The sequence below is a fragment of the Punica granatum genome, chromosome 6, assembly GCF_007655135.1.
Source record: "Punica granatum isolate Tunisia-2019 chromosome 6, ASM765513v2, whole genome shotgun sequence".
Classification (NCBI taxonomy): domain Eukaryota; kingdom Viridiplantae; phylum Streptophyta; class Magnoliopsida; order Myrtales; family Lythraceae; genus Punica; species Punica granatum.
Window position 1 is genome coordinate 4,098,645 of NC_045132.1, and position 62,414 is coordinate 4,161,058.

A 62,414-nucleotide genomic window follows, 5' to 3' on the forward strand; every position below is an offset into this window, starting at 1 on the left:
GCATATGGTCTGCGAAACCCGAGGTTCCGAATTCGGGGGTTCTGTTACATGCGAGCCTATATCTCACATGCCCTATCGGTACTCTAACTTGTCTAGGCTTGCCATTTTAATTTAATTACCGCTTAATTAAGTTCCGCTCATCTTACGCGTTTTGACACCGTAAATTCGAAGGAACACTCCAACCGTCCACTCTTCGATCGGGATTCTTACATGAATAAATATACAACATAAATCCTTACATTGTCCTCTCAAATAAAAAAAACGCAAATTACAACAACTGAATCCCGGTCGGTTCGCGTTCGGTTATTATTCCACTCGTGCTCACCGTATGGTTTGACAAGACCGAAATTGAAATTAAGATGCGCGCTCAGTGTTAGGGGAATTGGATCTCGTGATCTACGATTGGGGCGTTGGACCCCCTATGAATCGTGCCCTAAAGGATCGGGCTCAATCCGCATAACAAACAAGTGCAAGAATGTTAACGAGCGGACATAAATAAACAAACAATGGGGTTTTGTTATTGCCGAATTTACGTGAATTAACCAATTATTAACCGGGGTATCTTGGCATACAAATCCTACCCTAAAGCAAACAAAGTGGGTACAAGGTGTGAATCGATCAAGGATCGCCTCGGGAAGGTATTTTGCATTTGGCATTATTTTCCGAGGACTTGACATACGTGACGTCTGTTGTCAAGTCTTGTGTTTGTGGATTGCTTTTAGAATTATTCTATGTTGTGACACTACGGTTGTTACAAGTTATTACCGAATATGGATTCCGCTCGTAAGTCCTAGAACTTAATGCCTATCCCGCTATTGCCCGTTTTTGTCTTAACCAAGTATATAATTAATCCAGTGTTTGTATTTTGAGCCAATCCACCCGAACTAACTACCCGAGACTATGCTAGAATAATAAAAACTCATCGATCGGATAGAGCGGGCTATGCAGATGAAGCTGCGCCTAGACAGGTAGCCTACCCTGATACCGTAGTGTTTCTATTATTCTAACCCTAGGGGTGTCGCTAAGTTGCAAATAGACGATTTTGCCCTTGAAGCGGAAATTATTTTCGGAAAAGAGAGATTACGCGGTGCGGGCCGCCTCGGCCTGTGACCAGCGCTAACCGATCCCCTGGACCTTCCAGGGTTGTCAAGAACCCCAGAAAGCCAAAAGATCGGTTAATCTATCCGGAAGTGATCTAAGAAGAACTTCCACGTCCCGACCTGAGTTTCCTGAAATCAGGTGAGGCCTCGAATCAAGACGCGCAAGTCCTCCCTAGACATCCATGTCACATCGAACTACGTGTCTCGGGTTTTATAAAATTTGCAAGTTTTGAGAAGGGCACCAACGCATGTTTGCAACCTATCGACGCGTGTTACCGGTTTATTACCAATTCGTACAAAATTATTAGGGCCAAGTGAATTAATTAATCGCATGAACGTCTAATTATCCCGTTAGTGAAATTATTGATTAAATTAATTAATGTTTTGCCAAATGCTCTAAATATTCGGGATTCAGACCGTCGAGCCGATCATTGATGGACCGTCCGATGCGAATCCTAATTCCCGACCATCTTAGAATTTAAAAAAAATAATTTTAGGTCGAGTTTGCATGATTAACCCGATTCATGTGAGGTTTCGATTTAAACGATAATACAACATTTTAAGCACGGATTAAGAGCATATTACCACATCAAGCACGGCGAACATACAAATTTACATAACCGGTGCCGCCATGATCATGATAAACACATACAAACATACACACAAACATAATATCAGCGAAATCGATAAAATGGCACCGATTCATAGAAAGCGGAAAATCATGCAAAGCACACACGTTGTCATGCCGTATACATATAATTACATGAATAAAATATTTAAACATGGCACAAACGTTGTCGGTCGGTGATCCAAGTAGGAAAGGGCTAACTATCTTAAAAATGTCCAGGGACTGATTTGAATGATTTTAAAAGAACAGGGACTGGTTTGAAAATTCGAATAAGGTTTTGGGGACTGATTTGAAAATTCTGAAAAATTGGGGACTGTGTAAGAATTACTGAAAATATCCCCAGGACTCCATTGGAATGAATCTGAAAGTCCAGGCTGATCTGAAAAGTGAAAAAAATACCCCAAGGACTGAACTGAAACGACACGAAAAGTTCCGGAACTGATTTAGAAAATTCTGAAAATTTTAAGGACTGATCAGGAAATATTAAAATGGCCGGGGCTTTAATGGAAATAATTTTAAATTCGGGGCGGATCTGAAAAAGGCGAAAATGGCCCCGGGACTAAACTGAAACAACTTGAAAAGTTCCTTGGGATGCTTGAAAAATTCTGGAGATTTGAAGGACTGGTCTGGGAATATTAAAATGGCCAGGACTTGGCTGAAAATAATTTTTTAATTCGGGGCAGATCTGAAAAAATAAAAATACGTCCTCTGGACTGAAATGAGACAAAATGAAAAGTTCGTAAAATCGAGTTCGGGACGAATCCGATCACCCACACGACCCAATAACGCTCATTTCACATCATATTCATCCAAGCAAGCATAAACATTCGGAAATGGAGCCCTAATCATGCCATTAAGTCAAGGATTTACCTAGTTCGAGAAGTTACGGGGTGATTCTGTAAATAAGGAAAAATTAAAAAAAATAAAAACCGTCGGAAGTTGGGCTGCTGAGGGAGATTGGGCCAAACATGCCCGCTGGGCCGCTCGCTGGGCTGAGGTCCGGATTGGATTGGGCCGAGCTGGGCTGAACGGCTTGCTGGACCGCTCGCTGGGCTGGGCTAGCGCGAACTGGGCTGGGCCACTGGACGCGGGCTGGGCCGCTGGACTGGGCTGAGCTGAACCGTTGAGCCAGCACCTGTTCAATCCGGAGAGCACGGGGCCCCTATTAGAAAAAAAAACGAAAATGGGGTGCAAGAGAAGGCTGGTCCGGACGGCTGCGCCGACGAGTGATTGGGCCGTGGCACCGGGGAGCTGAGAGCCGGGAGTTTCGAGAGGGAGTGTCGGAGCAGAGGGCGTCGTGAGTTGCGGTTTTTTTTTTTGGGAGGATCGAACGAGCTAAGGGGCAGCGGAGTTTTGGGTCCTTCGAGCTGGGGGCTCCCCCGGTGAGCTGGGGGACTGTGCGCACCCGAATTTCATCTCGTCGGGGCACGCGTGCGCGCGCCTATGCAACGCGGCTTGGGAGTGTCCACCTTCCCGGGGACGCGCGACGGACGCACGTGATAAGGAGTCGCCACTTGCCATTTACGACCCGAAAGTCGAGGGCCGGCAAGTTACCCGGATCTAGGGGTACAGGGTACACCTAATTGCTAAGGCATATGGTCTACGAAACCCAAGGTTCCGAATTCGGGGGTTCTGTTACATGCGAGCCTATATCTCGCATGCCCTATCAGTACTCTAGCTTGTCTAGGCTTGCCATTTTAATTTAATTACCGCTTAATTAAGTTCCGCTCATCTTACGCGTTTTGACACCGTAAATTCGAAGGAACACTCCGACCGTCCACTCTTCGACCGGGATTCTTACATGAATGAATGTACAATATAAATCCTTACATTGTCCTCTCAAATAAATAAAATACAAGTTACAACAACTGAATCCCGGTCGAATTGCATTCGGTTATTATTCCACTCGTGCTCACCGTGTGGTTTGAAAATTTGAAATTAAGATGCGCGCTCAGTGTTAGGGGAATTAAACCCCGTGATCTACGATTGGGGGCGTTGGACCCCCTATGAATCGTGCCCTAAAGGATCGGGCTCGATCCGCATAACAAACAAGTGCAAGAATGTTAACAAGCGGACATAAATAAACAAGCAATGGGATCTTGTTATTGCCGAATTTACGTGAATTAACCAATTATTAACCGGGGTATCTTGGCATACAAATCCTACCCTAAAGCAAACAAAGTAGGTACAAGGTGTGAATCGATCAAGAATCGCCTGGGGAAGGTATTTCGCATTTGGCATTATTTTATGAGGACCTGACGTACGTGACGTCTGTTGTCAAGCCTAGTGTTTGTGGGTTATTTTTAGGGTTGTTCTATGTTGTGACACTACGGTTGTTACAGGTTATTACCGAACATTGATTCCGCCTGTACATCCTAAAACCTAGTGCCTATCCCACTATTGCCCATTTTGTCTTAGCCAAGTATACAATTAATCCGGTATTTGTATTTTGAGCCAATCCACCCGAACTAACTACCCGAGACTATGCTAGAATAACAAAAACTCATCGGTCGGATAGGGCGGGCTATGCAGATGAACCTGCGCCTAGATAGGTAGCCCATCCCTACCCTGATACCGCATGTTTCTCTTATTCTAACCCTAGGGGGTGTCGCTAGGTTGCAAATAGACGATTTTGCCCTTGAGATAAAAATTGTTTTCGGGAAAGAGAGATTACGCGGTGCGGGCCACCTTGGCCTGTGACCGGCGCTAACCGATCCCCTGGACCTTCCAGGGTTGTCAAGAACCCTAAAAGAGCCAAAAGATCGGTTAATCTATCCGGAAGTGATCTAAGAAGAACTTCCACGTCCCGACCTGAGTTTCCTAAAATCAGGTGAGGCCTCGAGTCAAGACGCGCAAGTCCTTCCTAGACATCCATGTCACATCGAACTACGTGTCTCGAGTTTTATAAAATTTGCAAGTTTGAGAAGGGCACCAACGCATGTTTGCAACCTATCGACGCCTGTTACCGGTTTATTACCAATTCGTACAAAATTATTAGGGCCAAGTGAATTAATTAATCGTGTGAACGTCCAATTACCCCGTTAGTGAAATTATTGATTAAATTAATTAATGTTTTGCCAAATGCTCTAAATATTCGGGTTTCGGACCGTCGAGCCAATCATTGATGGACCGTCCGATGCGAATCCCAATTCCCGATCGCCTTAGGATTTAAAAATTAATTTTAGGTCGAGTTTGCATGATTAACCCGATTCATGTGAGGTTTCTTTAAACGATAAAGCGTTTTAAGCACAGATCAAGAGCATATCACCACATCAAGCACGGCGAACATACAAATTTACATAACCGGTGCCGCCATGATCATGATAAACACATAAAAACATGCACGCAAATACGATATCAACGAAATCGATAAAACGGCACCGATTCATTGGAGGCGGAAAAATCATGCAAAAGCACACACGTTGTCATGCCGTATACATATAATTACAAGAATAAAATATTTAAACGTGGCACACACGCTGTCGGTCAGTGATCCAAGTAGGAAAGGGCTGGATGTCTTTGGAAAATGTTCAGGACTGATTTGAAAATTCCGAAAAGTTAAGGGACTGATTTGCAAATTCCGAAAGCTCAGGGACTGATGTGAAAATTCGAAAAGTTCAGGGACAAATGTGAAAATTCCGAAAAATTCAGGGACTGATTTGAAAATTGCGAAAAGTTTAGGGATTGTTTTAAAAATTTCGAAAAGTTCAGGACTGATCTGGAGATTCCGAAAAGTTCAGGGACTGATTTAAAAATTTCGAAAAGTTCAGGACTGATCTGAATATATTAAAATAACCGGGACTTGACTGGGAACAATTTTAAAATTCAGGGCAGATCTGAAAAATAAAAATTGCGTCCTCTGTACTGAAATGAGACAAAACGAAAAGTTCGTAAAATCGAGTTTGAGACAAATCCGATCACCCGCACAGCCCAATAACATTCATTTCGCATCATATTCATCCAAGTAAGCATTAATATTCAGAAGCGGAGTCCTAAACATGCCACTAAGTTGGGGATTTACCTAGTTCGGAAGATTGGGGGTGAATCTGTAAAATAAAAAATAAAAAAAAGAGGAAATTGCCGGACGAGTTGGGTCGGGCCGAGATCCGGTGGGGTGGACTGGACCAAATTGGGCCGAGTGGGCCGGACCGACTATTGGGCCGATGGGATTCGGACTGATGGGGGGCGGACCGGGCCGGACTGGGCTCTGCTGAAGCGGGCTGGGCCGCTGGAGGACCGGGCTGGGCCGCCTGGTGCTGTCCGGGTTGCTGGTCTCGGCCGTCTGTTCAACCCAAAAAAAAACGAGACGACCCGGTTAGCCAAAACAAGAACACAGAGGGAGGCGAGGGAGCCGGGAGATATTCGGGTGTGCGGTCGAGCTGAGAGAGTCTCGGGGAGTCGAGCTCCGGGAGTAGGCGGACCGGTCTGGAGCTGAGGGAAAGCCGGGATGAGAATGAGTGAGCTGGGGTTTTCGGGAGGATCGGGCGAGCTGAGGGGCAGCGGGGTTTCGGGTACTTCGAGCTGGGGGTTCCCGGGTGAGCTGGGGGAGTTGCGGGTTCGGCTAGGAGCTGGACGTTTCGGCCGTGGGTGAGCTGTCGGGGAAAAAATCTGAGTGAGCTGAGGGAGAGCGTGAGCTGTGGGAAAATTTTCTCGTGTCTGAGTCCCCCCGATTTTTTTCGTGAGCTGCCGGTTTTGTTCCGGAATCGAGAGAGAGAGGGAGAGCGAGCGAGAGAAAGAGAGCCGCGGGTTTTCAAGGAGGGGCCTAGCCGGTTCCGGTCGTTGCCGTGCGAGTCGGAGTTAACGTGTGCAGAGGAAGAACGTAGCTGAGAGGATAGTGACAAGACGAGTCGGTCTCGGGCAGAGGAGCGGCGCCGCAGGGAGCTGCCATTATTGGAAAAATAAAAAGAAAAGAAACGGAAGAAGTCAGAAAAAGAAGAAGAAGAAGAAGAAGGACGAAGGCTGGGAAAATGAAAAGTAAGAAAAAGGGAAAGCCACGGTCAGAAGTCAGCAGTCTGACTTCTGACCAGCTTTTGAAACTTTTTTTTTTTTCGAATTTCAAAATCGACGCGCGTACAAATTTAAAATCTCGTCTTCTGGATCGGACGTCGGAAAAATAATTCGAGACCGCCATCACGCTCCGGAAAATTCGCCGGTCGATATTATGCGATAAAATTATTTTCAATCTCGAATTTGTCCCGGATTTTGAAAATTGACGTCGATGTACGCGAAATTCGAAAACGTCTCAAATGGTATTATTTTGAAAAATCATAAAATTGGTGCTAGATTAGGAAAACGTGCTATCTCCGAAAAGTCGTGAATACTCGAGTAATTAATCGAAAATACTTCCCTCACGGGCGGCAAAAACGACAATTTTGCCCCTCTGAAGCCGGTGGACCAAAATTGGGTACTGACAGGGACGAGAAGAATCGTGCTGGAGAGAAAGCCGAGAGCTGAGAGGTTCGGGCGTTGTGAGCTGTGGGTGAAATCCTCCGAACGAGCCCCGGTTTTTTTCGAACGAACTCCCCTCCTTTTGTCCGTGAGTTTCGATTTTCTTGAAAAACCGAGAGAGAGAGAGAGAGAGAGAGAGAGAGAGAGAGAGAGAGAGAGAGATCGCGTGCACGAAATCCGTTCGCGTGTGCAGAGGAAGACGTTGGCGTGCGCAGAGGAGTTGGCGTGTGGCAGGCTCGGGTGCAGCGGCGCAGGAGGCTCGGGTCCGTCCCTGCCACTAGGAAGAAGAAGAAGAAAAGAAAAGAAAAAGAAAAGAAGAAAAGAGGAAGAAGAACAACAGGAAAGGAAATGATGAAGGAGGAGCAGCGGTCAGAAGTCATTGACCGTTGCTGACTTTTTTTTTTTTTCGAATTTCAAAATCGACACGCGTATAAATTTAAAATCTCGTCTTCTTGATCGGGCGTTGGAAAAATAATTTGAGTCCGCCATCACGCTCCGAAAAATTTGATGATCGATATTACGCGATAAAATTATTTTCAATCTCGAATTTTGTCCCGAATTTTGAAAATTGACGTCGATGTACGCGAAATTCGAAAATGTTCCCAAATAGTATTATTTTTGAAAAAAATTATAAAATTGGTGTTAAATCAAGAAAATATCATTTTCAAAAAGTCGTGAATACTCAAGTAATTAATTGGAAATACTTCCCTCACGAGTGGCAAAATGACGATTTTGCCTCTCTGGAGCCGGTGGGCCAAAACTGGGTGCTGACACACCTGATTACATGTTCATACAAAAGACAAAGAACATTGTGGGACCAAACAGCTATACGAGGGGACAACCCACTCGTGCACTCATTAATTAAATCCTCTGGAATCATCTTTTTATCCATCCCCGAATCTCAGGATTTGTCCTTTTCTTAAGCTCTCGGTGTGTGCAAGCCCCCATTGTTTATCAGATCTAAATCTCAATCATATTGTTTGATGATTTTCTTGTTCGATAGTCCAATCACGAGATGCGGTGAAATTAATAAACTACACTTTATGCTAGCGAATTTTACTTAAGAGTTCGAATTTTACTACAAAGATTTCGCCGTCAATACTAAATTAACATCCGAATAAAAATTAATTTCAGGATATAAGCTGATATCGTATTGTGTCATCGTGTGATCAAAATGTCTTATGGCCTCAAAACGGATCAAAATCCCTGGATTTTGAAACCAACCCAGAGGGAACAAGGTGGCTGAAAGACAACTCATTCCCGATTTCTTTAATATCGAATCATTGGAACCATGTTGGCCCTGGATGTGACAATTTAACGATTTTATTGGTCAATACACTCTGTCTTCACATGCCCATTTAATCAATAAATTACATGTGCGGGTGTTTGTGTTTGTGTTTGTGTATGTGTATATATACAAATAGAGATAGTTGCAGAAATTGGAGTAACCCATCTCAAATTTTTAAGCCAAAAAATAGAGGAAGAAAAACAATAGCACTAAGCAATGGCTTGTTCTTCCCCCAAGAACCACACAAAGTACCACCTTCGGTCCATCAGCTTGCCTTCAAAATTACACCCGACCAACCTCAAGATCGAAGACGAGCTCAACAAGCTTGTTTCGTGGTCCACGACTTCATGTATTTCATCATCCACCTCGGTCCTAGAGGGTCTCTCCTGTCTCGAGGAGCTTTACATTTCCTTGGAAGAGGTTCTCCAGACGAGAACTACCCAACAAATCCTTAGCAAGAACCAACAAGAAAAGTGCATCGAAGAGGTGCTGGAGGGATCAGTCAAGATCCTAGACGTATGTGCGGTTTCAAGAGAACTCATGTCCCAGACTAAGGAACAAGTTCGAGACCTTCAATCCACGCTCAGAAGGCGAAAGGCTGGCTCGAGCCTTGAGGTGGAGATTGCCCGTTTTACCCAATCGAGGAAGACAGTCAAGAAGGACGCCAAAAGTCTAATTGCTTCAATGAAGCAAATGGGCAATGAAATTATGGCGACACCATCATCAATCTTAGCTCAAGAAGATGACCATCTGTCGGTGATTATTCGGGTGCTAAGAGAAGTCAACTAGTCGAGCATTCCCGTGTTCCAGTTCCTACTCTCATTCTTGACGGAAGCGAGACCAGCCAGGTGGTCAGTCATCTCAAGGATGATTCCCAGGCAAGAAGCCGACCTGAGTGAGTTGGAGCGCATCGATGCTTCGATGAGGTGCCTATTCAAACCGTCCAAAGGTGACGACACTGAGCAATTGCATCACACGGTGCAAAAGCAATTGGGTGATTTGGAGTTGAATATTAGGAGCTTTGAAGACAGTTTGGAGTGCATCTTTAGGCGATTGATAGAAACAAGGGCCTCTCTCTTGAACATAATCTCTCAATAGGGCAATCTCGAGTTTCAAAATTTTGTGGTTCAACATATTTAGAGTTGAAGAATCCACGTCCTTGTCGATCGGATTTGGTTAGGGATTTCAATACATGTTTGTATAGTCCACATTTGTAAATTACATCCAAAGAGAGATCAATCAAACCAGGAGCTTTGATATCAATTCTTTTTCGCTCGTTTTCCTTGTCGCATTTCTGTTTGCTTACATAATTGGCATTCAACCGAGTATCATCAATACGTATAAGGCCTATAATCTCAATGAAAGCAGATATAAACTCCATATCGAATCACCAAAGCAGATATAAGCTCGTAGTATTGCTCTATCATCTTAAAATGTTTTGATATTAATTTCAGTTAGGTAGGCATAAACCCCTACATAAGTTCCATAAAATCTATTAATCATCGTCGACCCTCAAGATCCGAGTTGGTCTGAAAGGTCTATCTGACCCATCGACATGATTGACCTAGCCAGGCAAATGTTCAAGCTGCGCACGGGTGACTGGGCAAACATGCCTACCTAATGACCAGCGTCGGTTAAGATTGTCTTGGGCGACTTTCACTCACCAATTTAGCCTTCTTATCTTAATAATCTAACAAGCCACATACTTTTCATGTGGACCGTCTCCAATTTAATTTTCCGGATATTTAAGCAAGAAAATGACCAATACCATCAATTCCTCTTAATGATTGTCCAATCAATATTTTACTCCATGACACGCCCGTCTGGGGATATATTCAAATAATTTCATATTTGCCCTTAGGATTTTCCTCAACGAACGTATCTGCATCTTAAATTTGACCAATACATAATCTAGGGGGATGGTTTATTTTGTCCGCGGCGGTGATACGCAAGAATCCCCAAATATCGTCCAAATTAATTGATTGCACCATTCCCATATACATGAACTAATCCTCTAAACAATAAAGAGAGACTTTAATATCTAGTTGCTTGCAGGTAGAGAACATGACAACGAAGCTATTGAAAGAAAAATATTGTATAGCATGCGTTTACATATTCCCAATATATTATTTTATTTGCACAAATGTAAATTCCACCATCGATATCGGCGATCAAGTAACTTTGAGCTTCTTCGCATTCCACAAATATAGATCGGCGCAACTCCAAAATATGCGTAATGTGTGGGATTCCCTATCGCAATGCCAATGCGCTTAGCAAAGTGGCGATTCTTGATGCCTATGGTTTCGGAAATTTCATAATAATATCAGACCACATGTTCGAAACACACAGCAAATGCAATTTGACCCGTTTAATAAATCCTCGAGATCAATCAAGTTTGAATTTATTTGGGAAGCCATAGAATGTAAAACATCCTAGGTCTAATATCAATAGTATGAAGATTGGAATTTGGATTGACCCGGGAAAGGATTAGGTCAGTAACATTTTAACCGCCAGAAGGGAACCAAGACTCTCTACGACTCCATTTTACGAAAAAATCTTCAACTGCCAACATGGGTTAAGTTCGCGTTATTAAGCGCAAGTTCAAGTTTAATGAATAAAGAAAATTTGCAATTGTAATAGCTTTACTTCTTAAAGGTAAAAATCGACTCAAACCTATATTGGTTGGGATTTATTGGATTTTTGGATACTAAGTAATGCACACCGAGAAAAAAAGAATTTCAACTAAATAATGAATCAGCATCAGTTGGTTGTTTTCTCATGTTTGAGAGATCTCACGCATCCATTGCAATGGAGTGTTGAGGGAGATGATACGTAGGAATCAAGACATCTCTAGAATCGATACACTGTTAGTCTGTTAACACAATTTTACCATTTCTGTATTATTCTCGATTAAACTTATAGACCTCGCTTGTAATTAAGCTCAAGGAAAAATTTTAAAATAAAAAAAAAAGCTCACATGTTGCAATTGATAAAGAGCAAAGAAAACGTGTGCGATTGTCGTATGCATCTCCTCAATCATTGGGCAAAACTAGGTCAACAATGGGGCTATACATGGCAATCTTTTTAATTTGCAAGAACTTACTTATTAATGAATAAAAGGGAATATTAGGGAAGCAAGCCACCCGTGTGCACAAATATATATATTTCTAAAGATTAGCTAATTTTGAATCATGGACTAATTATATATGAATATTTTGTCTTGGAATATGGATTAAAGATTTTCATTAATTGGACAGATCTGGATCTGAATCCATTTTTAAATTGTGCAAAAAGCTATTATATTGCTTAATCTAAACCAAGGTTGCTGTTCCTCGAGGTTTCTGACAACCTGAAATTAAATTGAATAAAAACAATATGTGAAAGATTTTCGATTAATTTCTGAAAAAACTTAGATATGTTATGAGACAATCGCGTCAGAAGGCGAAGGTGACTCATCTCTTTCATGCGTTAAATTATTATAACATCTATTGTCTTGACTAGTTTATTGAACCAAATCGATCACATTTTTCTTTATTTAACAGTGATACGTCAAAATTCACTAAAAATATATATATATAAAAGTGTCACAGACTAACCATCTAGCAATGGATTCAGGAGTTCAAGTGAAAAAGAGTGAGATCTTTGAAGGGCATGACTAGCCAAGTCCAGATATATATCTACACACACACATATATGTATATATTGTATATGATGTCTTAATATTAAACTCATATAAGAAACTAATTCTACTAAATTAGAATCACATAAAAGTTAAAAATTTAATTATAAATTCGAACCAAAAAATAATTATAAATGAAAGAAAAGAACGAAATATCATTTCAAAAAAAACTTACAAAATCAAGTTTGTATACTTGCACTTGATGTCTATAATGAAATTTGCTTACTATTAACGATTAGATAGATTAAAATTCACTTCAAATAGGTGAATTAGTAGTAAAATTGTCATTAAATTATCGTAATATATCAAGACTATCATTAAAAAATTTTGTTATCATGGGAACTTCTTATTATTTTAAAAAATATATTTAAAATTCATGAATAACTACGATGGAAAAGAATCTGGTGTAATTCACGAATTAGAACTCTGGTATATCGCAAAATGAACTACCTTTTACATTTGATGTGGTCATATTCTTCAAATGTATCCTCTTCCTTATCTTTTTGCCTTATCTTTGAAATGGTTATGATATCTTTTCATCAATATCATTCTAAAATTTTTAGTGTAATCTAATAACAATGTTACCATGCATTTAAGTATAACATCTTTAGCACCGAGAAAGAACAAATAAGACATATATGAGTTTTTTTTTTAAATAATAAATAATTGATTAAAAAGTTATTTAATTTTACAGTTTATATTATTATCTACACTTTCATAATTTAAAGTTATTGTCGATATTCTTCTAGAATCAATCTGTTCTCTCAATTTTTTGACATCTTTAAAAGAAAAGAAAAACATAAATAGTACGAGTATAATAATGAATTCATATTATCTACGTATTATATTCTTATAATAAAATTTTTTACTTAATACATAATGTCATGTAACAGATTGAGAAAATTGGAAAGAAAAAGTGAGTCCAAACGCTCTCATTCTACTTTATATTTAACTAAGAGAATTTTTTTGCGAAGATAAAATAAATTTATACTTATAAAATGAGTTGCTTTTCATTGTTATTTTTTTATTATTAATTTTATACTTAGGATTCAAATGGGTAAAGGAAGAATATGTGTTGGGAAGAAAGAAATATCAGCCAGATAAGAGGCAAAAATAGCCCCACCCAAACGATTCGGGTAAAAAAAATGAACAATGAGGAAATTATGTTACAACAACAAAGTACAGAACAGATGTGAAAAGAGACCTTTATCCTATATGAAGAATTTAAATGCACCAAATGGGCCAAGGAAGTCCCATGGTGTCATCGAAAGACAATCTAACGGTAAAATACTATAGCCGTAATTAAAGAACGTTAAAACTCTATGTAATGCGCTAACGTGGCTTTTCTCTATTCATCCTTTCTCCTTGGTTTCGATCTCAGGTCTCCGGCAGAAGCAGGGATCCAAGATGACCAAAGAAGAGGCAAAAGAGTCGAAATCGCTTGGATTGAAATCCCCAGTGGAAGCCCTGAGAAGTCAACCCCGGTGACCCCAACAAGTGATGCGAGCGCAACACCTAAATAACCGCTCAATATGAATGCCAGTGCGATTGCCGACATCACAAACGCCATTAGAGACCCCTCACATCCCCTGGGGCAAAGCTCTGCTACCAACACACTGAACGGCAAGATCTTAAAGAAGAAAAGCACCTCCAGAAGCCCTGAGAAGACCACCACATAGATGGAATCTGGTACACCAATCTCTCGGTAGAATCCCTTCACAAACATCACATCTGAGACCATCAAAGCCGCCATAAGAATCTGAATGGCTGAGATCAGCTTCCTTGGAGGAATCGCCTTTAATCGACGGTTATAGACAACACTCCACAGGAGCATAGCTGCCTGCCCAAAAACCTTGGAGAGACCCAGAACTGAACTGTCTATCTTCAGGTGCTGGGTTTGGTAGAAGAACATGGTCCCTGTGAGAGAGGGAATGACCGCATAGGACGCTGCGAACCATGTGATGGAATATGCAATCTCGGGTCGTTTTAGCGCCAATGACAGATCGTAAAGCTGTTTCTTGATACCCTTGGTAGCGGTGCTTTTGGGGAGATTCAAAGAGCTCTCATGAATGCCAACAGTTAAAAGAAATTGGATAGTTAGGATGAGACCGAAAAACAGAAACATTGCCTGTGGGGAGAACCGATCCATTGCTATGCCGCCTAGGAGGTTCCCAAGGACTCCACCAGCAGAGGAAGCCATCCAAACAAAGGACTGGAGCTCACCGGACGAAGAAGACGACCGAGACTTCCTTGCGGATGAGGCGGCCTGCTGTTTCCCTAGCTCAGCTACCATGGCATCGTTCGCAACCTCCGCAATTGAAGCCCCGAGATTACTCAGGATAAGATACATAGTGATGACTGTGATATCCGTCGAATAAATTGCTATAGCAAGCCAGGACACTGCTTGCAATAAAGCTGCAAAACGAGATGGACAGATTCAAACAATACAGTACATCAGAGCAAGCTACATTATTCATCCTTTAAATGTCAATAACAAGAAATAGTCCAATGATCACTTTGACCAGGTTCTCAGTGATCTTCAGTATATCTCCTTTATTACTATGCAAAATACAACTTTTCTAAAACACTATGCAAATTGACTGGGACAAGGAAAATCTACTAACCATAGCAATCAAATGAATCAAACTACGATGATGTGAAGTAGATATCTGTTTGAATTGCCATGAAAAGAAAACCCCGGACAAACTCTATGCAAATTGTCCTTCACACCTTGAAAATTCCTAATTACCAAGCATGTGAAAAGTATGAGGTTCGAAATAATTGCAATTTATTTTGCTTAACAATATAAGAGAAAAAGGAGTCCTTCAGTCCACAATTTATTGGCCAGAAGAGACATATGAAAGCTATTCTTTTGTGGCTTTCCCTCAAAGGTGATTCCTTCACTTACACTTCATACAAGGCTGATTCATCTGTTTAAATTTATTGTAGCTCAGTAAAACGCCATTATCAGCAACAGTTTGCTAAGCATTCAAAACCAAAATCCTAAACAGACCAAGAAAAGAAATTTAAGACATTATCCAGCAACTGATACTGATTTAACAAAATTTCAGATTTTCCACATTTATCACCTCTTCCAGTTAACTCATACATACTGAGAAGAATAAAGCACTAAGCAACTGTCATGGTTACATGCCTCATTGATTACTGGTCCTACACAACCCCACTCCCCCCTGTAGGAGCTAACAAAGAAGCAACTATGACCATGCACTCACATAAGGAGACCATAGAATTTCATGAGAAACATATACGAGGTGACAGAAACATTACATTTACTGAGGAGATACAAACTTATTGAAAGTCATCATGTGAAAGGTGGAAGGGAAGGGGACAACGTCGCAGTCATGTAATTGAAGCTCTAAGAAAGAAAAGTTCGAACCACGATGATAGATAGAAAGCAAGATCAGAACATACCCCCGAAAGCAACATAGGGGATCCGATGCTGGCCCCATATGTAGAATGAATCGGAGAGAATCCCATAGAGAGGCTTTGCAACCATGGGGAGGTTAGCAGAGTTCTGAAGGATCTGAAGCGTGGAGGGCTCCACATTGAGTGCATCCTTCAGGAAGAAGTTAACAGCCATCCAAGGGAAACACCTCAGTCCCTGCACCAAAAACCCCACCCCGAGCACCATCTTCTGGATCATCTTGCTGCTGCTGCTGCCACTGCTGCTTCCACTCTCTACTACCATCTCACAACTAATCAACTTTTCCTACCACCTCAATAAGTCAATGAGATATTTTAGTGGATCACACACCACAAAAAAAAAAAGTTGATACGGATGGACCGAATTGTCAAATCTATGATCCTATGATCCGCTTTCTCATTTCGGCTCTAAATCTAAACATACAAAACCCAACCTCTCTCTCCTCCCCAGAACCACCCTTACTATTTCCCCAAATGGTAAAAGGTCCTTAACAAGTGTAGAGAGGAAGGAACATTCCTTAAGTGACAAACAATAATGAACCCAACAACTGGGGGTTCTCTGAGAAGAACAAATACTGAAAAAAGTTCAGCATTTTAATAGCCCTGGGGTTGAGAGGAAACTTAAGGCCAGCAGTTAATTGTTTGTGATAAACAGCAATTTCAGGGAATAATACAAATTCTGGACTCGAAACTTCAGGATCCTCAGATTCAGATCTTGGGGGAATAAAATGCTATACTATTAGGACCTGGCAAAAGAGGTTTCAAACTTACTTTTGTCTTACCAATAACGACAACATTCTTAAATTTCTTCCAATCATTCGCCATTCTAAGTGTGGTAAAGCACGCATCTCTTAATTTCACCACTCTGAGAAACAGGAGGTAAGCCACTACCTTAGCCATGAGCAGCAACCAAATTATTGTTCTCAAAATAATTTGCTCCTTGAGTATCATCATCACTAAGAGTTTCAATATCCGCCATATCATAAGAAGAATTTTAATGTCTGTTACTCTCATTACTTGACCGGGACTCTACGGTAACAAAAAGTTCCAGCAGAAGAATGAGAGCTACCTGGATCCGAAACTCTCGTAATCAGAGTGGATGAAATCAGCAAAACCCTGGAAGGTCACCTGGGCAGTAGCGCCTTAGAGAAACCGCGACAACTGGCAAGTTGATAGGGATAACAAAGGTAGTGGAAACTCTAAGCCGCCAAATCTGTGACAAGGGTGCAACCAAATAGCAAATTGAATGAATCCCGAGCAGGAATAGCTGATTACACAAGAAGAAGGAAGCAGTATGGCTTAAGGAAGAAAACCCCAACAAAACCACATGCAATCGAACTTCAAGAGGGTATAGCTGAGCAAGAAGCTGGATGAAACTCGAGCACAGGGTAAACCACCAAAAGAAGCTCAAGGATGTATGTGGATTAAGAGATTGGCTTACCCCTGAGAAGGCACAGCGTGATGGCAGCACAACAAAGCCTTGAAAAGAAGCTGCTGATTACTTGAGAAGGAGCAAGGCAACGAGGAGCAAAGTCTCCTTCATAACAGTGCACGGCTGGAGTAAGAAGCCAAAAAAGACAAGGGTTACTTTAAACCCAAATGGCTCCAAATGACTATTTATATGGGCCTTAAGGTAGACCAAACTGCTATAAATCGATACTTACTAGTTTTATGTCCCATGCACTGTAAGGGTTTATTTTTAGTCTCCTTCATAACAGTGCACGGCTGGAGTAAGAAGCCAAAAAAGACAAGGGTTACTTTAAACCCAAATGGCTCCAAATGACTATTTATATGGGCCTTAAGGTAGACCAAACTGCTATAAATCGATACTTACTAGTTTTATGTCCCATGCACTGTAAGGGTTTATTTTTAGTAGTATATATCATATTTTTCTAAGGATATCAAAGAACAATAAGATTCATTTCAAATTTTCAAGAATAAACTTTAAAATATAGACTAATTCTAAATGGCAAGTCTAGGTGAACCTTTTAGTCTACTAGCAATTTGATAGTCCACTAAGAGCAAAGATGAACCAAATTGGTTATTGCATCATGCATGTCCATTATATAACTCAAGAAAGCTTCTTGCTCAATGCTCATCTAATTAATGTAGGATACTTTAAATCAACACACAATACTGGCAAGCTGCAGGGGGCGCCCACTTGGCCTAGAATTAGCTATGCGCAATTCTACTTTGTTTTAACTTGGCTGATCTAATCAGTGCAAATGTGAGCAACCTGAGCTAGTAGTCCAGAATTTTGCTTTACTTGGGTGATATACATGGCGTAGACGAAGTAGTGTGCTGTGCCAACTAGATATTTCTGAACTAGGGTGATCTCTACATGGATGGGTGATCTTCTTATCGTGATAAGGGAGGCATAAATTTGCCGTGTCAACAAGCTGGGTTTGTCCTATAAAAGGCTGGCCCACTGAGGGTATCATGAACTCTTACACAGCTCAGCCGTAGTTTGTACACATCCAATGTGGGATAGATCAAGGGAATTCTATTGATGTTCATCAAGGACCTCCAGACTAAAATAAGCTTTTATTCTCTCAACCTCTTTGCCAACAATCCAGCATCATCATGGAATATGTCGGTTAACTTAAACAGAACAAACTCTGAAAATCGGGTTTAGGCAACTTTTAGTCTAGCCACAATAGTTTACAGTAACTTGACAGCAGACCCAGAACTCAACTCAGTACCTCAACTCGCCATCTACTACAATGTTCAACAAATCATGATCCAATACCAGATTTTGGGATCCCTCACACAGTCCACAGAAGGAGAACAAAATGCACGATTAAGAATTAAAAGAACTGACACGTCTCCCGTAATCACGCAATAGTCCAACCAAGATGCAGACTTTATACACTCATCGAAGAAAGAGACGCGGCACTTTCCAGCGTGCATTCCTCATTGAGTTCCATATACGGCAGCCATTGCCCATTACCCTCACACCTCCGGACAGTATCAGAAACACATTATATAAATCAATCGTGAAACTGGTCAACACATAGAACTGACTAGGTTCGCTGAAAATTGACTTCCATTCTCTTGACTTGACCCACTACTACACAAGCGCTGATTAACGGAAAAATAGCATTCTTCCTTCAAAACAAGGCAGAAATGCAAAGTTACTCCGACGAATCAAATGAATCGAATTGGGAGAACAGTAACGACATACCTCAGCTCAGCTCGTCGACGGTGAACCTGCTCCTGAAATCTCCAACCTCGTAATTGGGGAATCATCAGACCCCCCCTAAATCAGGCATTCATCGACCCATCAATCCACCTGAGTCTCTACTCATCCTTCATTCAGACTGAACGAAGAAAAGCTCCAAAACCCAGCACGAGCGACCAAATTTGGGCTCCGAGCGTGGGGTATAAGATATCTGAGAAGCCTCTGATCCAAGCAAGGAGCGGAGCAAAGGAAGCGCGAGAGAGGAGCTGGAATTCCCGGCTGAAGATTCCAACAGAAAGGGCGGATTTCAGGCGGCGAGCGGAGGACTGAGAGAGTTATTGGCGGTGTTAGTCCTCCCCCGATGTCAGCTTTTGCCGAGACAGCCAGAGAGGAAAGGGGAGAGAGAGAGAGAGGGGAGGGGGGGACCGAAGGAGAGAACGGTTTCCAAGTCGGTCTTATTCGGGTCAAGGCCGAGAATGTGATAGGCACAAGGTCCCATTTCACTTGACGACCACTAGACGACATCCTTAATTTTAAATCTTTATTAGATTAGATTATATCTTCATTTTATTTGTCCTTCCATTTTCAATGTTTTGAATTGAAGTATTCCTCTTTTATAATCTTCTTATCAATCGTACGACATCCTTAATTTTAAATCTTCATTAGATTAGATTATATCTTCATTTTATTTGTCCTTCCATTTTCCATGTTTTGAATTGAAGTATTCCTCTTTTATAATCTTCTTATCAATAGTACGAGAATCCAATTGGGAGGAGCCGCGGGTTAAACACCCTGAATTCAGCTCGATCCAGTTCCGACCAAAATCCAGTCGAGACCGACTTGATTTGGTTGCCAAACTAACTAAGCAATGTATGTAAATCCACCTTGGACGAACCAATCCCCCGGTATCAATGGATACCGGGTCGGCCATTAGTATATCCCGCAAAGAACTGGTGTATATTGATCTCTCCCTATATATCATTAGAGAGTTTGTATTCCTGAATAAAATTATCACCATAAATAGCATAACATACAACTGTTCCTGAGACTAGATCCTTTGCACATAAGGTCCAGAAAAATTTCTTCAGTCTGGCTCAAATATAAAATAACAATAGATCGGTAACTGAAGCTGTCAGAATCGCGATTCTACCTACAATCGGTCGGAGTTCGTGGAATCGTGGACCGTACAATCGAATCGTGAATTGTAATATTTTATCTGTAATTCAAAATATATATATATATATATATATGTATCATACTTTCCTGAGCATAAAAGATCAATCCATGTTCATTCAAATAAAGACCACAAATCAACAATAAGTCATAAAAACACGAGACATCGTTACAAATTATCGAAAATCAAGATCATAATTACAGTTCATAACTTAAACTCAAACTCCCGAAATAAAAATGAAAAGTTAACAACATAAGTCATAAGTCATAATATAAGATGAACAAACGGATCAAATCTCATCCAAATCTTCATCGTCAACTCCAACATCATCATCATTCAAAGCATCAAACTCATCTTCTTCAAGAAACTCCAAATCATCATCTATTATGTCCAGGGCCCGGTTCCTTTATCAAAAACTACTTAAAACAATCTTCATAATTCACATTTAAACCAACATGATTTCTCTTGTCAATTTTAAGGTAAATGAGAGATTCATAAAAGACCAAATACATACGAGCATCAAAACCGTATCAAAAGCTAAAGAAGACAACCATATATGCCAAATAAATAATTAAGTATATTCCCTTTTAAATTTCCATCAGCATTAACAACCAATCAATTCTGATTTGTCTTATTCCTCAAATCACCCTTTAACAAGCTTTAAACTCACAGATTACTCAAGCAATCAAGCAAGTAAATCCTTATAAACTTAATACATTCCTCAATGTCCAACTTGGCATGTTTATCCCATCACAATTAAACAAAATCCTAATTCACTAAAATTAGTAAGGCAAGACCATCCTAAATCCCTAGTAGCCTTAAAAGAAAATGAAAGCACACTTTTCACATTATATTTTAAATTTTTTAAAATATTTTTTTTATTTTTTTTCAAAATTTTTACTCTTTTTTGTATTTTTTGTATTTTTTTGGACTTTTTAAAATTTTATTTTCTCTTAAATGACGTAGCGCACTATAATTGGTTCCACGTAACAAAAGTGACATATATGACGCGCCACGTTAGCAAAATGTTAACGGCGTTAGGGCCAATTGACGATTTGTACCATCATGAAACAACTTTGAAACATTTTGTACTATCATGTAGCGAAAAAAACTTTTTGAACCATAATAAGACATTTGTAAAATATTTTGGACCACCAGTGCAATTTACCCTTAAATGTAATATAAAGTCATCATGAACATGTTGAATCATCAAAAGTCGGACAAATGATTGTTAGGTAACTCAGCCTATAGCTTAATCACTTCCTTTAGTAATCAAGAGGGTGTAAAAATACTCAAATTATCATATAATAATACAGCTAGTGAATAAAGCATAACTTCTTATTGAACAAGCATAAACTGATCGAGAGAACAAGGAATTGATATAAAACTTAGCCCGCAGCTTAAAATTGAAAATAAACTGTCAAGATCGAGCTAAAACCTCCTAAATTAAACAAAGAAGCATCATATGCTTTAGCCCTACTTCAAACCCAACCTCAAATCGTCCAAATCGATTATCTAAATCGCACCCGAATTGCACCAAGAACCATCAATCCACAACTCCAAATTAACCCATCTCTCCAATTCCCAAATTCAATAACTCAGCTAGCTCAATCACTCCCAAGGAACGACAAGAACAACACAATCAATACAATGAAAGCTCATGACATCGGAGAAAGCAATTCAATAACATACCCGTTACTCGAATGCAAGCTAGACTCTTCCTTCGTTTTCTCCCCCGCATCAACTCTCTTCTCTCTATTTCTCTCTTTGTGTATCTCTATTCCATGGAGAAAGAATAGAGCATTCTCTGTCCTTCTCTTCCTCTTGAATCGTCTCTCTCTTGCTCTGTTTCCCAGCTTCCTCTTCCCCCGAGCTCTCTGTGTCTCGCTCTCTATCTCCCCATCTCTGCTCTTCGTCTCAGAGAAAGAAAAAAAATGAAATGAAGAAGATGACAGTGGAAGGGATTGTTAGGGGAAAATGAGGTTCACATAGGGCCCTTGCTACCCTTTCTTTTTTCTTTTTTTCTCTTTTATTTTTCTTATTAATGCTTCAGCCACAATATATATATATATAAACATATCTAAGTATATGTATAGATATGCATGTTTGAAAAATGTCGGGTCTCACATTCTCCAGCAACGGTTCCAGTACAACCGATATAAATCCGTGCACCATGCGTCCCACAGTACATAGCAACAGGCACCCAAGTGACCCATGTGGAAACTAAACCCTAATTTAGGAAAGCGATAACATCACGAAGTCATACCTAGGCCTTTAGCTCTTCCCTTTTGTTGGACCTGGACCATAAGTTCTCCTGCAATGGACTAGACTGGTTCAGCAGGTAATGGACAGTAAGAAGGGTGAAGCCACGCACTAGATAGCAAAGAGCTGGGGAATGAAGAGGAAGATGAGATGAGAGAGAGAGAGAGAGAGAGAAGAGAAGAAATCAAATGAAGGAAGCAAAACAAGTCTGATGCCAGTCAAAGAAATAAAAGATATGCCCTCCCATTACAATACCGAATTCCAGTAGATAGCCCTCCCATTACAATAAAGTATAGACTATCACTGTCACTATCCACTTATTCATTTGTATCCGTTTTTGCCCCTAACATATTTTGACCACCAGTTAGCCTAAAACATTAGCATTCCATCTAACATTTATACCCTTCCATGAACCTCCGTGATAGAAAATTCATGAACAGCGTCATATGCCATGTCACTTTCCGTCACAGAAGGTTATAAATGTTAGACGGAACGTCAATATTTGGGGCTAACTAGTATCAAAAATATGTCGGTGACAAAAACGGTGATAAATGAATAAGTAGAGGACGACAGTGATAGTCTACTCTATAATAAAAGATATGCCCTCTCGAAACTTGGGCTGATAGTAGAATCGGTTCAATCGCATCGATTCTGCGATTCCGCGATTCACCTCTCGATTCAAGAACGATTCTAGCATTTCGATTCATCCCCCTGAATCAGAATCGCTTGATATATATAGAATCGTAGAATCGTATGATTCGAATCACGATTCTAATAACCATGTCAGTAACAATTAATTAGGACCTGCAATAGTCAATGAACTATGACTGATTAGGAAGAAATATTAGGCTGCTCTCCAACTGATTTAACCCCTTTCTCTTTCTTTTCTATACCATGACAATACTCAAATCCTCTGCAAACGTAGTCCACATGTGTCTCCTCTAAACTAGCTTGCATGCATCCATCGCGAATCTCACGACAACAAGTGAGGCAGAGATCAAATAAACAGTTTGGACAGCTCCTTTGGTAATCAATGATAGATGTTCTGCAGCTGTCACTGCAAAAATGGCCTCATAATTAGACAAAAGACAACGTAATAAATAGGGTATCAGATGAAGAAGAAGATGCTCGTCCGAAATGCTTTACCAGTATAGACGCTCGTTTGGATCCCATTGGGTCTGTTCTATATTTAGCATATTAAGTGTAAGATCTGCCAAGACCAATGCAAAGAGGTAGATTGCAGATAGCGAGTGAAATAATATGTACTGTGATTTAAGAAAAGGAGTAAGAAGAACCTTATCTCTTTGCCTCTACGTCCTTCTCCAGCATTTGCTCGTCATTGAACTGTTTCAGGAACGGTAGTAGTAAATGGAGCACGTATTTATAGTGTTGATGAGTTTCTTCTGTACTGATATTCCGCTTCTGATTTTCCTCATCCTGCATTTCACAGCCCAACAGTTTACGTAATTAGCAGATAAGCCAATTCAAATATAATATAAGAGAAATATACATACCTTTGATAATATGTCTTGTGCGCAAGCAAGATTTTTCTTTAATTTCAGTTCTCGGAAAGTCATAAATCAATGAACATCCAGTTCTCAATTATAATTCGACTGTCGAGATGGGCATTGCTAATTACGCCAACTTGAGGAAGAAACTGAAGAAAGATGCCAGGAAGTTGATTGGCACATACATTGAGGCAAATGGACAACGAGATCGTGCCCGCTCTGCTTCTGGACCGTGATCAGCACTTCATTGCCGTGATAAAGGCGCTGCGAGAAGTTCATTCATCGAGAATTTGCGTTTTCCAATCGACCTGTACTAACGTTCTTGTCCAGGCCAACTACTGGACAGGCGAAGTGGTCGCTGCTCTCAAAGCTGATCAAGGGGGTTTTGGAAACCGAGGTGAAACCGGAGATAGTGAACGAGTTTGAGAATGTCAGGGCCGCCCTGAGAGCTCTATGCTTGAAGGATGCTTACATGGAAGCAGCTATAAGCACCCAAAAATTTCGGTTCGAATTTGTGCAAGACGTTATTATGAAATACACATATACAGAAATCTTCGTTACACTTCTTATTGATCGATCATAATAAGGGTGTGCTTGATCTCATGGTCTGTTTTGTCAGCCTACCGTCGTGACTTAGTAATCCAAAATAGTTATAAGGTACAAACTCCAAAGACAAAAATATTGGACGGTCCAACGCATCGATACATGAAATAGAGTTTTATATGCGAACTCAGAAATCATGTTCTTCCCCCTTTTGAAGGTAAATTTCACTAAATAAATTAAGTTTTATAGCAATTAAATAAAGGTGTAGCTAGTTACGCACGACCTCACCCCCAGTTCGATGGGGCAAGACCAGTCGCATGGTCTTTCAATTGAATTCAATTGGGTCATTTGTTTTACAATTTAATGGTACAAAATAAGGTTCTATTCGGAGAAGGGAACACATACAGCATCTACGGTGAATTTCTACCTATTGTTGTCTTTCTTCTTCTTCTTCTTCTTCCTCTTCTTTTATCTTTTGTTTTGTTTTTGTTTTTGGCTTCGCTGGCATTTGAGATTAATTAAATTCAGTAGAACCAATTGTAATACGGCTTACGGAAAAATGAGCTCTTCATAGCAGTCTTTTATCTCAGAGTTAGATTTGATACTTATTAGAAGCATCTTATGACCAGGGCTAATAGGCTGAGAAATAAACGTGGTCTCTTAGAAAAAAAATTCAATTGCCTTTTATCTCTTTATTTTTTCCCTGACGTTACGAGATAGGCTGAGACCTGTTGTGTTCGGGCATCGGCTTCAACCATAACAAACTCCATTTCTCCATTCTTTATTCTGAGTGTCGACACAAGGTAGCAGCATTAATATGTTAGCTGAGATAATCCTCACTTAAAACATTTATTTTGAATCCTTACCCCCATTGGTAAAGTTTAGTCGATCATTAGCTTCGTCCCCCTCCATTGTCCAGTGAATTTCGAACCCCTTCATACATACAATGTAATTTATCAACAAAAATTATACAGGTGGAAATCTTCCCCCATCACAAAGAATCCTCGAATTCGACCGCCGCTCCGTAGTTTACAAGAAGGGCTCTCAGGTTAGTGCCTGAGAGCCCCCTCTAATGCCCAAGTTAGGAAAGTACTTTTTAGAGGAATAAGAGTGTGTGTGTGTGAGGGTTACTTTAAGAATTTCCTTATATATGTCTCCCATGGAGATGATGATGTATGTAGAATGTAGGGAGAGTCAATTGGGCCTTGGTGATGGACCATAGGCCATTATCAATCAATTTAGGGCTATCGCGGTATTATATGCTTTTATACAAGCCGTAATCTACCTACGTATCAGCGTCAAACTCACGATCCTTCTAATTTTCTTTGATGGAAAAATTACATGCGAGTTTTTCGTGGTTCTTTAGCATTACCAAACGGAGTTGTTCATGTTTCCTAAAGTTTATTAATTTAACCAAATTCCTAAAGATCTATGGAGCGCATCGGTGAAATACCTTTGCTTCCTTGTCCCCCAGTGACAGGAAATTAAACATCGGTGGTCATAAAGAAATCAAAGTCGGTTTCAATTTTCCATCCCTGTCTTGAAATAAATTAATTATTTTTCTCATGAGAATAAGAATAAATTCCTACAATATCTCTATTGTAATTAAACTATCTGATCACGGCACTCAACAAATACCATTGCCAACTCATTAATCCTAATTAACAAACCCATAAGATCAAATTTGGATCCTTTTGATCAAAGAAACCTTTTTGTCTTTTCTTTGTGTGATGAAGCAAGTTGTGGAATATGCAGAGTATGCAGACAAGGAAGCACAAATTAAGTGTTGCTTCCCCGACCGTTCTGTTTATTATCGATGCAACTTTTACCAGCATATAAACGTGAACATAGTCTTTTGTAAGTGTATAAGAAACTAATTAAGAAGAAGAATCATAAATCTTTTGCAAGTTCGTGAGGATGCATTTTTCCGGTGGCTTACTGGCAGATTTTCAATGTAAAATTATCGAGGGAAAAATTCCCTGGATAATTTTCCTCGGTAATTTAGCATTTTTTAGTAGTGTCATACGGATTATTCGTGGTGCAAAGAATGTTATATGATGACAATTAATGCTCAAAATAACAACAAGAAGGCAAATACGCTTGTTCTCTATGTATGATCACACAGTCTCAAAATTGATTATCATGTATGACCGTATGATATACCAGTTCACGTATGAAGTATCTAAATAAAGCTCTCAAAATTAAACCGGTCCAAGTACATTACTATTTTAAGGCATTGAATTTGGATTATTTCTGTTAGTTGTGTACGTAGTCAATCATGAGTAAAAATTAAGACCGGTTATCCACCGGGAAAAAAAAATCAAGCACGGTAAAAAATTCTATTGGATTTCTATGTCGTAGTTGTGTACGACATTCATAAGTAAAAAAGAAAAAAATGGTCATCGTTAAACCTGCAAAAAGTTAGACGCATATCCAAAACAAGAGCTCAATCTCATAGAATGATAACCAAGCTTTTTATATACTCAAGTTTCTTTTTCTGCTTCTTCAATTAATGTGGAATCGTGGAATTCTTAACCAAAATTGACTTTGGCGTGACATGCAGCGAGTCGAAATCTTTATTTCTCTTACCGGTCTATCACATTTCTTGCCCCTTAGAGGTTCCAACAATGGAGGTCGGTGATGATCGTTGAGATACGTTATCTCACATGGAAAAATTAAGAAAGAAATCACAAGTTTATATGAGACTTGGGTTTAGCAACCTATCAGTTTAAACTTTTGGATTGGAGATTGGCTTAAGTCTGTATAGGCTCAAGTGGAAATTTTTACATGATATCAAAGCGGGTTATACTTCCATGCGCTCGTGTGGGCTCACACCATGCCATATTCAATTTCGAGGCAGCCAAGAGTGCGCATCATGTTAATTGGGCCCAAGATGGCCTGGTCCAGTTTTGAGGTAGCTAAAGGTGCACCTCTAATTAGGTCCGAGTTTGAAGCTCGATGCTAGTTTGATATTTTTCTCCCCTTGCACGAGCACGGAAGAAGATGCTTGACTCGTGGTCAGTTGTTAAGGGCGGGTGTTTAATGGTACGTGGCACGTGTTGGACCACACGTTGTCACGTGAGCGCGTGTTGAGATCCGTTAATCCACATGAAAAAATTAAGAAAGAAACCTCAAGCTTATATGAGACTTAAATCCAATAACCTATCAGCTTAAACTTTTGGGTTGAAAATGAACTCTAGTCTGTGTAGGTCCAAGTAAAACTTTTTACAATGATCAAATTAACTTTCAACGAATGAGAATGCTGAAAAAGATTGATCGAATAGTCACGGATGCTCAGGACTGCTCCTCGAGAAGGACAGTAATTAAGTTTCGAAACTCGATCATGTTCTTTTACGAGACTGCCAGTCCTGTGCTAGTAGAACCACACGTCTTTTTTTCCTCATTTTAAGGATGCGACTGCATAGATTTGAGTCCGTCCCGATGAAGTTTTTGGGTGACACACCCACCCCACATCAGTCCCGCAGAGACACGTGGAAGGCCATATGATGAGGTGGTCTCGCCCATTCCCCATAAAAAAAAAAGGCCATTACGGCTAACGCAATGCTCTTTTTGGCCATACGCATAACGCAATTGAATCGGTATATGTGGCCAACATTGCACGTGTCCTCATCCCATGCTTCCATTTCCCTCTCAAATTAAAAAAAAAATGACTTACCAAATTAGTGAGAAAATTTGGTTAATAGCCTAGGCAATGATCTAATGAACCGTACGTTCACCCAATTCACTGCACCAACATTAGCTCTCATTGAAGGTCTAATTCTATCTTAATTAGTTACCAATGATCTGATTAATCATCAAATCCTACAATCTAGCATTTTTCTATATCGAACTAAACTGGGATATATCTGTTTTTACAATAATGTAATGTTCCAATAACAGTTCAATTTAATCATATCAGATTAATAAGTTTAAACAGAGTCAGTTCTGACATATTGGTCAAGTAAAGGGAACGAATGTTAATGAGTTGACGATAATGTGGGGCTACTTACACAGTACCAGCGGAGAGGAGGCATCTTCTGGTCTGAGCAGCTGCGCCAATATTTTACTCTAATGGCAGGGGTAATGTGGCACAAGAGGAGGCAAGAAGGTTGATGACTATTCACTTACCATGCAACAAACCCCAACCCCAGAAGACAACAACATTGGAAGGGACACCTCATCCCTTTTCCCTTAAAAATTCATTCGGCCCAATCAAATATCTTATGAATCATTGGGATGTGTTGGCGATGAATGAGACACACCAATCAATTAATGAGACCACTCCTCTTTCACATGGGGGCCTTTGTCCCCTGTCCCTCGCCCTCTTCCCCATATATATCTATATATGGATGCCCTAATGGTAAAAGATAGACACCCAAACATAAGAATTGAGATTCCTAAAGGGAAAGAAAAGGACATTAATAGCCTAGAGGAAAAATGGCAAGCTCCACCATCGCTTCAACAAAGAACACTGTGAGATCGATTAGCTTGCCCTCGAGGCCTCATCCGACCAACCTCATGGTCGAGGACGAGCTCACCAAGCTCAAGTCATGGGAGGCGAGCTGCTCGAGAGCAAGTACTCCCTCTTCCGGCTCGATCTTATCCGGCTTGTCTGGGCTTGAGGAACTGTACGCCTGCCTCGACGAGTTCTTAAACACAACGTCAACCCGGCAGGTCGTGTCCCATAATGGGCATGAGAGCTCTGCCATCGATGAGATCCTGGACGCATCCGTTAGGGTCCTAGATGTTTGCGAGGCTGTTAGGGACATTGTGGGAGAGGTCAAGGAACACGCCCGGGCGCTCACATCCGCTATCAGGAGGCGGAAGTGGGACGTGAGCGTCGAGTCCCATATAGTTGAGTATACCGGCCTTAGGAAGAAGGTTAGAAAGGACGCGAAGAGGTTGGTTACAACACTGAAGCTGCTGGACAACAAGCTCACCGCGTCATCACCACCATTCATGATGCTAGACCAAGACCCCGAGTTCGCAAGGGCGGTTCGCGTCTTACGGGAAGTCAACTCGTCTACCGTTGCTGTGTTCCGGTCTCTTGTGTCTTTCCTGTGGGGCCCGGCCATGAAGCCGAAGCAAAGTGGGTGGCGGGTGATCTCGAGGCTGTTGGTGCACAAGGGGACCGTCGGGTGCGAGGAGAGGCAAGAGGAGGGAGTGAATGAGTTGGATTGTGTTGATGATTCATTGAAGTATCTACTACTATGCAAGAAGGGAGGAGAAGAAGTTGGGAAGCTGACAAGTCAGATTGTCAGCAAACAATTCGGAAATTTGGAGGTTTGTGTTGGGAGCATTGAGGATGGCCTTGAGTGCTTGTTCAGGAGATTGATCAGATCAAGGGCTTCCCTTTTGAACATAATCTCCCAATAGGAAATTCGACCGTAATTCACGTAACATTTTTGTTCGACCCCGATCCGAGTATGGAGGGTCTGAGGGAGTATAAATTTCTTGGTGTAAATCCAAATACTTGTACATGTGTATTGATCAGAACGTATGTGTACATTGCGGTGAATCAGAAACAAGATTTTTCTGCGAAATACTATGTCCTTGGTTCTTTTTTCCCCCCATTTCACTTGACTCTTATTATAACACAAGGGACCTTGTGGCTTCATGGACTAGCTAGGCAAAGTCGCCTCCATGCCTCTAAGAAATTCACAAGCAAAGAGCAAAGAGCAAAGAGAAAATTCCATTAAAAAGGACATTCCTCAAGAGAAATCGAATCAAACATGACTTGATCAACAAACTCTTTACAGATTAGTTGTGGAAAAAAGCACGTATCCGATCTTAATCTCCAAGGTACCTTGACCGAATCAAGGTAGCTTGCACACGCGTTCTGATCTTAACCTGTACTATTATCGAGAATAATTCGTGTAAGGTCGGGCATATGTTAATTCACTTATTAATTTCCTCTTTCTATTCTTAATATCTGATAGAGGCTTCAGTTTTTTGGGTGATTGATTTTAATAAATGACTACAAAATGGAATGGGATAGGATTAATACACAATCAATTATAAACTCGCTGATTTATCTTCTTCCACTGTAATTAAGCTTATACAGAAGATCCAATTTGACCGACGAGATATGTACGCGCCAACCTAATAAAAGGAGGGAATGTATCTATCCAGATTGATTATACAAGTTGCAGTGATTGTCCCAATTATATGGTCCCGCCACATTAAATAAAGATGCGACCTCTATCAGGTCCCTCATATGTTTTAATGGCAGAGAAGAGGAAAGGCTATACAAGTTCTTCGATCGGACCATGTGTATAGATGGACGGCATTGGTCGCGTGGTATCCATGTAAATCGAAATTAAACAAGACGTTTTCCGTAATTTCCTAGCTGACTAATATCTCCTCGCTGTCTCTACCGCCCTCTTTCTTTTCTTTCACTAATTTGCTTGGTAAGGCAGACAGCGAGCTGTACCATTCTTGAAAAAAGATTTAATCTGCAGTATGATTTATATTATATTTCTCAGCTGCTATATATGCATATATATATTGTTGGGTATCCCTCCAATTTGGAGGAAGTTGGGCTCAAATTGTATTGGGCTTTTATCGGGCTTTAATAGGCCCAAGAACCCATTTTTGTTAGGGTTTATTCTTCAGCAAATCAGCTGAGGTATAAAAGCAGCAGCAGACTGCAGTAGCAGCAGAGTGTAGACAGCAGCGGCAGAGGAGCTGCAAGCAGCAAAACAGCACAAAGAACAAAGGAAGAGCAGAGCCGAATTCTGCTCGACAGGGGCAGCGCGCAGCTGGAGATCAAATCTCGATCGGGACATCAAACGAACTCCGATTGGGACGAAAGTTTGACAGCAGCTTCACAACACGTCCGATTGGGACGAAAGTTTGACAGCAGCTTCACAACACGTGGGGCTAACTTCTGAACGGTCAGAATTTCTATTCGAGCTCTGTAGGTGCTGTTTCAGCTGATTTTGTGAACCACCCGGTGTGGGTGACGAATTTAGTATTTGGGTGATCCAAGAGAGTGTTTCTCTTGAGTTTGGTGATCCAAGGGTTTACCCTTGATGAAAGACATTGTATAATCTTCATAGTGGATCGTTGATTCGGAGTTGGTCCCGTGGTTTTTCCCCACATTGGGGTTTTCCACGTAAAATTCTTGGTGTTGTTTTACTTTACTGCTTGTTGGTTGATTTGATTAGTTCCTATCTCGATTACACTAGAAGGGGAGGAAGATTAATCGCTGCGTTATTGTTTGGTTGAGTACATCCCTAACCCCAGCATATATATATATATATTGAGCATTATTCTGTATATATTCAAATATTGCTTAGATACACATTTCTTCCTACCCGATAACATAAGAAATAGAAAATGAACACATAGTTGCTATATAGTTTTCTTTCCATGGGCAGGTTGTGGGCCTTGCAGAAGGCAAAGGTACGAGAGTTGCCACTCGTGCAAACAAATATATTCAAACATTGTTATCCTCGCGAGAGGAATATTGTTTATTAATCGCTTCCAACCACCATCAACTTGTCGAATTAAGTATGTTGATAATGAGTTGTTATTGATCTCTATGGATCACATCACATCCATTTCTGGAGACTCTCTATCGAGGTTCATTTTCGAGATCTTTTTTCAGATTAGCCCCACAATTCTATTCTGTCCCACCTTTTTATTCAATGATTAATGTACATTATGATCGATCCAACCTAACTCTCAGGTCTATCTCTTTCGGTCATCATAATGAGATAAATCCTTTTTTTTTCCCTTGTTTAGGTTATAATTAAGGAAAGTTAATAACCCTAATAAAAGACAGAGGAAAGGCTGGTCTATAATATCATTGGTTGAAAGGCGAAGTTCAGAAGTTACTTGCCTGAGTTGTAAGTAAATTATCTTTTTTTTTTTGGGTAAAAAAAGAGTGTATGTGTTAATTTGATACCTCCATTTTTGGTGATTGTCTTATGGGGGCCTGCGTTGAGCCCTATTTCTCTGGATTATAGAATTTTTTGCTATCGACTTTATTAATCCATTCAATTTATCTTGGGGACCATGCATTTCTTTGTTTTCGTAAAGTCTTTTCTCTTTTATCAATTTTGCTGCAATTATAAGATAGGACCATAGTAATTCAATGAGATTATACCAAACCGATCAAAGAAGCAAAGGCCTAGATATGCGAGATTAGTCGGTGACGTTGTGGGTTCACTGTGGAGAAATATAAATCAGAAGAAGACGAAGAAGAATCTAGCCATATCCTCCAAAGTGCATGCATATGTTGGCTAGATACAAAGTACGCAAATAGGTATTATGGAACTCTAATATATATATATATATATATAGTAATGTCTTTGTTTGTGGAGCAGGGTGACAACAAAGCAATATTGGCTAGATAGATACTATATATAAACAAACACATATGGCCTTCACATGCTCTTCACATTGCCACAAGACTACGTAGGTCGAATTCTATATTTCATTACCATCGGTTATTTTTATTAAAAGGCTGTGACTACCATAAGAGCCTGCACGAAAAAAGTTACGACTACATAGAATACAGTGTAGTGGCCTATTAATAGTTCCTCTCGAGAGAAAACTGGAACAATATTGAAGGGTGTTCACGATGTGAAATTATTATTATTTTTGGTGAATAGGTGTGAAATTAATTTAATGGGAGAATTACAGATTTATATATAGTGCATTTTTAACTTGTGGTCTGATACCATATTAAATTTCAAATATATCACCACAATTGATGTGTAAAAAGTCGCTAATGGTGATATGCTCAATACCCTCCTATTTAGCTCGAATAAGAAATGTCTTGCAAAGATCTAGAGCAGATTCTTGAGATTGAATACATACATGAGAGGATCTTTCTTTCCCAGCCTTCATTAGTAATCCTCGTGGCTGCCAGAAGGTTTAGAGTAATTTAAGGCTCTTATGAGTACTCTGACTACAAATGCATTGTGATGGTTCTGATGGTTATGTTGCCCTTTGCCTTTCTATTTTGTGGTTAGCCTAAGAAGTTTCACCTACTATATTTGCTTATCTTGTATTGTTGTTTTAGCATTTTTCCACGTACTTTTTCGAGTTAAATGTACGGATGAAATGATCGTGTGTACTCAGAGTGCAGTGAAAAGAGCTGTAAGACCCTCGACCATCACAATACTCGAGGCCCTGGTTACTCGCACAGTGGTTGTGCCGGACGAGGCGCAATGGCTCATGGTTGCTCCCCGTTTGGAGGTTCGAATGCGCCTATATGTGGGTCACAAGCATCAACCCCGCCGGTCCCATATCGCAATATTTTGGAAACTTGATCGGGCTGAGGACCGGCCCATGGACATATTACTTGATAAGTTAGCTTACGACTTAATATTGGGCCACCTAAAAATCTTGTTGGGCTCTGTTGCATACTTTCTGGAGTTGGGCGTTCATCGGCCAGCTGTAATTGACATTTTCCTTTCTTCTCTTATTTTTTTTGGATAAATAACAAGAGAGTCGGATTAATTCTCACATTTTACGTGAAATAAGTATGGAAAAAAAAAACTAGAAACCTAAACCTTGACCTACTATGTTGTATGGAGAGGAAAATGATGACACTCGTTACAAATTGTCACGTATTATAACTGCTACTCAGCAACCTCTTATTTGAGCTATTGATGATGATATATATTGCAGATATTTATATTTTTTATTTAAATCACAAATTACCCTCTATCATTTCGAATATTTAAATAAGTATAGTATTAATATTCGAGAACATAAAATGCCATGTGCGTATTTAAGGCCAAATTCGATATTTCACCATATTTGGCATTAATTGATTATCTAAAATAAATTAATTAATTTCGAATAATTAGTGACTGACAGAATCAAGAGGTTATGAAATATCTTTTAAATGGATAATGATCTATTTTAAATAGAGAAGAGTGGATTATTATCTTGAACCAACCAATAAAATGCAAGTACGAAGACTCTTGACTCCCTCCTGCACACCTATAAATAGGAGTCCTCATTCGTCACAAAGGGGCTTTTGAAGAGCCAAATCTTCATAGAGCTCCGAGGAGAAGAACAAGTGCTCTGCAAATTAAAGGAGTATGAGAAGATCAAAAGGTCTCAAGATCTCAAGGACGATTTACATTCGAAAGAAGAAAGCGAAGAACATGAGGACGGCGGATAAAGTCGCAAAGACCGTTTCGAGCTTCACAATAGATCGGATCAAGCACACAAGCCCCAACAATTTCTAAAGGTCTCCGTGTTTAAAGGAAAGTCTCTAAACAAGCACAAAACTCGAAGTTCCATTTACGCAAAGACATTAAACTAAAGCCTATTCACAGAGTTTCAAGATCAAGTCTTGAAGGCCCTCTTAACAGCATTTAGGTTAAGCGAAGAGAATCACATGATTTTTCTTTATATTTACAAGAGTGCAATTAGAGATTGTAACTCATTAAATCAATTAAAAAATTTGTTGCATAAATTTCTTGTCTTATTTAGACTCGCAATTTGTAGTGTACATTTATTAAACCACTTGCCTCAATCTATAGCAAACTTCCTACCTTATCTCAGTTGTGTTCCTTGGATCAAATGTCGATCCCTCATATTCTTTACTGAATGCGACGTTCATTCATAACATATCTAAAAAGTCACTACGACTACTGAGGATCATCAACTTGAACCAATTGAGCTAAAGAGGCACTAGCATGTGAATATGAGGATATTTTCTTCCCTAGTGAAGCTGAATTCAAAGAATGAGACCTAGTGCAATGGCACAAATCGAAAATTCAAAATCAAAATATTGCATGTTAGATACTCGAAAGTGATATTTTTTATGCCCCTATGTATTAATTTCTTTATTCTTTTACTGATATTAACCCTAGTTATAGCCAAATAAAATAAAAATAAATATTAGCCGAATTTGTCACGTAAAACATCTCCATGGTCTGGTTCGAATGTGTACCCCCTTCTATCATACACGGAGGTAGTGTATGTAACTGATATATCACGTGATGTTGTATGATACACAAAAAAAAATTTAATTTTATTAACAGTAATCTATATTTTGTTATATTACTAAAAAAAAAAGATGAATTGACCTGATTCCGTTTGGTTATTTTTCACTCTACTCTACTCTGACTTTTTCTTCAATTATACAATCATTAGTTTTCCCCTTTTACTTTAATTATTTTTATATTAACTATCATTCAATTCAATTATTTAATACTAAATTTTTTTAATTATTCATTATTTTTTCACAATTCAATAACACAATAATTATTTTTTTATCTCATTCCTCAATCTCATTAGTACAATCACACTTATATATATATATATATAAATATTTTTTCACCAACATATTTATTATTTTTTACTTATTTTAATAAAAATAATTTTAAATTTTAAATTTAACTCTGTTATCAAGTTGATCATAATTTTTTCTTGGAATGTATTGAGAAATTTTATGGACTTATCGTAAGACTTTTTCTGTCGTCCGGTACGTGTCAAGCTGTGTAACGGCTAGTTTTCCTCGTAGTAGAGAAGATCCTGTGATGGAAGACCAGAGGAGTCAACAAAAGCAGCGCCAGCCGTCCCATCACCTCGGCGTGGGTCCCTTTCACTCAAAAGTTCCCAAAAACGGCTTTTTCACATAATCTATTATTTTCTGCTTTCGATTTTTTCATCTTTTCCCTCTGCCCTTTTTGGTCTATATTTATATATATTTTTCTCATGATTAGGTTAAGTTAATCTGATTGTTTGCCGAATCACTAGTATCACCTTGATTGATATGTAATTAGCTGAGTTTAAATATTGTAAACATGTTCCACTGAAAAAATAATGTAATGAGTAATTTTAATGAGTTTTTCTGAACAAATCTGCTTTTTGTTGGCAAAAAACAAAAGGCAAATTGTTTTTTCAGAAAGACTCATTAAAACTACTCATATACCAAAACAGAAATTGCATCTGTGACAAATTCTCCCCAACTGACAAAATTTCATTCACAATTTGATATGACAGTACTCTACTATCTCCCACTATAGCTCCGGTTGAGGCGCAACAACGTGAGACTAAGGTGGCTCATTCATAAAATTTGAGTCGAAGTAGACATATGATTTTAAAGAAACTAAACGGTGTCGTTCCATCTCCCACCATACTAAAAGACATTGTTCACATTTTCACTCCCTTAACTCTATAAATCCTGTCATTTTGCCTCCCCATTTCAATCCTAATTTCAAAAATCTCTTTGCAAAATGTAAAGACACAGTGAATGAGTGACGAATCAAAAACTTCATCACGTGTTTCATGTAAGTTGGATCGCCTAGGTTGATTCCAGTTTAGTTGAGAATCCCGTTTTGGTTGTAGAAGATGGGGGTGGGACAACCAAAAGGACATTATAACGGGTTTGGAATTAAAAAATCAATGTTTCAATTGCCGTTAGTTAAGGATGTGCCATATCAGCTTCCAGGTCAGATTATCGTCACGACGTCGATGGTCAGTTAATATCGGAACTTAAATTGTCTAGAAGAACTGTCTTTCGAAGATCAAATTACTGGTCAATTGATCTTTCGAGAACCAAATTGTTGGCCAACTAATTTTTTGAGGACCAAATTGTTGGCAAAATTAATTGACTAAATTGTTGACCAATTGATTTTTGGAGGACCAAATTATTGCAAAATTCATTGAAGAACCATATTGTTGGCAAATTGATTTTTTAATGACCAAATTGAATGTTTTCTCTTGATTTTATACTCGATAAGAGCCATTTTTTTCTTTTTGATAATTGAACTATACTCTATGAGATCCTTAAAAATGTCTTGAATATCCCTTAGATGCTATAAGATAAATATTAATTATCAAACTGAATTAGTTGAGTGTCATTCATATCGAATACAGAGTGCACGCGGACAAATATTGAAAGCTCATTGAATATAATATGTGGTTTTAATTTCACTAAAATGTTATTTTTAATTAATTAATAAATGAGTGATTACTTTCCCAAATCAGCAGACCGTTACAGAGTCGCTCCATAGCAGACAGCCCCACTCTGCTCCCACCTCTCATCTCTCTCCCCCCCCTCCACCCCTATATCTCTCTCTCTCTATAGCAGGCAGCGGCAATGACGGCGGCGAGCGCGGCGGCGTCCCAGACGAAGAGACTCATGAAGCTCACTCTCTCTCTCTTCCGCCGGGGCTTCGAGTCCGGCAAATGGTAATATCTCGATTCTCCATTTCCGACATTGTGATGTACTTTCCCTAGTTGGTTTATCACTCTCAGTGGATCAATTTGTGACAATGTCGCCGGGAAATATGTCAGCAAGACGGCGGCGAAGATGACGGTGGCGAGGATAAAGCTGCTGAGGAACAAGCGGCAGGCGGTGGTAAAGCAGATGCGCCGCGACATAGCCCTCCTCCTCCAGTCCGGCCAGGACGCCACCGCTCGTGTCCGGGTACATTCTACTTCCTCTTCCCCGCCCCTACTAAAAAACCTAAGCACAAAATGTTCTATCTCTGATGTACTTGTGTGAATCATGCATGACTTTATGTCCATTTTACCTCTTCGGCGTTGATCTCAAATGGGAGTACAAAGCTATGATACGGATTCTGATTGCTAGGGCACAAGTCTTTGAGCTTACAATTACTGGAAAATCTGAGTTGGTACAGGAACAGGAGCATGAGCACGACTCCTTTCTTGGACTCGTGATACTTCTCTGTTTCGGCTTCTTGCCATTGTTCCAACTTGCAAGTTTCGTTTTTTTAAGCGTAAAACCTCAATTATGTGCAAGTGTAACGTTAAAGGATGCTCTTGTTGTATATATTCTTCATGCACATATTTTGGAGAATCGGGTTAGTTGTTGAGATTAATATGATTATCGGCCGGGAAGGGACTAGTACTTTGGGATCAGGGGCTGCGCCGCTGATGTGATGAATATACGCATATATATATATATATATATATATATATCTGTCCTGTTTTGATGGAACTTCTGCTACTTTCTCCTTGGTTTCAATCTACATCCAAGACTCGTTCATTTTTGCTTTGGGTTCCTAAATTTTTGACATTTTGCAAGTTCTGTATCAGTATAATCTCACCCTCATCAGTGTTCAGAGAATTGGCTTCACCTTCTTCTTTTCCTTTGGAAAAACAATTGTAGGTGGAGCATGTGATAAGGGAACAGAACATTTTGGCTGCAAATGAGTTCATCGAGCTCTTCTGCGAGTTGATTGTGGCGAGACTTCAGATCATCGCAAAGCAAAAGTAAGAAAAGTAGAGCAGATATTCTGTATTCTAGGGACTGTAGAGCCAGCAATAATGACATCTCATATTGATCAAATTTTCAGGGCATGTCCAGCAGACCTCAAAGAAGGGATTTCTAGTCTGATATTTGCAGCCCCAAGGTGCTCAGAAATTCCTGAGCTGGCCACAATCAGGGAGGTTTTTGGGAAAAAGTACGGAAAAGATTTCGTGTCAGCTGCTGTTGATTTGCGGCCTAATAGCGGTGTTAACAGAATGGTACTGCTGCACTTACCATTATCTTTATACATTTTGCCTCCCTTCTAATGTATTGCAAACATATGGTGATCAAGAGACTTTGGGCCCTGTGGTCCTTCTAAAATCTCTCATGTTAATTGTGATTAGATACAAAGTAGTGACTGTAGCTAATTTACGAAGTAGTTCCTTCATTTTATTCATGAAGCAATTAGTGTAGCACCAGATATATGTTGACTCATATGTACTTAGCTGAGAGTCTTTCGGTCTTGTAGCTAATCGAGAAGCTGTCCGTTAAAACTCCTAGCGGTGAAACAAAGTTGAAAGTAATGAAGGAAATAGCCAAGGAGTACCAGATCGAATGGGACACAACTGAGTCCGAAATGGAGCTTCTTAAACCTCCTGAGGAGAAAATAGTGAGTTTCGCTTCCCCTCTTTCTCGCTTTTTAATCTTTCGGATTGTCTCGCACTGAGTATCTAAAAACTGGTCTTAACTTGACAATCTCAGGAAGGACCAAAAACTTTTGTGAGTGCATCAAGTCTACCTGTGAACCCCGCAGGAGGTCACTCTGCCAACTCAATCAAGCAAGCCACAAGGTAAGTCTGGTACATTATTGTCATTCTCTGTCATCGACCTTTGTGTACTTTCATATTCATTTTGGCAGCAGTGCGGTTCTATATAACATGGGCTTCCTCATAGAGTCATGTTGAACATGTCTTGAATATCATTTTGATTAAATGATTGTAGTTCCTCTTTCATTCTTGTCACTTTGGTGTGGACGTAATGAACTACTTTTATATTGAGATTGTGGAGTGATTAATTGAACAAACAAATTTTGTCCAACAAAATATGTGAGATGATGCTTAATCTACACATTTCTACTGACTGTTAACCTTTTATCTGTTCACTCGACTATCTAACAGAGATTTGTAATCTGATAGTTGCAAAAATAGAAAAGTGTTCTATTTCTGAAAGTTCAAATAAATTCTAGGGACTGCCAGTGAGTAAATAGTTTTGAAACATGCTGAATTCCTTTAAATGATATGTTCTAGTTCTCTTCTCAGAGTTACTGACAGCCAAGAGACGGAGAATACACTCTTCCAGGATGCCGCATCAGCTGCTGAAGTGGCCGCTGAGTCAGCAAAGAAAGCGGTCGCAGCAGCACAAGCTGCAGCATATCTTGCAAACAGAGGCTCAGGGAATGACCCGAATACTAATTCTCTGGAGGCGGAAAGATTCTACAGAAGGCACAGCTATAATGTTCCCCCGGCTCACTCAAATACAAAGGTCGATGAGTCAGAAAGCTTTGAAGGGTCCGATTATAAGGGTAGCGATGACCTCCTCTCTCACTTGAATGACCCAAAGATGTATAGGAGGCACAGCTACAATGCCCCTTCTGTGCATTCCGATGTTAAGTTTGATGAATCGGATTTTGAGGATGAGATTGAGATGGATAGGCTTCCACCACCTGTGCCATCGTCTCAGACTAAGCGGGACCCTGTTCCTCTCGTCCATCCAAAATTGCCTGATTACGATGATCTTGCTGCTCGCTTTGAAGCTCTGAAGTATCGCAAGTGATTACCTTACAAAATCGGGCATCAGCAATAAATCCTGGCAAGGAATCGGACGTCAGCAACAAAATTTATGACAGGATCTAAGAAGCAGTCGCGGAAGCCCCCACATTTTGGTATGAAACGATCCTAGAATTCTGCCCAATCATCATCATGTACTGAAGTCAGTTTACGTTCCTGAGGATTATGTGTAGTTCTAGTCATTCTACTGTAAATCGTATCTGTAGTATATATACTTCGGAGGGAAAGATCTATATACAGAGCCATATTGCTTTACTAAATAATGGCAAGATGATTTTCCTTTGTTCATGTGTTGGCGATCGCTATTCATGTGTTGGCTATCGCTATTCGACTGTGTCATCATTTCAGTAATTAGTTTTGAACATGGACTTTGGCGTGAGGTAAATTAAAATCGAGCTTAAAGATACTAAATCGATAAATATGAACTACTTAATATCATTAATATATACATATAATTTTTTTATTTAGATATAACATAATTGATAATATCAAAAATTATAAATAATTAATTCAAATTTTTTGTCAGAATTAAGTCGATTTTTCTTTAAAAATTTTGATGTTAATATAAGAAGTGAAGATATAATCTTTTTAATATTGCACCTTTCCAAACTATTGCATATTTTTTGAAATTTTGAAGTGCTCGATAAATTATTTTCTAATTAAATCATCACAATTCATGTGATAACCACATTCATATAACCTTTTTTATGTTTCCATGTTATTTTTTAACTTTATAGTTATATAATACTATGTTTTACTGAATTTTCGATTTTAAAATTTATTAATTCAATGATTTTTATTGGAATAATATGGTATAGTACATATATCCAATAACGATAAATAAGAAATATTTATGAAGGTTTCGCTGCAAAGTAATAAGAAATAAAATGTACATAATGATTAAAATGATTTTTAAATTATTAAATAAAAATTTTCAATTCCTTCATAAAATAAAACGCGGCAAGGTGCGGGTGTTTTTACTAGTTTATAATCAGTTTCAGGATATTACACCAAAAAAATAGTAATAATTAAATCACAAAAATAGAGATGTGGGGTTAGAGGCCAATTTCTTCCCATGAAATCGATCGGCTGGAGGAAGTCCATGATATATCTGTTGCTCAAGTAATCATGACCGATTAAAAGTACTTCAATTCAACCCCTAGAAAGAGAGAGAGGGAGAGAGATCGGATTGAATGAATGAATCAATAACGCATGAATGAAGAAATGGATAACACATGAACAATTACACACAAAAAAAAAAAGCATGAACACTCATCCATTGTATCGAGGAAAAAATAGTTTTTTTTTTGCAGTACGGAGAAAATATTTGAGTGAGTGCTACTCATTCAGTAATAAATAATAATCAATTAGAATATTTATAGGTGAAAATATGTGAGTTCATATTATAGAAATGATTTTTTTTCTTTCAAGTATCATTGTTGGTTGTTACTTAGCAAGAGGATGAATGTCACTTGTTCAATATTTTCTCAACATACGTTGCCTTTAAATGTCCATAATCCACTCGATGATGGAGAGAAAAATAACAGCCTATGTGTTCCATATTAAACCGAAGTAAATATAATTAAGCAATTTCAGTTTAATTTCTGCTTTTGTCCACATATAGTAGTGTCTTAAAATGTACATCCAATGAAAAAGTGACTACTAAAATATATCACGCAAACTGTACTATGGTAACAAAATGAATTTTCTTTTTTCTACAAAGGCATGGCCTCCGGTGGAATATTGAGAAATACACCGATGAGAATTGAATATGAAAAATGAATGAAGGCAAGCTCCATAATTCTAGGGACCTGAAATCCAAGGGTTGGAGGTCTACATCGACCCTCCGATGCTCAAGTCAAGGAGAGAGAAAATGTAACTGTAGGAAAGTAGAAAGAGTTTAGGGAATGAGTTTGAATTACATAGTGAGTGGCTACCTTCGGGTAATTATAGGCGTAATTTGGTGGTAGTCTAGTCGATTAACTCTAGTTGGAAGTCATTTAGTATGTATAGCTTGGAAGTGAGCTAGTCTACAAGTTAGCCATATGCTAGTAAGAACGTAAGCTGGTGGCAAGTCAATCATGTAAGTTGGTCTTGAGTGACACAAAGGCCACGTAAAGACGTAATATATAGTAGAGTGCAAACCTTTGAAACATTTATTTTTCAAGACATAATGACCAAAACTAGAGTGGACTACCAACCCTAGATATAACAAGGAGGCTATAGCAAGGAAAATCTTTTAGTTGCCAAAAATAACAATACTAGGCAAAATTAAAACAAATTGCTAAAATAGAAAATATCTTGATGCTACCGATGGGTCTTCCTCTTGAGCTTATGTCGATCAACTTAGTCCATAAATTCATTGGCTAAAGGATCTGCGTTAGTCCCCTACGCTTGAGAAAAACTCGACCTCGAGTTGTCTGGAACATCAGGGTGCAATGGCTTCTCTAAAGAATGAAAAGGATAAATATCAGCCACGTTAAAGGTCTTGGATATTCCTATAGCCTTCGGTAAATCCACAACATATACATTATCATTGATCTTCTTCAGAATTTGATATGGACCATACTTTTTCACTTGTAACTTATTGTAAGTCCCAACATGAAACCTCTCCTTTTGAAGGAAAACCATCACTTGGTCTCCCACTTCAATGATCCACCTCCTACTTTGTATTTATCATTGGTTTACTTACTTCAGCTTGAACATCTTGCCATTGATTAGCCAAATCCTTAGCAGCAGCTCTGCCAGCTCCGAGAATCCTCGGCAATGTGATCAAGTCAACTGCATGTTGTGGTGACTTGGTATACAACAAGGAGAATGGAGATTTCCCCGTAGCAATATGAACAACATTATTATAAGCAAACTCAACCTAAGCCAGTGCAAAATCCCACTGCTTCAGTTGATCCCCACATATTCTTCGAATTAGATTCCCGAGCGTTCGGTTCACTACCTTGGTCTAACCATCAATCTGTGTGTGAGCAGTGCAGCTAAAGTTCAAAGACGAATCGAACAACTTCCACAAAATTCTCCAGAAGTGGCTAAGAATTTACTTTCTCGATTCAAAATGATGGATTTAGGCACACCATGCAAATGAACAAGTCATTGAAAAACAATTTGGCTACCACATTTGCATAAGAAGTCTTTTTGCAGGGAATAAAGTGTGCCATATTGAAAAACCTGTCAACCACTACCACAACCAAAACAAAATCCATCCATCTCTGTGTTCGTGGTAACCCGAGCACAAAATCTATAGATAAGTCCTCCCATATGTGTTCAAAAATAGGTAAAGTAGTGTACAAGCTTGCATTTTGAGACTGCCCTTTTGCAGTCTGATAGATGTAACACCTCTACATAAATCTGCTCATGTCCTTCCTTATATAGAACCAATAGAACCTCTCATCAATTGCAACAAGGGTTTTATCTCGGCCCAGGTGGCCAGCCAGACCTCCTCCATACGAATCTCTTATAAGCTTTTCCCGCAATGACGACTTAGGAATGCAAAGCTCGTATTCTCACATAACAAAACTGTCATATAGATGAAAAATCATCAACAGATTGGTTCACCAAGCACTTCTCCCATACTCCATGAAAATCATCATTAGCCTCATACAATTCCCGAACAGTATCAAATCCCACAATTTCTTGTCTCGTCATGACTAAAAAATTTACACGCCTACACAAAGCGTCTGCAACCTTACTCTGCACTCTAGCCCTGTGTACTAGCTGAAAATGAAACTTTTGCAAAAATTGAGTCCACCGAGCATGCATATTGTAACTAATGCGTTTGTGGCTATTTAGATATGTTAGGGCATCATGACTAGAATATAAAATAAACTCCTTACCGACTAGATAATGCTCCCAATGCTTCAAAGCACGGACCACTAAATAAAACTCATTATCATTCATAGTCCATTTACACCGAGCCTCGTTGAGCTTCTCACTAAAATAAGCCACAGGTTTCTTCTCTTGGGAAAGAACAACGCCTATCCCAACTCCACTTGCATCATAGTCAACTTCGAACAAAACCTCAAAATTAGGAAGTGCCAAAACATGAGCATTAAACAATTTCTCCTTCAAAATAGCAAAGCTCGTAGCAACTTCATCGCTCCAATGAAATTTATCTTTCTTCAGGCATTCTATAATAAGTGCATCAATGGTACTGAAGATCTTTGATAAAACACCAATAAAACGTTGCCAAGCCATGAAAACTTCGAACTTCAGACATCATTTTCGGGGTAGGCCAGTCCCTAATAGCCCGAACCATCTCCTCTCCACATGAATACCACCTATGCTAACCACATAGGTAAGGAAGAGTAGCCTGTTGATCATGAAGTTGCTCTTCTTCAAGTTCACGTACAACTTTATTTTTCTATAAAATCATAAGTACTCCCGCAAATGCAACATATGTTCCTCCTTCAATAGACTATAAACCACAACAAACTTCCCATAAAAAGGCTTCAATACCTGATTCATTAGTCGCATAAAAGTGTTCGGTGCGTCGGTAAGCCCGAATGGCATCACAAGGAACTCGTACAAGCCATCCTTCATCGTAAAAGCTATCTTCCACTCATCTAAGGGCCTGATCCGAATCTAATGGTACCCGCTACAAACATCAATCTTAGAAAACACCTTGGCACCATGCAGTCTATCAAGCATATCATCAAGCTTGGGAATTGAAAATCGGTAGCCCACAATAATTTTATTAGTGGCTCGACTATCCATGCACATCCTCCAACTCTCGTCTTTCTTTGGTGTTAACAAGAAAATGAAATAATAACATCAAATAGTTGACTGGTGATAGTGCACCTGGTCCGAAATAATTGATGTCGTTGACTATGGTCATCTTGCTTCGACAACAACATTATCATCACCACATAATTCTGCCATCATTATCATTATCCTCTTCGAACTCTCCTTCATCTCCATCTGGCCCACAGTAAATCTCTTCATCTTCTTCTTCTCACTCCACTATGTTGATTGCCTTACGACAAGGGCAGTCACTGGACCGATGACCAGGTTGGTTACACTTAAAGCACTTCCCAGGAGTTGGTTTGGCAAAGGGATTTGCGGTCTTCACTTCTTCCTTACGATCGACTGCCTTTAACTTCTTGTCCTCGTTATTTTGTCATTACTTGAAGGGGCATCATTAGCAAACTTGCTCTTGTCATTAGGTGCACGAGAGCTTCCCCAACATGATTCCTTCAAGGATACTCGGGTTTGTTCTTCTCATGTAACATCATCTCAGCCTTCAATGCTATATTCCTCGCTTTAGACAATGTCCACACCACCTACAAACCTAATAGCGAACCTCAGGCCTCCCATATATCGGGCAATTCCAATTAGCCAACCTCATAAATTAAGCGGTGTCTTCATGCACGGACATCAAATCTTAACTGCACTGTCGATACTATTGAAATAAAATCTGCTCATAATCAGGAGGAAGAAAATCCCTCCGCAACAATTGTTTCATCCTATACCAAATTTTGAGTAGTGCTTTTCCATCCCGAAATCGCCGAGGCTGCAACCTTTCCCAACATGCGAACGCTATATTCAATCGACAAACAACGAGCTTCACTTGCCTAGCTTCGAGAATCTCCATATATTCAAAGAACTGATCTATGTCCGCAATCCAATCCAAAAGTTCGTCAACATTCAGACTCCCATTAAATTAAGGAATATCAACTTTCAACTAAAATTCACAGGTTCACCCATGTATCTTACTAGTTCATCCACTTCATCTTCAAATTCTTCTTCTGAATCCTCGATGTAAGCCTACTACCTACGCTCACGTATCGACCCACGCTTGACTCTGAGCTGACCGTGGACTCTCCGTTCCTTGAGACGTTGCATGTCGTCATTTCTATTCCCATTAGTGTTCACGTTTAGAGCATCAAGATGATCTAAAATCTCTTCAGAGCGTCGTTCTAAACGCTGAAATCTGCGATCCATCCTTTGCTTCAAAGCTGCCACCGCTTCCTCTTGATCCACACCAGAGGCATTGGTCTTTCGATCACCATCAGAAGGACCATTGGTTGTCTTATCGGTGTTGCTTGCCATTGAATCGAGGGAAACTGCCTCGCTTTGATACCACCTAACGCAATGGCCACGCAAAGACCAAATTTATAATAGAGAGAACCTCTGAAAACATTTATTCTTCAATTCATAATGACCAAAACATAGTCTACCAACCCTAGATATAACAAAGAGGCTATAGCAAAGAAAATTTCCTTAGTTGCCAAAAATAACAATGCCAGGCAAAATTAAAACAAATTGCTAAAATAAAAAATGTCTCGATTCGAGCGATCGGTCTTCCTCTTGAGCTTTTTTCGATCAACTCAGTCCATAGATTCATTGGCTAAACGGTCTGCGTGATCGAGTAGTGTCCATGTCAGTTTTTCGATCCATTTCAAATAGTATATATCTCATACAGAAGCATCATAGGTCCACCTCGAAGACATTCAAATCATCCAAGAAAAATGTGGTGATAAGCACACTATCTAGTCTCATATATTATCTATATGCATTTCTTTTGTAATCATAGTTTGACAATTCTAGGCCATTTTAGTCAAAATAATATATACTACTCGATCACACATCAACATTCTATATGTAATTATTTCACGTCAGATGGATTAAATTAATTAATCTTTCGTGCAGGAAATTACTGAGAATTTGAGCCCATGTTACATATGGGGCTAGCAATTTTCCATATAACATGATATGCAGACATACGGAGTTTAAGGGGTATAGTCATGGTTGATACTTTTGAATTAGGTTCAGCTCTTACAACCCATTAATTTGGATATAAACATCAAGTATGATTATATCTAAATCACGATAGCCTTATGGTATTGTATCGATCTTATCATAAATGAGCACGTTATCTTATGAAAACTTGACAACGTGGACATAAAATTTGCGGACTGTGAACCCTAGTTGCATGCAAATGGCATGGCTTATGGTGACATGATAACATGTAAACCAGCCGCCAAAGTTGTCAGTCAAAGGGATATACCGTAGGCTTAGAACCCTCATTTAATTCAAGGACCAACTTTGGTTCGTCGGTTGCCCATCGATCAAATGACAGGAGATATTTCTTCAAGTTGCTTGCTTAATTAATGCGGATATCCTGATGATAAGCTATATCAATCATTGAGACCCTAATGTATGGCAAATATATTTTTATAGTTCGAATTCCGGTTATTAACACGGAAGAAGCGAGCTAGCAGGCAGCCGAAGGCAAGAGCGGGCGTTGTTATGAGATGCAGATGGCAGAAGGATGGGGGGAAATTGAAATTCATGCATAGAATTAAGCAGCTGGGCCTTCCATTTCCCTTCTGCTGAATCGTTGGTTGCTAAAATTCAGTATGTTCGACTGGGGGATTACACATATTAATTGCTGAAAATCATGGAATTAGATTAGATTTGATACGATATGGAGCCTACAAACATATATATCAGGATGATTATACCAGTATAGAAATCGTATAATACGTAGTAGTTAATTATCATGATACTTCGGACCCTCATATTCAAATTGCGATCATTAAAGTCGATGGTTCTTCTCTAACTCTAAAAACTTGGTCGAAAGAGATTATTTTAAGGCTGTATATACAAAACATTCCCCTTTTATCTGTTCCATATTCATAATCTTAGAAGTGAATAATATCGGGGATTCTATTATTGGTGAGAATCGAGCTCAAAATATTTTCATCCTATTTATTTAAGACTCAAAAATGATATCGTTGAGTTAAATTCCTTTCACAATACTCGCTTAATATTTTTCTGTGAACAATGCTCACTTAATTTCAACTGCTGATCATAATCTAAACAAAAGAAGAACCTAGCAGTCGACTTATTCCCATCTGCCAAATAAATGCCCACTAACACAACTGGTCTTTTCGCTGTTTTTTTTTCCTTTAATTTGTTTTAAGCACAACTTTTCGATTACAAGAGAGATCAACTGGTCTAATAAGATGAAATAAAATTCTTAATAACTAATAGAGGGGCAATAATAGTTCTACAATAAATATTGAATTTGAAAATTTTAATTATTAGGTAAAAACGTGCGTTACTACACTATATCCTCTTTGATGGCGGAAAGCTCAACTTAAACAACTTGCACCTTGATTTAGACACTATAAAATATGTGTATGTTTCATACAATTTCTTCATGCATATCCATACTTAAAATTACAAAAGATCCCTTTTTATAGCACTCTACTCTATGCCCTTCAAAACAACCAAATTTTGAAGAGAAACGACAACATGAGTGATCAATCTACTAAGATAAACTCCGTGGCCGAGAAGCCACCGCCGCTGGTGGCAAGGGTAGCTCCGCCACCCCCTCTCACCTGCCCACAGCCCCAGATCATGCCGGAGCTACAACAGCAGCAGGCCATCACACCTCAGGGGAAAACTCCTAAAACCCCAAACTCGAAGACACCGAGGACTCCGAGGTTGTCCTCCCTCACGCCGAAGTTCATAACTCCGCTTTCTAGCCCCGTCCGCAAGGCCCTTCGCCTCACCAAGTTCGACCCCCAGGACGCGTGGCTGCCGATCACCGAGTCAAGGAATGGGAACAAGTACTATGCGGCATTCCATACCCTCTGCTCGGGGATTGGGATTCAGGCTCTCGTGCTCCCTGTGGCTTTCACTGTGCTCGGCTGGTAAGTAACTGATCAAGTCGGTATATGACCACTGAAAAATAAAATCTCGATGCAACGCTTATTCACCATCATCAATCGTCCCGAGCGATGAAAAGTATATTTTGTTTTGATTCGACATGTTAGGTGAATGTTGACAATCAATTTTTGGCCTAATTTTTCAGGACATGGGGAGTAATTGGATTGACGCTGGCGTTCATATGGCAGCTCTACACGCTATGGTTACTGATCCAACTTCACGAGTCCGTGGAAACCGGGATGCGCTATAGCCGATACATGCAGCTATTCTCTGCCGCCTTCAGTATGTCGTCCAGCTATGGTCGATACTGGCCTTCAATATGCGGGGGTGGCAATCGCCCCCTACAATTTTCACGCCTTAAAGAAATTTACGTATAGTCCTTTAAATTTTAATGAAATTTCTTATATTCCCCCGTAACCCAGGAAAATTATCCTATAGTTCGCCCCCTCAAGAACCTCGTCCCTCTTAAGTCCAAACCCTGGATCGTTCCTGATGTTGTCATAATTATAATTGTAAACTGTGATTATTTATACCCGTTATAGGGCTCTGACATTAAAATTATATATTTTGGACGTTTTAGATGAGAAGCTGGGAAAGATATTCGCGTTGTTCCCGATCATGTACCTCTCAGGTGGCACATGCGTCGCGCTCATCATCATCGGGGGATCCACCTCGAAGCTCTTCTACCAGATCGTATGCGGGACTGCCTGCGCCATGAAATCACAGCCTCTGACCACGGTGGAGTGGTACCTTGTGTTCACCTGTGCGGCAGTTTTACTGTCTCAGCTGCCCAACCTGAACTCGATAGCCGGCGTCTCGCTCATCGGAGCCATCACAGCTGTTGGGTACTGTACCTCCATATGGGTCATATCCGTTGACAAGGGCAGGCTACCCCATGTCTCGTACGATCCCATCGGCGAGGGCTCCTCACGCATTAAGCGTGTGAACGATGTGCTCAACGCACTCGGTATTATTTCATTCGCTTTCAGAGGCCACAACCTCGTCCTTGAAATCCAGGTAGGTTAAGAAATGTTTTTCATCTTGTCATAGTGGATTTATCATAAATTCCCCCGGAAGAAGTTTAGCACGAGAACTAGATATTATATTATAGAAACATTTTTTTACGAATCTATTCGTTGAAATAAAGTGTTTAACCAACATAGGTTAGTTCAATCGGTTTGACACTTGTTCCGCTTAAGTAAGGTTTCTGGTTCAAGTCTTTATCAATGTAAAAAATTCATACTGGGAGAGTTTTACCCCTTGGTGGGTCGACCCGACTCGACTGGATTAGTCGAGGCCCAATTGGACTTCGGGAGACCAGAGTTCACACCTTGAAAAAAAAAAAACAAACAGTGTTCAAGTGTCGGCTTCATCCAAATCACAAAGTGCTTGACATAAAGTATTTTTTTAATAATAAAATTCAGAAGACAATAATGGTTAATATATGTCCTGGCCAAAAAATAAAAATAAAAATAATGTGAGCGGTCGATGTTTTATTTTTCATATAATTAATATATCCTTTTCTGCATGAATTATTTTAATTTTTTTCTAGTATATCGTAAGTTATCCTTATTTTATCAATTGAGATAATTTTTATTCGGTCGTCTTGGCCTTGAGACAAGGTATTTACTAGAATTATTGAAATTTTGCAAGTCGTTTACCAGTTGTATCGCATGAAAAAAAAAGACTTTTTTGGAGGAATTGGCTTCATTATTCACACCTAACCAAATGGGCCCCAAACCCACTAAAATTTATGAAGGTGTGGCCCATTTTCACCACGATTAGTTAGCATATAATGCCATATATAGCAATTAAAATAATTATTAGAGCAAGACATTTTAAATAGATAATAATATCAGCGAAAAAATATTGATTTAATTATAGCAATGAAAACGATTGTAATTAGTGATCATGTTTTCTCTAGGGAACAATGCCATCAAGTGAAAAGCTTCCTTCGCACGTGCCGATGTGGAAAGGAGTGATGGTCTCTTACACGCTCATTGCTATGTGCTTATTTCCCCTTGCAATTGGTGGCTATTGGGCCTATGGCCACATGGTAAGAAAAAAAGCCCATTACAAAATTTATGGGCTGCGATTTGCTCTTCTTGGTTCCCATTATCGGCCCAATTAATCTTATTGGGCCTCCGGGTCGGATTGCTCGTGACCGGGTTAAAAAATTCTTTCCCGAATTGATTGCAGATACCGGCAAATGGGGGGATGCTGACTGCATTGTACCAGTTCCATTATCGGGACGTGTCGAGGGCCATCCTCGGGTTGACGAGCATGTTCGTGATCGTCAATGCAGTGAGCTCATTCCAGATCTACGGCATGCCCATGTTCGACGACATGGAGTCCAAGTACACGAAACGGATGAACAAGGCCTGCCCCTGGTGGCTCCGGGCGATCTTTCGGGCCATGTTCGGGTTCGGCTGCTTCTTCGTGGCAGTTGCCATCCCGTTCCTGGGCAGCCTGGCAGGCCTGATCGGAGGTGTCGCACTTCCCGTGACCCTGGCATATCCGTGCTTCATGTGGATCAGGCTCAAGAAGCCGAAGAAGTATAGCCCGATGTGGTGGCTCAACTGGGGGCTGGGGACTTTGGGCATGGTGTTGAGCTTCTTCCTCATTGCGGCCGGTGTTTATGTTGTGATCGACACCGGCATCGAAGTCAGCTTCTTCAAGCCCCACTGAAAGGAGACGCGAATTAGTAATAGTAATTACTTGGTTCGCTTCCATTTCTACTCTAGCAATGAACAAATATTACATTCCGTCATGCTGAATTTATGTCAGATCAGATCAATCGTGCCATGTTGAATTAGTACTAAATCAATGAAGTCATGTCGTATTCGTAATGTATGCGAATTGTATATTCATCAGAGTATCACTGCAATCATCGACTTAATGATGTTATAGGCTCAATTCAAATAACATTATGCTGCTTCTATCTTAACCGAAAGCGTACTTGGCTTGGCTTAACTACACATCTTAGGCCCATCCTATTCAAAAGAGACCATTCACAAATGTCAATAATACCGTAACACGGGTATCATCTAATAAATCAACGGCTACGACCCAGTGATCTACATCCGACAGAGCGTCTTGGTCTTAGAATCTTCAAGGAATCAAGCAAAACTAACACTATTGAAACTTCACTTACCAGTTGGAACGGCATGAGATAAGTAATAATACATCCAAGGCCTAGAGGAAGAGCCCACACATAATAAAATCCTCACTCTTACTGTGCCCAACAGAAAAAATGACACCGCAACAACAATGAATCGAATCTTCCATGGCCCTGATGGGAATTCCACAAGCAGATCGATCTTGCATGCCGAAATAACGAAAGAATCAGGAGCAATCACATGAAAATGACAGGCATTGTGGAATGAGGAGAGGAGCCGTTGAATGGTAAAATGACAAGAACGCCCCCAAGTTCAGCAGCAGCGGCAGGTTAGAAAATCACAGCATGTGTACGGCCTCGACTTTTCCTCAATCTCCAGTGCCGTGGGGAGCCGTTCCAGATCAGTGATGCTGGTGCGGGCACAGCAGAAGTTGTAGAGATTTCTGCAGATTCCTTGACTAAATGGGTACACTCTCTCAGGGACACTCCTGCAAATCCGAACAAAATTTTACAACACACACCATATAGTTCAGTTGCAGTTGAGAATACAATCGATAGGTCTTAAAAGGAAAAATTAAAGAAAATTTAACAAGGAGGAAACAACTGCCTATGAAAAGAATTAGGACCCGATACACGTAAAGCAGTACTTCTACTTACCGAAGATAAGGAATGCGTCTGCGCCTTACGAGTTCATAGGTGGTCTGATTTGTCAGAATAAGGTAGCTGAGATGGCAGTGAAGTGAATAGTTATTGCATGAAACCATAAAACTGCCTGAAGATTCAACTTTTTTTCATTCCCATACCCCCCCCCCCCCCCCACAAAAACAAAAAAGAAGGAAAACGGTTATCTATAGGCATGTACATGGTAAGTGCAACTTCCTACAATGTACAAGCAGAATTTACTTAGAAAACGAAGATTATGAAAGCACACCTGTGGAAGAGCAACAGGAGCAGCAGGAAGATGAGGGCGATAATCAGGGTAATGAGCAGCAGTATCATTATGACATCCCTCCACCTGACAAAAGAAAATGTTGATATTATAAAGGAGCAGTTGAATAAAAGAAAACTACCAAGACTCCACAACAATTAGTTTCTCCATAGAAGTTCACGATAGACATCTCAAAGTGATAACATACCAGGCCCGAGCTATGCTGGTCTTCAAGTATGAACAGTAGAGGATAACAGTCCACAGACCCAAAGCTGTCTCTTCACATAGGTACCACCTAATAACAAAAAGTGAAGAAAACGATAAAAGGGTTGAGAAATAGCAGGCCTATTTCGTTCTTGAAAGCAATCCCCAGCCGTGGAATTTGCAAGATATACCAAAACTAAGAAAGTAAGGAAAATTTTCAATTTCATGATACAATATTCTCCAGCTCATCTTCTAAAGTATGAGCTTTAAAGAGTTTTCATATTTTCCTCATTAGCAATAAAACTAGAAATCTTCTCCTACATTTAGCCGTGTGACAACTTACCAAAACCGGCAATGGTTTCGCTGTCCAATGCATGTTCCCAACCAAACGCAGTGGTGATCAAATTGAAGAACGCATTTATCGCAGTCGTGACAATGTTTTGCCCGTGGAGGCTGCACACAAACGAGGAGATGAGATGTTCCATTATGCAGTTTATTCTAACTTCCACGAAAGTGTTTTTTCCCTTTTTTTTCTTTTTAATTTTAATAGTAAGCAACATTCTGAATCAGAATATACAACTTATCTGAAGAAAGATAAATGACCTGTTCTATGCTACAGTATCCGCATGTGAAAGTTCTACAAAAGATGTTCAAACGTCAAACGTCACTTGAGAATATGATTGTTATTAAAATGTGCCATAAACAGGATCAAACTTAAACAAACTGGAAATGCAACGCCCTACCTAATCTGAGTTCCAGGAGGGTACAATTCCATCACCACCTTGGACCAAGAAGTTGAACCACTTCTTGCCGATTGACTGCTGTCTACCGTAAGATTTAAGCTTCCATTTTTGCTCGAAGCTGCATGTCTTCGCTTAAAAGCCACACGGAAATTAAAGCAGCAAAATGAGGGGATATTCATATCCAAAACAACCTCCAAATGTCATCAGAGTATATTTATAGTCTTACTTGGCAACCCCTATCGTTCCAAACAGTGTGTCTGCTTCATTAATGGCTCTCATAGCATCAATAACAAAACTAAAGCATATAAAAATGGCATGTTAGTCACATTAGGCAGATATAAATAGCATATTAAATCACTTCAACAAATTTTGACCTCAACATTTACCCGGGAGAGGAACCGGCGGTTACAAAATACTGAATTAATGTCACAACAAAGAGAGCCACATATAAGGCAGTGTACCTGGAACAAAACATGAACCGAGAATAAGCTATCAGATCTCTTTGGACAATTCTTTGTGATGTCTAAATCATCAAGCAAGAATTTTGAAGTTGTACGGAAATTCAATTATATGAAAAATTCTAAGATGACGATATCAAGCTTTATAGTTTTCCTAATCGATCAATCATCAAACTAATTATTGAGCTTTACATCGGGCTTCTCAACCCCATCTAGCCCCTAATCACCAGTCACTCCTCAGGAGTCAGAATCCCTGAACCAATCGGTTGCCGTCCCCCGACTCAAAGTTTGACCCTCCCAATAACTAGTAAGATCAATTTTCCTATCAACTAACTCCATTGATACAATGAATAGTAACTCCTTCATTTAATTGCTCGACGAAGGAAGATAACCATTGATAGCTATAACTTATTCGCATACCATGGCTCTCTCTTTGTCTTCTGTATCAAGTCTGCATCGCACAAAAAGAGAACACCGGCATATACAAGATGAAGCGCCACCAACGCCGCTTTCAGACCGATTGAAGATCTCCGAGCTGAAAATCAGAAATCCCAAAAGCACAACTTTTTATCAAAATATGATTAACATGAAAAGGGCTACAGATTCAAAACTGAACAATAAAATTTTCATAATTGTGCTCCCAGGAAGTCAAAAATTTCCCCCAAAAAAATCATAAAAATAGAAACTTTGACAATCTGCGACCAAGCAAACTCAAGCTAACTAACTTCACAATCAGAATTTCCTACCCCCATTAGTTCCACCAGATTTTTCTCGGGAATCAAGTAGAAAACGCACGTACCGGGATCAGCGAGGCAAGGAAAGTAGCGGCCGAATCTGCCGGAGACTAGGTCCATCATCGTCGGAGGCAGCGGCAGCAGCAGCAATTCGAGACCATCATCGGAGAACCGAAGTTCCGATTATCACGGCCGAGCAGCTCCAGCTGGGTCTCACTTTCCGACAAATTTCTTGCTCGACTCTTCCGCGGGAGAGTTGAAGAAAAAAGGATTCACAGACAGTCAGCAGAAAGGGAAGACGCGGCTCTTCGGATTTGCGTAGAATCGATGGAGACTGAAGCGAGAGAATGTAGAGAGAGAGAGAGAGAGAGAGAAGGGATCGGAAGTACGGACCTGACCAGGAACGTCGACTGTCAGGTAAGCTGTATAAATGGCAACGACGTAATGCCAAGAAGACGATGAATGTGGGTCTGACTGAGCTCGTCTAATTTTGGGCCTTATATGGGCCTCAGGCCCAATATCTTCGGCATTTTTAAAATGAATTGAAGGTCTGTTGTTAATTCCCCTCTTCGCTTCGTCGTCGAGGTGTGTCCCGAGATGCCAAATGCACGAATCGATGAATTGCTAGATACCAAGTACATGTTCTTTCCCTCGTTTAGCAAATTGTGTTTCTAGACTGTCGTGACGGTTCTTATCAAAATTCTTGAAGAGTATTCGATTAAAAAATCAAATGCAGTAAAGTGATATACGCTTTTGTATTGATAAAAAAGAAAAAGAAAAAAAGGTTTGGGATCCCTTTTCCCTTTACTTTCACTATTGATATTCTTTTATTATGTCCATGGGTCTCACATAATTAAATTGATTCTACGTGATGATATTGAGAACAATGGTAATGTTGAATCTTAGTAGAGAGTATCAATTACTCGTAGATCATTAGATGTTGTTAATGGAAAGATGATTGGCCTTAAGAATTTTTTCATATGAAGAGTATATGTGTCTGGAAAAATTATTGAATGGTGACCGCTACAGAATATAGAGCGGTCTGTATATTAAGAACGGATATGAGAAGAAGACGTCATGCAATGGCATATGTCTTTACCTTTTAACCTCAATATTGCTGGTTTGAATTTCGGTGGGACTAAACGTGCCCCATTATTAATTATTAAAATTTTTATTTTAATATAAACTTGATTATATTTTAATGTACTAGGCTCACGGATCTTCTTGTAACCGAAAAAAAAAAGGCGAGTATGTTACATAAAAGGAGGCAATTAAGTAAAAAATTTGATACAAATCCAAGATTACGTGTGCCCAAGCATTCATGAGAAGGATTCTGTAAAGATGGTCAGGTAGTTCGGCATATGTTCCTTTATTAAATTACCTATAATTTGAATTTTATGAATGAACAAAAATCCACAATTGAGAGAGTTTGAACCATTATTGAACCAATCGACTTGAACTTGAACTAATCATCAAAACCCTTTAGACTTCTAAATACTAGGTTGTGAGCACCAAAATTTAAAAAAAATCAAATTCAAGTTCATGTGGTTTCATGCAGAAGAATACTTCTTATAATTTTAACACATGCACGATCCGTGTGGTCGGACTTATATGTGCAATAAACTTATATAGTTCATACAGGCTGAGGGAATTTATTGGGTGAATCCTGAATACCCTTCGATAGACAAATAAAATAAACTGCCATTTACTTTGACAACGCAATTTGAAATTCAGATTCCTCTGCCACTTATAATTTTAGGTTTATGTGTTCGGAGGATATACCAAATCGCAGCCATATCAGAATATTCGAGAAGCATGAATCTTTTTGTTTGGTGGCCAATCAAAAGAATAAACAAAGATTTGGGACATGACATTAGACTTAAAAATTGTTTACAATCCCTAAGGCAAAAAATATATATATTAAAAAAAAACTGCATCGATCATCACAATAAGCTTACATCTTGCCACCATTTCTAATGTATTATTATTATTATTATTATTATATTATTATTACTATTATTATTATCAGTGAATGATTCAATGAAAGGGAAGTTCTAGTTTAAACTAGCTTCTAGATAGTCCAATTCCTTACAAATTCAACAAAAATTCAACATAATATTAGAACGAGTACTATAACTTCATGTGAGCTCACATCACATCGGGTTAGAGTTGATAACCGTCAAGAGTACGAGTATCCCTCCTATTATTCTCCCCATAGTCTGAGCGTAGAAGAGGAAGTCTACCTCATATGGTTAGTATATGGTTAGTAATGTAACTGTGAATATGTTAAGAGTTTGCAATGAGGTAATCCGAAGCAATTGTCCCCTGAGATTCTCAAAATTCAAAGAAAAAAGTGGACAAACTGTGTTGTATGTATTGTGTAATTTTTTCCTAATAATTAATGGTCTTTTTCATTATTTTTCTTTGTGCATTCTAATTTTAAGAAAAATTGTCAATGTCAACTTGAACATTAACTCATTTTCGAAAGGAAACGGAAGATTCAATTGAATCTGTCTACTTTTATGATTGTTTGGACATCATCGCACATATTTTTTGCCAAAACATTACACGATCACCAGATTAATATCTAGAAGGCGGTCATCACCTAGAAAGGACAATAAAAACATGAATGCCCCCCGGGGCACTCACAGTCGTAGAAAGGACGAGGATTGCCTGCAAAGCAATAGACTATTCCAAACTCGATCGAAAGATGTTCACAAGAAAGCGTATGAAATAGGAGTTGTTCCAGTTTGGATTCTATCGACATGCCGAGTGTGTTATACACCCTAACGCCGCATAAATCTGTCCATTACTATTTGGATCAGTGTAGAACTTCTTGTTGTGACCGACGCGAAAGTATTTCAAGTTAGGTTATTTCTGCGATGTAACTTCACTTGTCGTTCAATGTCTGTAAAAAAAAAATTTCACCGTGTTTATAATTGTTATGAACCTGTGATTCGAGTTGAAGCCACGTGCGATCCCCGTACTTTTGAACAACTTGCAAAAGAGAAAGATCGGGATGGTGACTCGATTTTCCTCTCCGATGCTCAAATTAGTTAGCGTTCTCACGAAAGTAATAGTACGTAATTTTGTAGACGATGGACGTACCTTAATATTTATAGATGACCATGAAGATACTTGGTACCTTATTTAACATGATTCTCGATATATTGATCGAATATCTCATCCCAATTAACAAGGAAAATATCTAACCCTCCATGCCGACCCAAGCAAGCAGCATGCTTCGCTAGGCCCTTGCTGGACTTTGCTGAGGTCAGTAGAGTTTCGCCCCTTAGTGGGCTTTAGAGGCTCTCATGGCCCACAAAGTGTTGGGCCCAAAACCCGATCCCTAACACTGCCTCCTTACTTGGGCACATGCTTCGCTCGTGTACAAGGATAAGATCACCACGCATCGCCATCTGGTTTGTTGGCTATACCCCACAACAAACACAAAGCCACCACGCCCCTATCGTTGGATCGGGTTCATCTCACCGTCCGATCATAGGTCGATCCATGTTAAGAATAGAGACGCCCCTAGCCATTAGATCAAAGTTAGGACAAAAATCCTCAATTGTTTGATCACGCGACGCTTCGGCTTTGCGGCTGTCAAAGTAGTAATGATGATAATTGTTAGCCTCACGTTGCCTTAGCCAATTGAACCTTCTAGCTTTTGAGGCCTATAAATACCACTGCATTCCGTACTCCATCCTCACTTACAATCAGAAGCTTAAAACTCTGCCGATTTCCGTTTTCTCTCTATCTCTACAGAGATCGTCACTCTCTTCCTCATCTTCCCCCATCTCATCATCACAAATGGCTAGAAACAATCCCCTAGGACTACAAGCAACGTCCCCGCCAACGCTGATGCTGTAGGGACCTCCACGTCCAGGGCAGGAGGTAGGAATGTCTTTGAGGTCAACTAGATCTCCAATGACGAGTTTGTGAGGGTCATCACTGAGGACTTTATCTTCGACGCTAAGGGTCCCCGATTCCCTGAGCCTTATGATAAGCCAAATCAAGCACGCCCTAGGGAGATAGTGTTTGGCCCGACCATATCTCCGCTAGGCTCTGCTTTCCGCTCCACTAGGACATTGTGGACGTATGCAAGGCGTATACGATCGCCCCTACCCAACTCTCCTCCAACACGTTAAGGATTTGGTTATGCTTTTACGTCTACTGCAAACTACAAGGGAGGAATTACTCACTAAAAGTGTTTCACCATTTCTATAGACTTCAACGAAACCTTTATGGCTGTTAGGGTGAATTTTTCCTGACCCTTCATAATTCTGGGCTTAATGTTTATGGTGAATTCGAGTGAACCAACTCATACTAGAGGAAGAAGTGGTTTTTCATTAGGCTGCATAAGCCATGTAGGAGGAACGAGGCTAGGACTTGGCGCGAACACATCTCCGACGACAGCAACGCTCCGCAACTGTCATCTGTCTTGGAGAGTTCATTGGTTACCGCCATTACTCGTGGGGAACTTCAGCTTCAGATGAAACGTGGAGGGTACAACCCTTATGGCATTCAACGTTGGTCTCCGATAATAACATTATATGCGAAAGGCAAGTTCACAACCAAAAAGCTAACCATCATATCTACACTATAAGGCTTCTTCCCAAACGCTACAAGCAGATCAATCACCTCTATAGGGTCAGTTATGCTTCCAATAAAGCTAACAAGATGAGTGTTCACTTGCCTTTAACTTTTCCTGCGGGAGCATCATCTGGACAAAGGCCTCGTGGAATAGGATATCAGCAGAGTTACCGATGTCGATTAATATCCTCTTCACATTGTACGAACCAATGCGTGTGGTGATAACCAACGCATCATCATGTTAGGTACCAGACATGCTCCACGTCGTGTTCCGTATAAGTCAACGATACTTCATCATTCTCCCCCAGCTGGGCATGCTTCCTCGTGGTGTCTATGGACACGGCTTGCCTCGCATAGGCTTTTCTAGCATCGTTGAAGGATTTGCCCAAAGCCTCCCTCCAGCAATCACGTTAATCACCCCATCGCAGGGAGAGCCTTCACGCCTGACGCTTTGCTTTCTATTGCTCCTATCTCCCCACCACTCCTCTCGACGATATGGGCGGTATCCACCCATGGACCTCTTAGCTCCTCTTATCCAAACCCCCATGCTCTGCAGGCAGAGACCTCCTTGGAGACGCCCTTCGCGATGGGCTCCTCTCTTGGCCCCCGCCTTGCACAAAGCCCTTGAGGTGTCCCTATTGGATGAGCTTCTCTATTGCCTGACCAAGCTCATTGCATCTATCTATTGCATGGCCATGAGCCCTATGGAAGGCACAAAACTTATACTTGTCCCTTCCAAAACTTTCCCTTTCTTGGCAGGCAGAGGTGCCTTCAACAAGCCCAAACTCTCTAGCTCGTTCAGTACCAAAGACCACGGAGCTATCAGGGGGGTGAACGAATCTCTCAGCGGACCCCGTCTCCGCTCTTCATTGGGCAACTCTTTTCGCTTCTCCCCGACCTTTTCTTTCGCATTCTTATCTGGCGTTAAGGCTTTCTCCAACATCATAAACCTTGTAGTCATTGTCGTCAAGTTAGCAAGATCCATCACTAGTGTAATCATGAGGTCTTTCTTCAAGTCCACGCTCCTTAGACCCCTCTGGAACGCGGAGATCGTCTCACGTACAGTGGCCTCGTGCACCTCCGCTACGACCCTAAAATATCTGTCAGACCAGGCGCAAAGTGTCTCTCCATCTTGTTGCTCAATTCCGAACAAGTAGTTCATCTCCTTCCTGATCTTCTGTGTTCTTGCGAACCTCTAAAAAAACGCATCTCACAGCTACTCGAAGCTTTTGATGAACCTAGTCGAGAGCGAATTGAACCACTCCGTAGCACTCCTAGTCAAAGTGGCTAGGAACAGGAGGAACTTGACATTCTCATCTATCTTACTCCTCAACCAGGACGTAACATGCCTCGGATGTGGTCTTAGGGGTCCGTCTTTGCATCATACACAATGATTTGGGGGAAGGAAAATCTAGGCGGCAGCTAGGTATCTTGGATCTTCGCGGATAGATGGAGAACGACATTGGAGTTAAACTGGGGGACCCCCATCCTCTTCCTCTCCATCTTTGCGATGCATTCTTCAGTCATCTTCTTGACCTCTTCTAGTGTTAGCAAGATCGGAGGTGTCGCCATGGCTGAAAATAGCTTCGCAGGCTAGGAAGCACTCTTCTCCTTTAACACCTTCTTTTGCTTCTCAGGAGACTTCGAGTACTTTGAGTAGACCGACCCCAGTAGGGCGATTGGGAGCATCCTCCTCCGACCCTCTCATCTCTTCCATGATCATCTTAGCCATAGCATCCTCTTTGTGCTTGATCATGGCCCGAACTTCCGCACTAAGAGCCTCGGGAAGGCTGTTGATCAGTTGTTCATCCCGATCAGGAGCCTAAGGAGATGGGACAGTGCTGGCCACACCTGGAGTGGCCCTAGGGAGTTGAGCACCATTTGGAGGGTGGTTCGAACACTAATCGGCTATGTTATCTCCACGGTTCACCCTCAAATTCGCCTAACTTCTTGTCAGAATCATTCTTGCAGTTTTGATATCTCTATACACGAACCAACAAAAGCTTAAACTTTTCGCATGATTCTCACAGACGTCGCCAATATTAAGGACCTGTGATTCGGGTTGAATCCACGTGCGATTCTCGTGCTCTCGAACAACCTGCAAAATAAGAAGATTGGGATGGTAGCCCGATTTTCCTATTTGATGCTCAAGTCAACCAGCGTTTTAACGAAAGTAATAGTACATAATTTTGTAGACGATGGACGTACCTTGATATCTATAGATGATCACGAAGTTATTTGATCGGATATCACTTCCCGATTAACAGGGAAAGATATTTGATCCTCCATGCCGACCCAAGCAAGCAGCTTGGGTGTTTGCACGTGACACGTGATCTACACATTGCTATGTGAAGGCGGATATCGAGAGTTAAATTTCGACATTGAAAGAGGAAGGAGTCCTTTAGTATAGTGGTACAAGGTGCTGACTCGGAACCAAGAAGTTTTAGGTTTGATTTTCACAGTAAAACTTATGAGCGCATATATTTTCCTTTATTTCATATCATAGTAATAGACTCATTGGTCTCCCTTAATACCAAAAAAATTCCAACATTGAAAAATTAATGAAAGGATCATGAGTTTAATTGTAAGATGGTTGGGCTCATTACCCTACCAGTTCGTGCTTTTGGATTGGGATAGGCACGACATAAGAGC

At 40.0% G+C, this 62,414-nt stretch overlaps 5 protein-coding genes and 1 pseudogene across 10 annotated transcripts; 4 read left to right on the forward strand and 2 right to left on the reverse strand.

Annotated features, from left to right (window-relative positions):
- The first annotated feature begins 8,639 nt into the window (after positions 1–8,639).
- On the forward strand, positions 8,640–9,699 carry LOC116211909 (annotated as a pseudogene).
- A 3,517-nt stretch (positions 9,700–13,216) lies between these two features.
- On the reverse strand, positions 13,217–19,218 carry LOC116211314 (probable folate-biopterin transporter 7). Of its 4 annotated transcripts, XM_031545637.1 has the most exons (6): positions 18,772–19,217; positions 17,252–17,312; positions 17,029–17,142; positions 16,657–16,800; positions 15,576–15,880; positions 13,217–14,558 (listed from the first exon to the last, which is right to left on the reverse strand). In XM_031545637.1, the coding sequence occupies exons 5-6, from the start codon at positions 15,850–15,852 to the stop codon at positions 13,492–13,494; spliced, it is 1,344 nt and encodes a 447-aa protein (XP_031401497.1). In that variant the 5' UTR covers positions 15,853–15,880; positions 16,657–16,800; positions 17,029–17,142; positions 17,252–17,312; positions 18,772–19,217; the 3' UTR covers positions 13,217–13,491. The 4 variants fall into 4 exon arrangements, with proteins under 4 accessions (XP_031401497.1, XP_031401500.1, XP_031401496.1 ...); XM_031545640.1 differs by lacking the exon at positions 17,252–17,312 and having other exon boundaries at positions 15,576–15,873; positions 18,772–19,218; XM_031545636.1 differs by lacking the exon at positions 17,252–17,312.
- A 9,474-nt stretch (positions 19,219–28,692) lies between these two features.
- On the forward strand, positions 28,693–29,631 carry LOC116211098. The gene has a single exon (XM_031545310.1). It carries the CDS (start codon positions 28,693–28,695, stop codon positions 29,629–29,631), a length of 939 nt encoding a protein of 312 aa, XP_031401170.1.
- A 7,608-nt stretch (positions 29,632–37,239) lies between these two features.
- On the forward strand, positions 37,240–40,584 carry LOC116209910 (IST1-like protein). 3 transcript variants are annotated; one of them, XM_031543663.1, is made up of 7 exons: positions 37,240–37,425; positions 37,531–37,663; positions 38,369–38,472; positions 38,556–38,727; positions 38,979–39,119; positions 39,212–39,300; positions 39,757–40,584. In XM_031543663.1, exons 1-7 carry the CDS (start codon positions 37,334–37,336, stop codon positions 40,280–40,282), a joined length of 1,257 nt encoding a protein of 418 aa, XP_031399523.1. In that variant the 5' UTR covers positions 37,240–37,333; the 3' UTR covers positions 40,283–40,584. The 3 variants fall into 3 exon arrangements, with proteins under 3 accessions (XP_031399523.1, XP_031399524.1, XP_031399525.1); XM_031543664.1 differs by having other exon boundaries at positions 37,243–37,425; positions 39,769–40,584; XM_031543665.1 differs by having other exon boundaries at positions 37,295–37,425; positions 37,535–37,663.
- A 7,883-nt stretch (positions 40,585–48,467) lies between these two features.
- Positions 48,468–51,854, forward strand: LOC116211065 (lysine histidine transporter-like 8). The gene is made up of 5 exons (XM_031545262.1): positions 48,468–48,965; positions 49,127–49,263; positions 49,562–49,998; positions 50,906–51,037; positions 51,181–51,854. Exons 1-5 carry the CDS (start codon positions 48,565–48,567, stop codon positions 51,667–51,669), a joined length of 1,596 nt encoding a protein of 531 aa, XP_031401122.1. The 5' UTR covers positions 48,468–48,564; the 3' UTR covers positions 51,670–51,854.
- A 143-nt stretch (positions 51,855–51,997) lies between these two features.
- Positions 51,998–55,578, reverse strand: LOC116211066 (protein S-acyltransferase 10). The gene is made up of 11 exons (XM_031545263.1): positions 55,232–55,578; positions 54,853–54,967; positions 54,361–54,435; positions 54,201–54,269; positions 53,975–54,100; positions 53,835–53,868; positions 53,575–53,684; positions 53,236–53,322; positions 53,031–53,114; positions 52,757–52,822; positions 51,998–52,587 (listed from the first exon to the last, which is right to left on the reverse strand). The coding sequence occupies exons 1-11, from the start codon at positions 55,287–55,289 to the stop codon at positions 52,413–52,415; spliced, it is 999 nt and encodes a 332-aa protein (XP_031401123.1). The 5' UTR covers positions 55,290–55,578; the 3' UTR covers positions 51,998–52,412.
- Positions 55,579–62,414: the final 6,836 nt, after the last annotated feature.

What these genes read in the sequence shown, in the direction of transcription:
- LOC116211314 (XM_031545640.1), bottom strand. Translation starts at nt 15,852, where the DNA reads ATGGTAGTAGAGAGTGGAAGCAGCAGTGGCAGCAGCAGCAGCAAGATG. An exon ending in CCCCTATGTTGCTTTCGGGG is followed by an intron (nt 14,559 to 15,575) that starts GTATGTTCTGAT and finishes CTCGTTTTGCAG; the next exon opens with CTTTATTGCAAGCAGTGTCC.
- LOC116211098 (XM_031545310.1), top strand. Translation starts at nt 28,693, where the DNA reads ATGGCAAGCTCCACCATCGCTTCAACAAAGAACACTGTGAGATCGATT.
- LOC116209910 (XM_031543663.1), top strand. Translation starts at nt 37,334, where the DNA reads ATGACGGCGGCGAGCGCGGCGGCGTCCCAGACGAAGAGACTCATGAAG. An exon ending in CAGATCATCGCAAAGCAAAA is followed by an intron (nt 38,473 to 38,555) that starts GTAAGAAAAGTA and finishes TCAAATTTTCAG; the next exon opens with GGCATGTCCAGCAGACCTCA. An exon ending in ATAGCGGTGTTAACAGAATG is followed by an intron (nt 38,728 to 38,978) that starts GTACTGCTGCAC and finishes TCGGTCTTGTAG; the next exon opens with CTAATCGAGAAGCTGTCCGT.
- LOC116211065 (XM_031545262.1), top strand. Translation starts at nt 48,565, where the DNA reads ATGAGTGATCAATCTACTAAGATAAACTCCGTGGCCGAGAAGCCACCG. An exon ending in GCTATTCTCTGCCGCCTTCA is followed by an intron (nt 49,264 to 49,561) that starts GTATGTCGTCCA and finishes TGGACGTTTTAG; the next exon opens with ATGAGAAGCTGGGAAAGATA. An exon ending in ACCTCGTCCTTGAAATCCAG is followed by an intron (nt 49,999 to 50,905) that starts GTAGGTTAAGAA and finishes TGTTTTCTCTAG; the next exon opens with GGAACAATGCCATCAAGTGA.
- LOC116211066 (XM_031545263.1), bottom strand. Translation starts at nt 55,289, where the DNA reads ATGATGGACCTAGTCTCCGGCAGATTCGGCCGCTACTTTCCTTGCCTC. An exon ending in GATACTGTAGCATAGAACAG is followed by an intron (nt 53,685 to 53,834) that starts GTCATTTATCTT and finishes GTTTGTGTGCAG; the next exon opens with CCTCCACGGGCAAAACATTG. An exon ending in ACCAGCATAGCTCGGGCCTG is followed by an intron (nt 53,115 to 53,235) that starts GTATGTTATCAC and finishes TTCTTTTGTCAG; the next exon opens with GTGGAGGGATGTCATAATGA.